Below are 72,089 nucleotides of genomic sequence, written 5' to 3' on the forward strand. Positions count from 1 at the left end.
CAGTGTTCCATGCATGAAATAGTACAAAGGTCCATTCTTTTCTAAAGAGTACAGTTTTGAGAGAGTAAACCGTGTAAATAAATGGTAGATTATGCGAGGGTGGAAGGAGCTATAAAGTAATTATGACTTTTAATGATCTTGTACTCTTCAAGACAAAATACTAATGTTTGCATTCTTTTGTACGTTTTCTGTTGACTGTGAAGGGACTCGCATATGTGGACTTTTCAGATGAGGAACACCTTGCTGCAGCAATTGCAAAGAACAAGCAGATGTTACTTGGGAAGAAGCTGAGCATTGCACGGTCAAATCCCAAAGAAAGCAAAAAAGGCGGCCGTGGTTTCTCTAAGCCACAGAGTAAGTTAAATAGATTATTTTATATCCTCTGTCGCAATATTTGTCTGCATATTAGATGCTAAATCTATAAATTCATTAGAAGTTCTTCTGTTCTTTATATTCAATCAAGCTTGTTACATCAGATTGTGTTTAAAATCTCATGGGAGTTAAATGGAAGCATATGTCCGAGATTGCATTAGGAAACCACTAGCAGAGTAATCCCTCAAGTGCAGAAAACTGAGGAGGAAGAAACTCAACAGCTCTTTATAGACCCTCTCTAGGACTCAATATATCTTCTTTTCTAAGGCCCAATATTTCTACATTGTGGGGGACAAAACTTAGAACGGGAAAGTCTAGAAAAATAGCGGTTTCAAGAATATAAGGGTTTAGAATGTTAAGTTGCCATTCAGAGAGGAAAGTGTGGTTTTTTGGAATTTCTATAAATCAACAAGCTCAATGGAAACTATGCTCTGACAAGCATTTGTGGTATGAGTGGTATCTGCCTTGTTGAGTACTTCATGGCTGCCTAGCTGTTCTTAGCTGGCCTTGATGACAGTTGTCGTTTTTTTCATCAACTCCATACTCTTGATCAAACAATTAATTTGGCTGTGCGCCATTCATTTAGTTCATCTTGTTCTTCGGCAAGGGATGAAGTCCACAAGTCATAGCACGTGTCTATTTAACTTTTATAAATCTGTAATATGAGTTAAGTTTTAATACAATTTTACACATTGTTACTTCATTGGAAGACCTATCTTTTTCGGTCCCCTGCATCCTGATCCTGCAACTAAAGAAAAACGCATTGCTCTTATTACATATGAGTTTAAAGAGAGTTGGTATGGACTCTGGAAGTACATAAAAGGACTTTAAAGTGGGACTCTGGGTAATGCATTGCATTCCCGGGTTTATAGAATTGTAGAGCCTCAGCAACAGTTAGCTAGTTAAGTTGCCCTGGCAAACAAACCTAATGGGTATGACTTGGGAACACATTTTAAACAATTATAGTAAACGAGTCCATTGCATTCTAATGAATAAAAAGATAGATTTAAATAAGGTGTATTTGCAAAAAAAAACATCACCTTTTACCAATTTAGTAATTAAGCACGCCTTATAAAACTTGGCATCCCACGCCCCAAATTTTAAATTCTTGAATTTTTGGTCCAAAAGCATTTTTCGTTGATGAACGACACATATAATGACATTGGGCTGTAAAATGTCGAAATTAAAAGTTGGGATATGTAGTGTTGAGTTTTAAAAGGCGTGCTTAAACCTTAAATTGCTAAAAGGTGAAAGGTGAGATGTTTTTTTTGCTAAGAACCCTTTTGAATATTTAAGGTGCTGAGCGCACAGGAGGAGCTTGAGGTTCCTAGCAGAATTTCCATATGTTAAATATTCTAACATTCTGTGCTGATATATTTCCTCACACTTACTGTATTTATAATCATTTTTCCGTAAATTTAAACTTGCAGCTGATAATACTGACCAAAGTGGAAAACAAGAATCAGCTTCCAATGTGGCAACTGAATCCAAGGAATCTGGGGCACCTAAGAATTCAAACTTCCCATCTCGTAATCGGGATGATAAGATCGAGTTCAAAGGGAAAAACACTTTTTTGGTGCCGAGAAATGTGAAGGCACTTGGTTGGAGTGAAAACAAACCAAAAACTGTGGAAGAGGGAGATGAGAAGCCAAAGTCCAATGATGAGTTCAGGAAAATTTTCATTAAAAAATAAGGTTTGACATCCTGCAACTGCTAATTTCACCTTCAAATGTTTTAGTGTCTGCATATACAAGTACTTGCTTTAGGATGAAGAACTCGTTTTGTACTATTCTGTTATGTGTTCTTTTACTGAAATATGTGTTTGGTTGCATACATGCTTGCTTCCCTTTCCTTTTCTTTCGGCATACATATTTGGGTTCTTGCGCTTGTCCTGTTTTTGGCATTGGATTGCTTCACTTCTATGTGTCAACATTGAGTCCGTACACTTCAATTTTGTAGACGTTGAGTCACTTTTGTCACAGAAAGTGTTAACGGTGTCAATTTAAAGACTTACTGTCAATAAAATTATAAGTGCAGAGACTAAATTTTAATAAAGTTAAAAGTATGAAAACGGGTAAAAGAAACTTATTACAATCGCACTAACTGCAAATGAAGTACACATTTTATTTTTGTGATGAAAGACCTGAATTTATAAAATTAAAAGTGTAGATACTCAAAATTGCCACATAAAAGTGTAGATACTCGATATTGCCAAATAAAAGTGTAGGGATTCAATACCAAAAAGTGGAAGTGTTGGGACTCAAATATGTATTTTGCCTTTTCTTTTCAATTCGTTTTGATTTTTGTTGGTTTTTTTCCTTTTATTATTTAGTTTCTTCAGAATGTCCTCTTCCTAGATTCGAGATGTTACTGTAATTGTTTGTGACTTTGATGAATCTGCACCAGACATCTCAGCCAATTTTTCATTGTCAACTCCAAAACAGACTTCTTTTTAAATTTATTTGCAGAACATTTTTGTGGGTGGCAGACTGGATGATCAGAGCTTGAGCATCATAAACATGGGCTCAGAATCTTTTCACCTTGGATGGGGAAAACAATAGTGGTAAAAAGTAATTGTCCAAAGAAAACAGAAGTTTCTGAATTTTTACTGTTACTATGAATATGATAATGCCTATACCCTTTTTCTGGGCTTTGCTTACACGTTTCATTTTGCCTTTTATGCCCACTTTTTAACCCTGCACATCACTCAAACCTCATACCGCCAAAACTAGACAAATTTTTAGATTCGATTAAAATTATATAATATAAGTGTTCGATTTTAAATATAGATGAATTGTTTTATTGATTTCATTATATGAGTTGATGAATATAACTTAGTGGTAGGAATATTGTAATTTGATTCGAGAGTCTCAGTTCTTCATTCCTTCAGCCAAAGCTATTACCTCAACACCAAAGAAGAGGTTCAACCCAATGTTTTATTTCTTTCTTAGTTGATCTTGCTCCGATATTAAAATTATATTGATTTCCCCAATAATTGAATATATTTATTTGTAGATATTTGTAAATAAGAAAAAGAAAATGATTGGTAACTAAAATAAGGAGATGATCTGAGCTGAGATAATTAAAGAAAATACCAAAAAAGATAGAGGGATGATTAAAAATAATTTGTGGTATGCAGTAAGAAGAAGATTGCCTTTTAGTATTTTATTTCTTTTATGTTTTAACAAGTTCTATCAGGCTCGGTTTAATTAGCGGGGACGGTGGCTCCAACCCTTGGACGATACAAGTTTTAACAAATAACATGTATCAAATTATTTATTGGAACTGTTAAATTTAATAGATTTAGATGAAAATTAAATTTAATTATTAGTTTAAAATTTGATTCATGGGACCCAAAAGAAGAGGATTACGTGAAAGATTGAAATGGCGCAGAGAGACATGAAGGACAAGACTTAAGCATGCGTTTGTCTTTCTGTGTCTTTATGGGATCACTCAATAAAATTAAAACTATCTTCACTATTTACAGTACCCTTTTTCTTTTGAGGTATTTAAAAAAAAAATGTAATGTTTTTTTATTATATTTACTTGGTTAAGACCGTGAATTATGTCCAAACAATATGTCACTATTTTAGCACATGGAATATTGAATAATAAAAAAGTAAAAATATTCATATTGTATATTTTTATTGATTTGTTATAAATAGGTCTAATTACTTAAAAACCTTCACCTTGAAATAATTTTTCGTTTATACCCTGACCTAGGAAAAAGTTCATTTGTACCCTTTTTTTGGTTTTTCGTTTTCAATTGTACCCCAAAATTTTATTTTTTGACAATTTAATTAATTAAAGGATGAAAATATTAAAAATAATTAAATAGAAGGGTTATATCATCTTTTTTCTATTTGAAAAAAATACAAATAAGTTAAAAAATGAAGGATTATTTTAAACTTTTTCTAAATAAAAAAAGTTCAATTTAGTGCTTCAGGGTAGAGTTAAAAACGAAAAATCAAAAAAATGGTACAAATGAACTTTTTCCTAAGTCATGATATAAATGAAAAAATATTACAAGGTGGGTTTTTTTTTTTAAGTAATTAGGCCTTATAAATATGACATACTATAAAAATAAAATCTCTATTAGTTTTCATATTAAAAATAAATTTGGTAGAATTGGAATACACAAAGAGTTCCATCCCTCCGTTTTAATAAAATTGTCCATTTTAACATTATCACATAGTTATTTTCAAAATAAAAATAAAAATATATCACATAGTTTAAGATAATACAATTTAATATCTTAAATTTTTGCAATGACTTTTCTCACTATAACCACTAATTCTAAGTATTTGTTTATATATGGGGTAATATATAGCAATTAATATTAGATTATTAGTGGGTTTTAAATGACGATAATGTAGGAAAAATAAGTTTAAGATTTACTATTAACTAGAAGGCCAAATTTTTTATGAAAGTTTTCAAAAATCCAAACTTTTCAATTTTATCCAATTTATTCTGAAACACATGATTTTGATTTAATTTTGTCTAATTATATAATTTTGCTCCTGTGGCGCCTACGTAGTGCTGATGTGGCATGCCACGCATTAGCGCCACATAAGCCAAATTGTGCAGTTGGATAAAATTGAAACGAAATCATACATTTCAGGACAAATTGGATAAAATTGAAAGATTTGGAATTTTGTGAAACTTTCATGAAAGGTTTGGCATTTTTTGGTTATTTGGCCTAATTAGAGGTAGATAAGAAATTTGGGATAAAAAACATAAAAAAAGTGGACAATTCTATCGGGACGGAGAAAATATTAAAATTAATTTAAATTTAAATTGGATAGAAGTATATGAATCATACAATTTTTGCTACTAAATTTGACATAGTTACATATATAAAAGTTTTAATTTCAATATCTCTAATTAAACTAGAATAATTTACGAGCTTGGTGGAACTTTAATCATCATTTTACTGGCTACTTGCATCATATAACAGGCCAAGAAGGCAAGAATATTTTTCTGTAGTGCATACCTTTTTCAGGTTTGTTTGTTGCTATAAAACAGTTATTGATTTCATTTTAGATTTGGTTTAGCCATCTTTGGATTCGCATGCAAAGGTGATCATGCCCATCTCAACATCTACCACTTTATTCTGTTTGTACACTTGATATTCATTTTTAATTTTGAAATTAATTACATTTAGCAATTGAATGTTGCACACTAATAAATCAATTTATGTAATTGTAAAGTTTTGAGGAATATTGCAATAAATTTATTTCTTTTTTCTAGAGTTTCCTTTGAATTCTGGATTAGAGTTTCTTTGTTCTTTTATGTTTTTATATAAGTTTAAGAATATGATAAGCAATTCTGTATAATAATTTCTTTAATTTAGATTTTCAAATTTGGAACTCAGTGTTAATCGACAATTGCATGGATGTATAATATTTCATACTATAATTTTTAAAATTCATTCGAATCAATAGGTTGTAAAAATTATAATCTTAGATTTAATGATTTATAAGTTTTTGCTATGTTAGGAAGTTGGCCATTCATGCGTTTTTCTATTTCTATTATTATTAATTTTTTTAATCACATCGTTTGGTAATTAAAAATTTAATTGTTGATGTATATGGCTAAATATTGATGTATATTGCTAAAACCAAGAATCAATGAATTTTTTTATAGATCATATCCAGGTCATTCGTAGGTAGAGCCAATGATATTTTACCATACAGAAGGCAGATTTATACATTTCTCTAAATAATGTTAAAAATATAAATAAAAATAATACTATAATTATTTAATGTACGTAAATTTACTTAATTTTTAAATTAAAATCATTATAAAAAGTATAATTTAAATATTTAATAAATTTGTGTGACATAAATAATAATTAATATTTCTATTTAAAGAGTTAATTTGTACTTTTTAAAAAATTTGTAATAGTTTATAATTATAAAAAATAATTAAAATATTTTTTATCATCAAATAATATAGTCATTGATTATTTAGAGCAAAAAAGCTGATAATTATAAAATCTTAATTTATAAATAAATTTAAAATTTACATTCTATAGTATAAATATACCATCGATGATTAATAAAATCATTTTTTAGAATCATTTAATATATTTTAAAATTACATAATTTTACTATGTAATCACGTGATTAGATTATAAAATAGTTTTCATTTTTTTATAAGGCCTAATGGTGAAAAAAAACCAAACATTTACGACTTGTTGCAATTTAAATCAAAACTTTTAATTTTTATAATAATAGCTACATTATATTTTTTTGTTGCAATAACAGCCAAATTGGTGGTCGAACTTGCAAAAAAATCCAAGTTTGGCTATTATTAAGACAAGAAAATGCAATTTCGCTATTATTACAAAAACTAAAAGGTTTGGTTAAATTGCAACAAGTCGTAAAAGTTTGAATTAAGACTTTTTATAATATAATATATATTTATATTTCTAATTTCTCATATTTAGTATAATTTGTTTTTATAATAATTATAATTTTTGGTATATGTTAAATTTACGATTTCCAATTTAAGATTTCAAATTAGGATTTACGATTTAGATTTTATAGTTTAAAATCTAGAGTTTATAATTTAGGCTTAAAGTTTAGTCTTTAGAGTTTAATATTTATGCTTTAAGATTTACATTTTATTATTTAGGGTTTAGGATTAAGGTTGAAGATTTAGGGATTATGGTTTAGGATTTAAAGTTTATGATTTAGAGTTTAGGGTTTAGGGTTTAGAATTGTGATTTAAGGTTTAAGATTATGGTTTAAGATTTAGGATTTAGAGTTTAAAAATTAGAATTTATGATATTGAGTGAGACCACCGGTTAAACCTGTTAAGTGAAGTTTTTGAAATTAAGAAATTAGAGAATCGACCATTGGTTCAATAGCCGATTTTGATCTGGTTCAGTCCAATTGGACTAAATTTATGTCTTTTTGCTTGTTTGGACTGAACAATTAGTCGGTTCCTAGTTCAGCTGTATGAACCAGTCGGTTCGGTTCTAGGTGATATAGGGTTTAATATAAAAACATCCATAATATTTTTTTTCATAAATCAATAAGCCAATCATGATAAATTTGTCTCAAAAATATGTCTTAAGTTTTAAAAACAACTCAAACATGTCCTTTTTTAAAAAAAATGGAGGGTAAACACTTAACACCATTTGAAAGAGGGATATAATTGAGTCGTTTTTAAAATTATGGGGTAGTTTTAGATACATGTGTCATGAGGGGCTTATTTGTACTTTGATAGAAACATTACAGGCAAAATTGAACCGTTTTCCTAAGTTTTACACTAAAAATATCTTTAACGTTATTTTTGTAGTTGTTTGGAGATGTTCTAAATAAAAAAAAGTAGAAATAAAGAAAATTAAAAAAGCTTGACTACCTAAAAACGAAAAGGAAAATGCTTTAACTTCAATTCCCCTTTCAATATGACCATTTATTTTATTTTTTTTTGGATTGATTTAAGACATAAAATAGAGGGAGAACAAAGACCATGGAGAACACTTAAAAAACAAGAATTTATATAAAAAAAAAGAGTAGCAAAGTAACATTCTTTTCTTTTTATTTTCATCCTTAACAAGTCACCTTTTTTATTTATTTCTATTTAATTATTTATTTGTTTTGTTGGATCCATAAAAAGAATGAGATCTTCTAGGTATATATACATACTATGGACCCCTCTTTCTTTAATATGTTACATGTGTATATGGAGATTCAATTTTAAAACTTCAAGAAATTGTTCTATGATCTTACTTTTAAAACTTTATTTATCATTCTTGCCTATCAATTTATCTAGATAAGTTAGCTAAATGTCATTTTGTTATCTTGCTCATTTCTAAATAAACAAGTAGTTGACTTCATCATAGTAAATTAAATAATAGTACATAAAGAGGAGGTTTTGATTCATATTGAGAAGAAAATAAATCTTGATGAGTGTAAGAGGATATGTGGTGCAACATCAATCTTATTATAACAAGTATTATTATAAAATATATTTTATGAACATATTATATCGATGGACATAATTCATCGATAAATTCAACCGATGATGATAGATTTAGCGGTTGAATAAGTTAAAATATTTTATTTATATTATATAGAGATTTATATACCAATAAGCTACGGATGAAAAAATAGATCAGCATCAAAATCCATCAGAGAAATTAGAAAGACTAAAAATTGAAACATGCAAAGATATATTATTTTAAAATTAAAAAATGGAAAGATTTTAAAAAATTGGAAAATGTAAAAAATGATTCAAAACCTACATTAATTTGCATATCTGACCAAGGTCCCATGTGATACCTTTCCCTTATCTCTAATTAAATAGAGGAAATATATGCATTAATAACATCAAAGTTTTCCATATGACCTTATTCTTCCATATAAATGCAAGTATGCTTTGTTAGAAAATGACAAAAAAAAGTGAGCATATGAACATAAAGATAAAAGAATATTCACACTACCCTTTAACGCATATGAATTGATATTAAAACCATTTTTAAAGTAAATAAATTTTTTGAATTTAATTTTCAATGCTAGCCATATAACAAAAATAAAGCTATAAATGCAAGGTAATTTACTTTTGCTACTTTCTTTTTAATATTCTTTTAGTTTATCGTCACATTTTCAACCATACAATACTATACAATACTATAGAAAAGTTGATGGTGTTGGAATTACAAGAAAAAAAAGGTCAAATCTCCTCCCTAAACTTGTGTCACGGGGTCATCTAACCCTATTTATAGTTTTTTGAACAAATAATCCCAAAACTTTTTATTTTCGAATCATGTAATTCCATAATTGTACTTTTAAAACGCGTAAAATACAAATTGAAGGTGAGGGATGCAAAAAAGTAATTAAATACTTCCCTAATTGTTGCGATATAATTATCCTAAATCTGTTGTTTAAAATAAAAATATAAATTATGGGGTTATTTGAACTAAAAATGAAGAGTTTTGGGGTTAGTTGTTCAAAAAGTATAAATTGGGCTAAATGATCCCGTGTCACAAGTTCAGAGGGCGCGTTTATCCTTTATTCGAATTATAAGTGTTTTCATATCAAATAAACATGAATAAGTTTAAGATTTATAAATAGAGGTGATTGGTTTTAGAATAAGATGATAAATTTATAACATAAAATCTTATTTATTGTCTATGCTGTAATTCGATATTTTTAAAAACAGTGGAGTTTTAATATGATAGTACAAGATTACTCGATAGATCGTGGTTGGAAGACCTACAATTGGGCTGGTTATATTTCAAAAATATCGATCAGAAAGTAATATAAGTGAAAGAATTGTTATTTTAATATATTAAATAATGATAACTATTATCGTGTTAATATTTGGAATTTTTTATAAAATTGACAAAACTGTATCGAAAGTTTAAATATTGAGCAAAACTGATAAAATATAGTAAATTTTAAGATGGAAATGCTATATATTTTAATTGATAAAAATTATACTATTTATTTTTAAATTAATAATTTCAAAAATTTAAAATTATGAAATAGGAAATTGTCCACCATATTTTTTTTTCTAAATCCACACTTGCATGTAGCATATAAGTAAAAGGAATACTAAATTTTAACATAACCAACGAGCTGTAGCTCAAATGGTATAAGCGCTGGACAGCAAACTGTTAAGGTTGTGGTTCAATTCCTCCCACAAGCACTCCCCCTTCCCCAATTTAAAAAAAAGAAGAAGAAATTAACATAAATCAATCAATTGTACACAAAATTGATTCTGACCTATTAGTACTACATAATCAAATAAATATTCTCAAGCATTCGTTAATTTTGATATTGTTGATTTGAATTTGATGCATTTCACTTATTGGGGAATGTTTGGTTGGTTGCCTTAATGCGGCCATTAAGTGTAAGTACTGACAAATATTTAAAGAAAAAAAGGGTCAACGCGCCCCCTAAACTTGTGATATAAGATCATCTAACTTTATTTATACTTTTTTGAGCAACTAACCCCAAAACTCTTTATTTTTGAATCAAATAACCCCATAATTTATATTTTTATTTTAAAAAATAGATTTAAAATAATTATATCGCAACAATTAGGGAAATATCTAATTACTTTTTTGCATCCTTCGCCTCCGATTTATATTTTACACATTTTAAAAATATAATTATGGGTTATTTGGCCCAAAATTAAAGAGTTTTAGAGTTAGTTGCTCAAAAAAATATAAATTGGATTAGATGATCCTGTGTCACAAGTTTAGGGGGCGCGTTGACCCTTTGTTGAATATTTAAAAGTGGTGTGGGAATGTTCTCAACGGCTAGCTAGTCCCCTTTGCTTTTTGTATGCAAAAAAAATACAAAGAGCAAAAATTAAATCAAATTAATTTTGAAAAGAATATGATGGACCCAAAGACAGAAACCATTGCATGGTGTCATCCTTATGTCTAAATCACTGAATTATCAAGAAATATGCATAATATATACTTTCTCTAGGCAACATTTTCATTTTTATATTAAATTATAGACAATATTAATTTTATTAGTTATAATAAAAATATATTTAAAAAAAAATCATTACTATGTTAAACGAAAATAAATAAAATACTATTTTTATAAACTAAACCATTTTATTTGGAGTAAATTTTCAAATATGTATATTTATCTTAAGATGGAATAAATATTATTTATGTTGGTAAACAACAACAAAAGTACATATTGAAAGTAAAAAATATGCTATCGGTATAGCTTCATAATTGAATATAAGACACATATATTATAGTTACTTTTTGGTATGAATTATTCTCTATAAAATATTTAACTTCATTTCAATATTTATATTAAAATTGCATAATAACTCAATAAATTCAAGTATTTGTTATTTTTATCAATCTTAACCTTTTTTAATATAACATGATTTGATAATTACACTTTAATTATATTTAAGTCTGTTCAGTTAAATTAATTGAATTTGATTTTAGTTGTTGGCCTACAAGGCTACAGCAAAATTGTTATCTTTTCTTATAGTATTTGTTTTTTTTACTAACTTAATTGCACAAAATTATTTTTAAGAGATAATCATTCAACTTTGAGATGCGTCCAAAAAATCTCTGAGTTAATTTGCATATTGGAGACAATAAATATATGTATCCTCAGTGTTTATTTCAATGTATAAGCTCTATTGATATGCATTACAAGTATCTAGAAGGATATAAATTGCAACTCATTGTGGGTCACATATTCATGCTACTTTCATGTTTCCTTAAATCATATAATTAATTTTAGGAAAAAGGATCATAATTGCCCCCAACGTTTGAGCTAAGGATTATTTTTACTCTTATAATTCAGAAAGGTGCAAAAGGCCAGTAACGTTTTCAAATGGATCATGTAGACCTCTATACCTGTTCATGGGTTTGGGTACCCGGCCCGCCCGTCCAAGCCCGTCCTCTTAGGGCCGGGCTTGGACACCAATATTTGGTCTCAAGCCCGGCCCGGACCCGAGCCCGAAAAAAGCCCGTTTTTTTATGGGCGGGCTTGGGCTTTCAATATCATAGAAAATCAACGTAAGCCCGCCCAAACCCGGCCCGAGCCCGAAAAAATAGTGTATTAGGGCCGGGTTTAGATAGTATATTAAAAGGCCGAACCGGGCTTGGGCGGGCTTGGGCTTGGCTTTAAAAAAGTCAAGCCCGCCTAAGCCTGACCCGAGCCCGCCCAAACCCGGCCCATGAACAGGTCTATAGACCTCTAATGTATTTTGATAAAGGGTAACGTATGACCCTAACGGTGTCTAGTGTGAGCCTAAAGGAGTCTATTTTAAAACGTTAGCAGCATGTTTGTACCTTTCTAAATAATAAAGGCATACGTGATCCTTTACGTAAATGTTAAGGATATATATGACCCTTATCTCTTAATTTTATATCAATTTATATATTTTTATTTTTATACATCTATAGATGAATAAATATTATTAAAAATTATGACTATAACTGAGCGTTATATTGATAAATAAAATAAAAAGTTAGGCTAGTATCTGTATTTTACTAGACATTATAAAAAAATATACATTTTAAAATATCTCAAAATGAAATAGTAAAATTTATATGTTCAAATTAATTTCAGAGGCTACATAATTTATAAAGACGTGAGTTTTGAGATCTCTACAATCAAGTGCCATTTATGGGGGTAATAGACATTGGAAGTATCCAAACTATCACTATATTTCATTTTGGTGATTGAACTTTGAGTTTTTTTTTTTCATTTTGGTTACTATACTTTAATTTTTTTAATTTAGTTACCAATACTTTAGTTTCTTTTCAATTTGCCTACCAATTTTTTTTTCAATGTTATAAAATTCGTCTGCCACATCATCTTTTTTGGCCTAAAAATTTCTATAATTTTTAAAAGCTAAGTAACTCAAATGAAAAATAATCAAAGTTCGGTCATTAAAATAAAATATAGCGATAGTTTGTATAACTCCAATGTCTATTAGTTTGTATAACTCCAATGTCTATTGCCCCGCCATTTATGATAAATTGACTTGACACATGAAACCGGCAAATTCTTGAATGGAAGATCCATGTATTCTTATGAATAAAGTATTAAAAAACTGAATTACTTACTTAATTAATCAAATTAATAATACGAGAAAAAATAATAATTTATATGTTTTACGAAAGTAGAATTTTGATTCAAACTTTCTTTATACTTAAATTAGACTCACTATTTGATAATCATCTAAAACTCTATGAGTGTAAAATGAGAAAGAATGATGACTTGAGATATTTTCGAATCCCAACAGTGAGAAATAGATAATTAAAATTGCAAAAAACATTCAGAACCATTGAGGCTCAAGAAACCTATATGAAACCATTTTGAAGAGTTTGTTATTTTTTTTTTGGAGAATGAAGATGAACCCACTATTTCATATGAGTTGAAGGAGAGGATTAAAAGAAAAGTAGCAATTACATGAGTGTGAAGTTAGCAAGAATTAATGATAGCTCAATTTGGTGGTGGTGGTCACTAGTTACTTTTCTTTTTCAATTTTATTACTACAATAAGAATGAAAAAAATTAAATTTAAAATTATTATATAGAATTATAATATTTTTATTACATAAGTTTATAGGAGTGCATTCAGTTCAAATTGAATCGAGCCAAATTTAAATTTTATTTTATTTTAAAATTATATTGAAAAAGATGTAACTTTTTCGACCGATCGAATCCATTGGTTTGATTAATTGTTTGGTTCGATTTATACTAAAATTTAACTGAAATTTATTTATATCCAGAATCAAACCAAATAACAAAAAGAATTATAGTATCAAGTCGAACTAAATTTGTGTATTCAATCGATTTTTGATTTGGTTTGTCTACATTAAACTTAATATATTTTTTTAAAATTAAATACCAAAAGATTTAATTTTTTATAGTATCTAATCAAATCGAAGTAAAATTATTGATTCAGTTTGATTATTTTGATTTGGTTCATTTTTTTCTCAAAGATTTGGTTCAGTTTTTGAACAATCCTACTTAAGCTATTTATGTATGTGTGGGGACAAATCTCTTTTTCTTTTCATTATAGTGCAAAGAGGCCAAATTTTATTGAGTAGTTCTCAAACAAAGGCTAAAAAAGTTTCCAAATGGGTAACCAAAATATTATATTGTCAAATTAAATGAGAACAAAAGCAAGTCCTATAACCCCATGCAAATTACACTTAAATGGAAATAAATAATTACACTTGTAGTTGATGTTGTATTGAAGAGTAGCATTGGTTAATTGAATATGCCATTTTAAGAGACTATGTTATTTATTTTTAGTAGAGAATGATTGGCATCTTTAAGAAAGCTTTGTTTCCTAAAACTAAGCACCAATGAAAGAAATTTAGGTTGGTAGGTGGTGAGATTATTAGAATAAAAGCTAGTTAGTGGTACTTTTAAAAATAATTGGTTGTTTTGAGATAACAATTAGTTGACCAATAATGAAATAAAATCCAATGTTTTTTAAATTAAGGCAATTTTTTTAAAAAGCATCTATTTTTTTTAATCCGTTTTTAATTATATCATAATCTTGTAAAATTGCTAATTTTGTTAGATCTGCTCTTTTCATTTTTAATTTTACCCACAAATATTAAATTGACCTCTTTTAAGTTCGAAAAAAAAAAATCAAATAAATTATTTATTTTGAATTTTTTAAATCAAAAATAAAATCAAATAAGTCATTCACATGGATTTTTTTTAGTTGAAAAGAATTCAATTTATAAAATCGGATACAATCGAAAGTAAAAAGTAAAAATTTAGATAAAATTATTGATTTTTCAAGATAAGGATCTAATTGAAAGGGGCTAAAAGAATGATATTTTTAAGATATTTTACCTTAAATTAATTGATATTAAAGTTAATCTTTAAATGAGATAATCAATATAATCATATCTTTAGAGAAATTCTTATGTAAACTTGGTCCATCACGTCATCCGTGGACTAAGCCAGTTATATCATAACACCTCATTAAAATGAGGGTATTCTTGTAATTTCGTTTGTTATCTGCATACACTTTTGAATAATAATATTATAAAAATACCCTCATTTTAATAAGGTGTTATGGTATGATTGGCTTAGTCCACGGATGACGTGGTGAACTGAGTCTACCTAAGAATTTCTCCATATCTTTATATATTATTATTCATCACTTCAGGCGCCAATCAAATTAGCAAAAATAAACTTAGAGCATACTATTTCTTTAATTTCAAAGAGTATACAAAATATTATCTTACTCTATTATCCAATTTATTGTTTTGAGAAATATTCTATAATAATTAGATAATTTACATAATCACTTTTTTCTCAATTTTCTTAAGCTACTAGTATTATTTTGGCCTAATTATTTAAAAAAACTCCACTTTGAAATAATTTTTCGTTTATACCATGACCTAGGAAAAAATTCATTTGTACCCTTTTTTTAATTTTTCGTTTTCAATTGTACCCCAATATTTTATTTTTTGACAATTTAATTAATTATAAGATGAAAATATTAAAAATAATTAAATAAAAGGGTTATATCATTTTTTTTTATTTGAAAAAATATAAATAAGTTAAAAAAATGAAGGATTATTTTAAGTTTTTTCTAGATAAAAAAAGTTCAATTTAGTGTTTTAGGGTAGAGTTGAAAATAAAAAATCAAAAAAAGGGTACAAATAAATTTTTTCCTAGGTCATGGTATAAATGAAAAAATATTATAAGGTGGAGGTTTTTTAAATAATTAAGCCTATTATTTTCTGTAAGGTCCCACATTATGCAATAAATAGCTTGACAGTCTGTTTTTTCTGTTCCCAAATTTCCTTACAAGGCAAGAAAATTAATTTATTTTTGAAACAAATATATGATGTATATTTAGAGAGAGAGAGAGATTTTGTTTCAAAAAAATTGAAACTTAAAATTTTATAAAAAAAAATACTACTAGTGACAAGTAAAACAATTTGAGTTTTATGATGAAATAATATGATCTCAAAATTTAAATTGCTTAAAATTTAAATTGTGTTAACAATATGTTATATAAATGTAAAATCGTTAATATTTATGATCCAAAAAAAGCCCAAATTATTGTTTTTTTTTAATAAGGGACTAAAATATACTAAAAGTAAAACAAAATAATAAAATTATAAATCATATTACTGAATTTTGTTGTTGTCATTAATATTAAAATCACAAAACTCTAACATAACACTATAATTGTTTATATTAAAGAATTATGTCATTTAATTATAAATAAAAAGAATAAATATTACAAAAAAGAGTGTTAGAGTAATTTATTTAATTATATAGTATGATGGCTCGAGTTGTGCACAATGTGATTATAGACTGACATTTAAAAGAATCATTGGCTTGGGCAATGGAGTGGTGTGTTATCATTTTACATTATTTTTGGACCATCTTAACTCTATTAAATGCTCATTTTTTGTCAACTTTCAATGGCAGAGAACATGTTACAATATCATTTGGCATCAAGAAACTTAATTTAAAGTGGGAATCATATGCCATCTATAGCACAAGATTTTCTAGAATTTAATCTTATTCACATTAGTTAGCGATGAGTTGAAAAGAAGCTTATAAAATTATTAGTAGATCACCTAAAAATTAAAAGCAAGTGATTTCTTAATCATTGATATTAAGATTAATATTTTAAAAAATTCTGACTTTATAGTCCCTTTTCGATCCTATCATGACGTTGCAATTTATCAATTTTATCGTTTCAATTGTACTATGAAATATTAAATTGACGTTTTCTTTATTTGGAAAAAATTTAAAAATGTTCACCATGTATAAAAAGAAAGAGCTACTAAATCAAGATTTTATTGTATTCACCTAAATAACAAAATAATATTCTTAATAATGAATAATATGAAAACCCATAAGATATGTGTAAGATTCTAGCTCTTTACATTCAAAAGATGATTTAACTTAAAAAGTTAAAGATTCAAAGATTGTACCTAAATCATTTAACCTTAAAACCCCTAGACAAAGATTCCGTCTAATAAATTAATTTAAGAGCCAAACCAGAATCTTTTGACAAAGAAAACTAGAAGAAAGAAATACATTATCAACTGTGGAACCTCTTTTTGTAAATATCTCTGAAAATTGCTAATATTTCCAATCTACAAAGATTATACTTCGTTTTTTTATTTGTTATTTTCAAAAAATTCTTATTAATCATATTTATTTTTTATTTTATTTTTATATTGTAATTTAAATTGGAACTATTGTATAAGATTAATTACTATTACCTTTATGAATTTACTAAATTTGAAAAATCATCTTTTTGTAGTATTTTAGTTTTATTTAACTGGAATTTTCTTGTAATAGATTTAAGTTTTTTTGTCATAAAAATTATGAGAGAAACATTAATCTTTTAAAATTAAGAGGAAAGCAATAGTTTTGACATAAATTTAGAGAATGTATTATTAACCCTATTGCATAATACTGAAGGTAATTAGAGCAATGGTGCATGGATTAATTAGCTAGTTTAATAAATAACATGCATACATCTTACCTTTAAAACCCTAAAGTTTGTAAGGTTCAAGACAGACTGAAAATAATACAGAGAATTTGGGCTGGCAGTGATTGAGATTGATGGTTGTATATACAATAAAAGTTCATTTAGCTCCTCAAATTTGAAACTAAAGATTAAGTAAGGCTAAATTCATATTTTTTGTCAAAAATACTCTAAAAGTAGGTAGTTTGAATAAAATAATTTTCAAAATAGACATTTTATCCCTTCAGTTTTAAATTTTCCAATAATTTTCAACCATCTCAACTTCAGTTCAAATATAATATACCTCAACCGAGGGGATAAAATTAGCCAAATCAACCAAATTTTGGATATTTTTTTATTCAAAATTACAAATTTATCTTTAATTGATATTTTATGTCAAATTGAGGAAGTAAAGTAAACCTTTTTCATTACCTTAGCTCAAAAGATCAAATAAAATTAAATTTGTGGGTTTAGAAAAAAACATCAAATTTGACATTTTAAATCATTTTACCCCTTCAGATGAGGTGTCAGAAAGTAATTGGAACATTATTTATAAATAGCTGAAGTGACAATTTTTTTTTATGAAAGGTGACAAAAATTATTGGATAATTTAGAGATGAAGGTAAAACTTGTCAGAAAATCAAATTCAGGGTTTTTTTTTATTACAAGGAAACGAGACAAAAAGCCTAAACAAAATTAAAAACAAACACTCCTACTATAAAAAGTTCCATGTATATATAGCCAAGGTGTTTTATTTTTAAAGTTATACATTTGAACTTAATTGATTTTTTGTGTTAAAGTTAGGGGGCGAAAAGAACATTTGTTGTATATTATGTACCTCTCTCTAAAAGCAAGAAACAAAATTTTGGTTCTGAAATTTTGAAAATTGCGATCAAGGTGGTGTCATCGACCCCATTTATTCTTGTGGACCCTTCAATCCAGCACCATAATTAATCCCCCAACACAGCAATTTCTGCACACAGAACATCAACGAGACTCAAACATTTTGTTTCATTTAATTTAATTTCATCCATTTTAATTCTCTTTAGATACCAAAAAATGTACTGAAATGGATGAAGAAAAAAAAACAATCCATTTAAAAAGTAATATCAGACATTGCAGGGTTATAAGTTTTTGGATTTACCAACTTATAGTATTTTTATATAAACAATAATCAAATTTCAAATATTAAAATAACTGAATATTTATTTATAATGATAGGGAATAATTAATTTTTTTTTTCTGCATTCATAGAATAAAACTAAAATAAATTTTTTTGATGAATTTTAAAAAATTATCAAACTTTATATTTTATTTTAAAATTAATATTAACTTTTACTTGACATAGTAAAATTGTAAAAGTATATATTTTGCTGTTGTTGATGCTAATAATACATGACTGGACATATTAAGTCACCTCTTGTTGATAAAAAAAATTGAAAATTTAATTATCAAAATAGGAAACAAAGACCCTAAAAAACTTCCAGCCGTTGCATTAATAACATATAGGATAAAACCCCAAGGCGTAGATGAGTTGGTAAGGCGCTCTTCTATCTTAAGTGAGGTCGCGGGTTCGAACCGTACTCATGTATGCAGCCGTTTAAAACTTGGGGCCAGAGTTTGCCTTCCGCAAGAAACCTACACGGCTCGAGTGAGAATTAGTCTGAATGTGGAAGGTTTAAAGGTACCGTCTCATAGTTGAGACCCGTTCAAGAAACCTCATGGAAGGTTTAAAAATTAATACAAATTCTCAATAATTAAGCATAGTTTTATGGAAATTAAAAGAAAAGAAAAGGATAAAAAGAAGGCTGAAAAGGTAAAGGAATAGGGAATTACTAGAAGAAGAGACAACAAAGATAAAAACAAAAATAGCAAAAGATGAATAAATAAAGTGTGTAAATGTGGTGTGGAGTGTGGAATAAAGGCAAAGATAATGAAGAATAAAGTGTTTTACATAATAATTTGTTTTTAAGAAAGAAAATGACTCGAAGCATTTTCTCCATTTTTGTAAGCTCTTGAATTAAAATTCCACATTTCAAAATACTAAAACTATAAGAATTAATTATCAAAAAAGGAACTATAATTATACAATGAATAACCTTTTTAATGTCTTCTTCTCTACATTTTTCTTTTTCCGTGTTTCATTTTTTTACTCCATTTTTGATTTCACAAAGGTGCCTTAAATTGTGAGATTTACTGCTAAGATGGGCCAAATTATTTAGCTTTGTTGTTACTACAAAAACTTATTATGGCGACAAATTCGTTAATCATATATTGGAGATAAAATAACAGTTTATGACTCACTTTTCTATAGAATTTAGGGTTATTGGAATATTAAATCCCAATTTTGTTATTGCAGTGATTTAAACATAATATTTAAAATATCACATCACACATTTCATCCTTTTAATTTTTAATATTGTGTAGCATATTTTTAATTTCTGACGTCGTTTATATAAAATAATGTCATTTTAATACATATTTTGTAGCTATATATTTTGTAAAAACAAATAGACTACACAATGCCAATAACTAAAAGGATATGACATGTCAGACAACGTTTTAAATGTTGTGATTAAATCGCTACAAATGAAAAATATTAGGACTTAGTATGAAAATAATCCTAAAATATATATAAAACTGTTTTTTTTAACAAATTTTACTACACTTATTTATATAATTTTTAATTAGACTGAAGTTTATTTAAGCTTTTGGTGATATATATATAGAACAGACATTAACTCAATGCAGGTAGTATTTAAGAATCAAATCAAAACGGTTGGTTTGACCGATTTGATTGAAATCAGAGGCAAATTTGATTAGATTTAGAATAAATATTTTTCAGTAACCTCGTTGAATAAAGAAATTATAAAAATATTTTTTTTGATGAATAAATTATAAAAATATTAAACTAATTAAAGTGTAAAAACCATCTATTTTTTTATTTTTTATTTATTTATTAGTTAAGATTATTTATATTTATATTTATTTTATATAGATATATCTATTTATTTTATTTAATTATCGAAACTATTAAACCCCTCTATCGTTCTCTAAAAAGCCCTTCCATGTGATGAGTCTGAATGAAACGCAGTTGTCCTCAATATTTTGCAAGGGAACATCATTGTCGTTTTCAGTCCCTTTGATGACACAACATCACAATAACTAAATTATATATATAATACACATAAAAGATACTTGAAATAAATTAAAATTTAAGAAAATGATTAATTAATTTAATGTGTATTTACATGAGAACTTGATTACAATTTCCATCAACGGTAAGTCTATCCTGTGAAGCAAATAACAGCACTTAAGCTTTCTATTCTCAGCCAAAGACATAATTATAACTTTCTTCCTTACTTTTGAACTATACTTCAATTTTAAATATACCTAATTTTCATTTAGGTTTCCTTGAAAGTACACGTAAGCTTTAAGTGGAGTAGCGTTTGCCACTTTTCGTGGCCTTTTAATAAAATTTACGAAAATTTGATTTTTTTCAGAATGTATCCTAATTTTTAGCTTAAATTTTGTTAATATTTTTTTTTAAACCATTATGTGAAAATATAATAATATCATATTTATTAGTATCTTAAACACATCTATACACACAGATGCACTTTAAGCTTAAACTATGAATAAATAAATATATATCACTTTACGGAAGCAAATTGGATCCATAGCCGGATTTATTTAAAGGTTCGGTTGATAAGTCCGGTCATAAAAACTAAATGATTTAGTTTATTAGCATTTGGTTATCTATTGTAAACTCATCTCAAACATTTAAAATAAATTTTTATCTGTCTGTAGATATATATCACCTTGTTGTATACTTATTTGTTGTAATATTTTTTCTTGTTAAAATTTTATATTTATTTAGGTGTTAATAATGATCATTCTATCATATTATATCCCACGGTTTTAATGAAATATAAATCATTCACATGAATTGCATGACACCTCTTCTCTAAATTAATGACACAGTTGCATTAATGAAGCTGCTGAAAATAAGTACTCTTATCACGTAGAGAAAATAAATTGAAGCTCAAAATTAAGAGAAACAAATAATTACATTTATCAATTATTAAGTAGAAAAAAGAGAAATATGAAGTATCATATAATGACACTTTTCCAAAGAAAAGCAGTTTATTGAAAGAAGCATGCTAGTCATATAATTATGTAACAGTTAAAAACATATAATTATGAAACTGTTTGAAGTCTCTATCAGTTTTGTAAAGATTATATTGCTATAATTTAACTTTTAATTCAATCAGTTAAATAAAGAATATATTATAAATAAACATATATATGTATATATAATTTTAACTGGCAAATAAATTAAAATTTTAGGGTTAATATCACAAAATTATCTATATATGTATTCGAAATGTGTCAATTATATGTAGGAAGTTTCATTTTTTTCCCAATTCGATTGCACGTAAGAATCAAACTGGACTAACTTCCGATTCCAGGTTGAACCAATTGAACCAAACTCCGGTTCGATTCTTAAAACATTAAATATAAAATTCTAGATTCTTTTTTAAAAAAAAAAGAGAATTTAATTTCTCATAATTCACATTGAGCAATGCATTGAGCTCCCTTCTTCCATTAGCTTCCTTCCACTTATCTCTGACACAAACAGTGTGGTTTAAATGGCGTAAACACTCGATTCCTGATAGTGCAAGCAAAGCAACAAACCCACACCCCACCTTTAATCTTCTTCCCTCTCTGTTTAACCCTAAAAATTTCTCCTTTTTTTTGCTTCTCTCTCTACCTTTTTGCCTCCCAAACCCTACTATTAAGCTCCATGTTTAGTGCTTCCTAAAACCACCTCCAAATCTCTGTTTTTTGCTCTTCTCTCTATACCCTAAAACCTCACTCATTCTTATCAATCTTTTTTAACCCTAAAATAATTCTCTTTGAGTTTTGGTTTTGGTTTTTATCTTGTTTTCTTGAGAGCATTATTAAGCATGGAAGGTGTTAAAGTCCTAGCAGAACTTCATCTTGTTTTGTTTTCTTGATCTTGATCTTTATAGTATTTAATCATCTTCTTGAGTTAAGAACATTGAAAAAAATACAAAAACATAATTTTCTAAAATTTTAGTTTTAAGTTTAAATTTTAGTTATGTCATCTTCTTCTTCATCTATCATTTTCTTTTAGTGAAGTTGTTGTTTAGTGTTTGACTCTCTCTCTTTTCTTTCTCTCTCTAACTCACTCACTTTCAAGAAAATGTTTAGAGAGAGAAAGTTGTTGTTTTGCTTATATTTGTCTACTCTCATTGTCACCTTCTCTCTACAGTAGACATTTAAGTTGACCTTTCAGTTAGCATTTCAAGTCCAAGATAATATAGTTTATAGTTAAATTTGATTATAATTACCCTTTTCATTTCTTTAAGCTTTTGATCCAAAAGATTTGTCATCAATTACCTTAAACATACAAGGGTCATTTTTTCTTTCAAAAATCTTTTCTTTTTAATGGGTTTTTTCAAGAATTAATTATATATTTTTAGTTTTAGTTTTAAAAGAGGTAGACTTTTAGTTTATTTATTGTTTATTTTAAGAAAATAAGTCACTTTTTCATTCTAATCATTTAAACTTATTAGTAGCTTCTCTCTAATTCCCTCACTTGTCTTGTTTTTTTCTTTTGGTCTCAAATCAAAGAAGCAAAAACATAAAAATCAAATCAAATAATGGAACTCTCAAATCATCAAGTTGGTGATATCCCTATCCCTATTCCAATTCCAATAAACACTACTCCTTATGGTCACATAATCCATCATGATCATCATCCTCATCCTCATCATCATCATCAACATCAACAACAACATCCCCATAACCATATCATCCATTCATCTTCATCATCTCCACCATTGAATTCCAACAATGGCCCACCAGCCCTAGACCATGATCACCATGATCATCATGACCATCACCACCATAATTCTGCTAATAGTTTCAAGAAAATGATGAAATACAAAGAATGTCTGAAGAACCATGCAGCTTCCATGGGAGGCAATGCAACTGATGGCTGTGGTGAGTTCATGCCTAGTGGTGAAGATGGCACCATTGAAGCATTAACATGCTCAGCTTGCAACTGCCACAGAAATTTCCACAGAAAAGAAACTGAAGGTGATCAAATCCAAAATTTCTCACCACACTTCAATAGGGTTGGTTCAAGAAAACTCATATTAGGACCTCATCATCATCACAAGAACAACATTTTAGGTCCTCCTGAAGGGTACCCTAGGACAGCAATACTACCCCACAACCATCAGATGATAATGTCCTACAACATGGGCGGCGGCGGCGGCGGAGGTGGTGGATCTTTAGCTTCAGAATCTGATGAACAAGAAGATGGAAATGGTGGGGTGGTCATGGCTAGACCTCATCATCATCATCAACAGCTAGTGAAGAAGAGGCATAGAACAAAGTTTAGTCAAGAACAGAAGGAAAAAATGATGAACTTTGCAGAAAAAGTTGGGTGGAAGATTCAAAAGCAAGAGGAAAGTGTAGTGCAACAATTATGTCAAGAGATTGGAGTCAAAAGAAGAGTTCTTAAGGTTTGGATGCATAATAATAAGCATAATTTAGCTAAGAAGAATCCACTTATTACTGCTGCTACTGCACCAAACAATGCTGCTACTACAACTTCATTAATTAATTAATTAATTATGATGATTATTAAGTAATTAATTAACTCATAAACTTCATGATTAGCTCCTTTTCTTTTAGTTAATTTGTGGTTTAGTATTATTTTTAATCTTTTTTGTTTGTATGTTTACTATTTTGATGAGTTTATATTTGAGAATAATATAATCTGGTGGTGTAATACAGTTTTAGAAAAACTGGGGTTTGGTAGAGTTTTATCAGATTTGGGTGATTATATATTATGTTTCTGTCGAATCCATTTTTGCATATATAGAAATGGATGGGATTGCAATAGACATTGCTATGTAGTTCATTCAATAGTTGTTTTGATTGTATGCATGCATTTTGTTTATCAACTGTTTATTATATGCAATGGTTTTTGCATAGTTATTTTTACTACAAGTCAATATATTATTTAATTTTTATTGTTAAATATTCTAACACTACAAACATCTTATTGGCTTGTTGTACGAATGATATGGTATAATTATTGTGTCAAATACATTCAATAAGACTAATTATTCAACCATTGCGTTAAATAATTATTTTTATTTATGTCTATTTCGCATGGTATAATAACGATGTAAAGTTTTTTTTTCTGAACTGAAAAGTTTATAAATCTTTTCCTTTGTCGAAAATATGCTAACCCACAAGAGGAAACCAAAAACTTCCACTGCTCGATATTTTTTCGCATTTTAAAGTTACGACGTCAAGGAAGGAGAAAAACAAACAATTTAAATATAATCGAGTAGTTATAGAATCTGGTTTTATACAATATCACAAGTCTGAATAAGGAAATATATCCAAAACAATAATCTTATAAATTTATCTAAAACATTGAAAGATTGTAAAATTTCGAAAATACTTAACTTCTTGTTTTATGAATAAACACTTCACTTTTTAAAACCGTTAAGCCATTATAAAACTTCTTTCCCAAAATGTTGGATTCTTGTATTCATTTGCATCTTTGGAACAATCTATGCATGCAATTGCAAAGAGACGACACCATTTATTGTATTTTTTTTTTTGCAGTTTATTATTAATATTAAGCCAATTTTAAAATTTGCTCCTGCTCTTCAATTTATTCCTTCCATTTTCAGAACCATCAGTACATTCCCATGTATAAAGCCCTTATAAGTCAATTTGTTTTTTGATTATAATTTTATGAGCTCTAGTTGGAACTGAGTTTAAATTTGTCATATATAGATAGATTAGTAATATATTAATTATTGTTAAAATAATAATTAACACGAAATCATTCCCATTTTATGTGTTGCAATTATAACATTACGTAAGGAAGAAAATTGATGCCTTAAATTGATAAGCATTATTTCACCACTTTATTCATGGACATAGCCTATAACATTAATATATATCAGTAAAATGATGACAATAATATAATTTTATTTATTACGATTTTAACACATTTAATTATTATGATAATAAATTATTATATATGACCCTCATTGTCATTGTTTGTATTGTAATACGTTAAAAATAAATAAAAATCAATAAAAATCAATAAAAAAATATAAATATATTATAGTATTAAAAAGAGGTGTGTGTATACTAAAATTATCTATAAATTTTTTTCACGCAATTGTTTATCAATTAATCTGGAATGATAAGAGTAATATATTTGTATTTTTTTTTCTTGAGTTTTTGGCATCATTAGGCCTTTCTATAATTATGTTTCTATTTGAATATTTTAAAATGATCCAAACTTTTACGTCATTTATTAATTACGACCAATTTTTTTTAAATATATTCCGAATTCAAAAAAAAATTGTTGTAACAAAAACTCGATCATATTTGTAATTTGATAATAATTGATACAAATTTTGAAAATTTAAATTTAAGAAATGGAACACGAGAATTTAGATTTAATTACAACAAACATTCAAATTGAAATATTATATAAATATTTAAAAGAAAATTATAATTAATATAAGACAAAAAAATTGAATTTAAAAATTAGTTTGATAATATTTTTAGCTAGATAAGTTGCCCATTCTTTTGACCTTGAAGACCAAAATGGAGAAAGGGGACCCCATAATTTTCACAGCTTTTGTTTTTAGCTTTAACCTTTGGCAGCTTCTAATTCTTATGTAAACTAAAGTAACTAATAAGTAAAAAAAAAAAGCTAAAAAAAATAAAAGATAAAAAAAAGGTGTTAGATGAAACAAAAACAATGGCCTCCCCGACATTAAAGAGGGGTATTAAATATTGGAACCATGATCCCCTGACTATATATTTATTGTCCCTCACTGCCAAAAACATGACATCCCTGCCATACATATATCTTAATCAGCGAAAGAAATTAATTGTATTGAACCTAAATTTGTAAGAATTATTGTAAAATTGAGTGAGAATTTTTTTTAGGTAAATTACATTTGCTACCCGTATTTTAAAAACCGAACCAGTAGAATTTAAAAACATACATAAAACTATAGCCATCAAATTAATTTAGGAAAAACTTTTGAATACTTCCTATACTTATGCATCTAAATCAATTAACTCTCGTTTAATTATTTCAAACAACTATAGACAATACTTTTTATTTTTTATAGCAATTAGAGACAATGCTCCCCTTTTTATATCAATTAACCTCCAAATTGTTTCATCAGAATCTCTAACTACGTTCACTTTGTACAATTTAAGGGTAATTTCAAAAAAAAAATTGTCCTTAATTTATTAAAATGGCTAAATGTGATTGAATTGACAATAACACACAAATTCAAGGACTGATGAACCTCTATCAAGAACTTTTGGGTTCATCTGTTTGAGAGTAACAAATAATTAAAATGTTATAAAAAAAACAATTAAGAAAACCAAATTGGTTCTATCAGACAAGGGAAACCTGTTGGTTTGTTGCTGTAGTAGTAATAGTTACGGATGACTGTGACAGGAGCAATAATTATTACAGTGGGGTAAAAATGACATGTGCAAGCAAGAACATGACCACATTGACCAAGTTACCTTGTTTAAGAAAGTAAACCACTCAAAACCATGTATACAGTATAGCAGCAGATATTTAATAGGCTAAATGTGCGAATTGGACCCTTTCAATTGATTCAGTTTTGAATTTGGACCCTGATAAACTCTTTTTTTTTCCTAATAGAGATACTTAACGTTATAAAAAAAATTCACATCGGACCTTTTAAACCTAAAATGCCACATATATGTTAGTGACTAACAACTCAATGCTGACGTATTAGGTTCGATGGTTCACATCGGCCAGTCCGAACATGTGGCATTTTTAGGTTCGGAAGGTTCGATGTGAAGTTTTTTTATAACGTTAAGTACTTTCATCGGAAAAAAAGTTCATTATGATTCAAAGCCGAATCAAATGTGAGGGTCCAATATGTACACGTAGTCTATTTAATACTCCCTCTGTCCCAAATTGATAGGCAGTATTTTAAATTTTTTGTCCCAAATTATAGACAGTAATTTATTGCTTAAATGCTTAAAAGACATATATGCCCTCATTAATTGTAACATATTACATTAAAAAGAGAGAAAAATCCACTAATAAACAAAATCAACACTGCATTAAATAGGGGTAAGTGTGGTATGTTTTTATAGAATTACTCATTTTACATAAGTTTACTAAATTTCTTAACACTTATGTTTGTCCTAAACTCCCTATCAATTTGGGACGGAGTGAGTATATAGGCTCTCATTGTGCCAAACCTAGGTAGTACGCATATGGAAATGGAAAACATGATATTTAGATACAGGCACGAAAAAACGGTGTTATTTTAAGGTATTTTATCTCAAAAATAAAAAAATTCTATCCGAAACGCCAAATTTTGATCGAATGAAGCGACTCTGCTCACTAATGCCAAACCACGTTAGCAATGAAGAAGACTGTCAAAAGACACAAAACAAGCAGCAGATGTGACTGGAGTGGAGTTAAATTGATATGCAGTTTTGATGCCCTAAAGTGTGCAGACCAGTGGGGACAGCTTGTATTATAGCTATTACATGTACAAGAGAGAGTATGGATTCACTAGTTTAGGCATATGCAGCGACGAGTGTGTATGCTATATGAATCGAACCGAAACAAAACTCGTTTTTTCAAAATCAGACAGAATTGAAAAGAGTGTAAACAACTCCAAACCAGGCCGAACCAAATTTTCCAGTTAGGCTTGATTATTCGATTTGATTCAGTTTTTGCACACCCTATCTGCCGCCATATTTCATCAAACATTATAGCTATTTCTAGGGCTAGCCTCTGTAATTCACCTCCCAACCAATGGCAAAAGTAGGAGTGTCATCACACAAATACGATTCGCCTAACAGATTAGGGTTGACACTGAATGTGTCCATGTCATAAACTAATCAACCCATTTATGACACGATTTTAAATGTATCGTGTACGGATTGACATGCAAACTCATTTAACTTGTTTATGAAACAACTTAAAACGTGTCATGTCCGCAGTGACATTAAACTCATTCAACCCGACCAGCATATTATTGATAAATATACTAAATATGCTATGTTGGCATTACTCATATTCAATCCATTTAAATAAATGGATTATAGGTGTCAGCATTGATATAACCTATCAATAAAAAAATGATTATATGGATCATGTTGTTATAACCCACTAGATTACATATTGACACAACTCATTTAAATTTTGTATCTTAATCTTATTGACATTAATCGTATTGATAGGATTGCTAAACCAGTCGTGTTCGTGTTGACCCTAATTGTGTCAACAAAGTTGGCCAACACGACACGAATACGATCCACCAGCACTTCATTACGTTGAAAGGCAAAAGTTGACTACCAAGATAAATATGACAAAAATATACATAAATCACATATAGCAAACAAGAGCAAATCCATCAAAAATGAAATACAAATTTACTACTGTAAAAACAAAAAAGAACACATTCATAAATATGTACCGATAATATAACACAATTTTAGGCTAATACCGTATGGTACAACTCAAAACTGAACCTGACCACCTTCAAGTGTATGAAGAAGCAGAGATTGTGGAATGCGAAAGCTTTAACGAGATCTGAACATCTTACCGACGCCATGGTCCCATTAGCGTGTTGTTAGCTGCTTCATTATATAAAATGTTTTTAACAATTCATGGTCGAGATGTCCAGTGCATTGAATTGCAGATTCAAGCATTTCACAGCTCAACTCTCAAGGGTATGCACAAATGGAAATATGAGTTGTATATTTCCTATTTAAGAATTTAATACAAGCCTGGCTCGTCCCGGATTAAGAAGTGAGTCGGACATCCTCCAACCCTACAATAAGGTTTCTAAAAAATTCAACAGCGGCAGCTAAAATGCATCCAACGTTAACAAATTCTTTGAACATGATTAGCAAAATGTCTAGTTTTCTGTTCGTCTTCATTTTACTTGGAAGATATGGCAATTCCATATTTTTAACTAGTTAATGGCCATGCTTATTTTGAAAGAAAGTTGACTAAGCATATCATATGATAATTCAAGCAACAAGCATAATGTTCAGACTGTGTTGCATGGAAGCATAAATAGAAACAGAAACAGGCACGGAAATAGAAACGGCGAAACAAATTTTTTCAGAATATAAGAAACGAAAACGTGAGGTAAATGTGTAAATCCTTAAAATATATGAAAATATTTTATTTATAAAAAATATGTTTTCATGCAATATAGGATTATCATATACGATAATTGATAAAATAATTCATTTGAATACAATCAAAAATTTAAGCTCATAATAAATAATAATTTGGATTATAGAGATTATATTTTTAGAAAGAAGAAAAGTTTTTGTTTATGGATTATGGGTAAGTAGGTAACGTGCATAATAAGATTTGTTGGCAACTAATTAAGTTTTTTCTTCCCATGTTAAACGTAATTTTTTAGGATCTATTTTTTTGGAAACAGGTTTCCTAATAGAAACGAGTATCTAATTTTTCTTTTCTAGAGAAACGACACCAGAATGTTTCCTATGAGTTTCCGAGAGCTATGGAAATGGAAACATTTCCAAAATGGATAAACGTTGTTTTCTCAAGGTTTCCGTGCATCATAGTGTTCAAAAGTAAACAAGAAATAATAACTTTTACTGACCTGTTCTGCAGTTTTACTTTTAAAAGAACCATATAAAGATGAAACCATTTTGCACGACTCAGCAATGTGAGCCTCGAGATAATTAGCTGAGAGGAGATAATTGGAATTCTCATTTTTTTGTTGCTTTGAAGATGAATATGGCCTTCTGTTGGATGAATTTATAAAGTGCAAAAGCACATGAGCCTGCAACAGAAGATAAATAATTAGAGTCTGTACATATTGGTAATTGGTATTAACAAGTAAACGACATCATAGTATTATATCTCACATGGAAAGCTGCTTTTAGAATATCATCAGGTTTTGCTTGATCCTTGAACAGTGCATAAACTTTATCCTTTGTCGGGTTGTATGTCACTATATATCTTTCTTTCTGATACCAATCAACAGAATAAGTGACATTCAAGACAAATAAATTAGTTGATACATAACAAAACAAACAGATTTTTCCACTTTAAATCTGTTTCCTTCGGGAAGGCGGCGTACCTCAAAAAGAGGCTCTATGGCCAGATATGCACTTGGGTCTTGAAACGCATCTTTAAACCTTGGTCCTGTAGAACAGTTGAAATATAATCCGAATTAGCACATGAATTAACAGTTGAAAAAAACAAACACTTGCAAGAGGTAAAATTCATCGCTTTGCGATCATACCTAAAACAATAGGCCTTTCCTTCAACCAAGGAAGGGTGAATATATTTTCTCTTGAATTACCTTCTTGCAATGATGGTACGCGGCCTGTGGATGAAAATAAAGCAAAACATCTGTTTTCAAACAAAAAGATGTTGCTGCTTATGTATAACTTAATTTAAAACTTCAAGACAAACATAGCTAATCACATCTGAATTGTGATGGCTAAAGAATAATATAGAGTTATTGTGTGAGCTTGTGGAGCACTTCATTTAACCTGTTTTCAGAAAAGACTCCACTGCCACACTGAATCTGGCCCGGTTCAAGGTGTGCAACACCACAGATTTAACCTAGAAAGATAGAAATCAAGGCGGTCGGCATAATTAATTCACTTCTGCCCAAAAAAGAAAAGTCCAGACACTAATTTTAGTAATAGTAATATAGCAGCGCAGTCTAACCTCTTGGTAAGAACTGAAGACATATCCACATGAAAGGAGGGCAAATGTTGTGACCAAACTTGGGTTTCTTTTTGAAATCATGATGCTAAGCCCAGTTCCCAGCTTCATAAGTATAAGACAATGTACGTAAACATCAACTGAAATCAATAAACAGCAACGTATAATATAAAGAAATAATATCACAGTAGTGACAGCACATGAGACAAATCCCACACATAAGATATGCACCAACACAGCAGATTTTGAATAAAAATAATTACTTCCTTCCCATGAAAGAGTCTTCCCTCTAAGCGTCGACCATGTTCAGATGCTACACTCTAAAATAACAATTTTTCTCGCAAGCAATAGATTTGTATATTTGAAAAGGAAAAGAAAAGAAAAGAAGAAAATGAACTCAGTCCAGTTCCACAAACAAGTTTTAGTCAAGATCCACATTAACTAATAATAATAAAAACAATAATAAAGTTAAAAATAACATTAGTAATAAAAAAAATAGAATAATAATGATAGAATAACATTAAAAAAACCCTAATTACTTAAAAAAAAACCCACCTTGTAACATTTTTTCGTTTATACCCTGACCTAGAAAAAAGTTCATTTGTACCCTATTTTTAATTTTTCGTTTTCGTCTCTACCCTAAAATTTAAATTTTTGACAACTTAATTAATTAAAGGATGAAAACACTAAAAATAATTAAATAGAAGGGCTATATCATATTTTTTCTATTTGAAAAAATACAAACATGTCCCCCAACTTTAAAAATGTTCAAATAAGTCATAATAATTAATTATTTTTAAAAATTTATTTAAAGATTAAATAAATTAAACAATACTTCCGACCAACCACCGGTTTTCAGGCGAGGAGGAAAACCTCTTCCTCGCCTGAGAAGGAGTTGCTGCTCCACTTCTCACGGAGAGCAGCAGCTCTGCTCAAGCTCCTCCTTCATGGAAGAAGGAGAGGATCAGCTGCTCCACTTCTCACGGAGAGCAGCAGCTCTGCTCAAGCTCCTCCTTCATGGAAGAAGGAGCGGATCAGCTGCTCCTCCTTCCATGAATGAGGAGCAGCAGCTCCTCCTTCTATGGAAGATGGAGGAGGAGCTCGAGCGGGTTTTAAAATTGGAAAAAAAAAATTGAAAAAAAGTAAATCGTTTTTTGTTGTGTAAATGGTTTTTTTTAATGATTTTTAATTTTGAAAAGCTATTTATAATTATTATTTTTTGTTGAATTTTGTGAGAAAGTGGGTGTTTTTGTACAATTGATAACATTAATGTTTAATTAGAATATAGGCTAAATATAAAGGATCATTTTGAATATTTTTCCAAATGAAAAGAGATCAAATTAACTCTTTAGGGTAGAGACGAAAACGAAAAATCAAAAATAGGGTACAAATGTACTTTTTTTAGGTCAGGGTATAAACGAAAAAATGTTACAAGGTGGGGTTAATTTAAGTAATTAGGCCTTAAAAAAAATTGTGTACCTAAATCCATGTCAAAACATATGATAAGTTGATAACAATATCCCTTCAGCCTAAACCTATTAAATTAATATAACAAACTTATAATTTTAAGGACAAGCATAGCATACCAAATCTGCCAGATTGCCAACACATTCTCCTTTAGCAGTGACATCCCCAATGTTCTCTCCTTTAGCAAAGGCTTTATATATTGGTGTTCGTGTTGAAGTTGATGTTACAGCTGCAACATTCTGAAATTGAGCAATCAAGCATCTGACACTCAAAATTGGCTCCAACATGCAAGATTTCCCAGATAAAAGGTAAAGATAGTAATGGTTAAAAAATAGATAAATACCTTTGCCACATTAGCAGCACAAGCTAAAGGAAGAAAAAGGTGTGGTACAGTTGCAGTTGCCAATTCCACCCCAGCACCCAATTCCATGAGAAGATCACCCGCAAACCGCAGCTATAATGCATTGGAATTTCAGAAATAGTTGAGCACAAACTGAAAGCAGAATTGGTCAAAACTTAAATTAATTTACCTGCTTTAGGTCACAATCAAATTTCTTTCCTTGCCTTGCAAACAGCATTTTCCCCACTCGACCAGCACCATCCTTCAAGAGTGAGATAACAATTTATTAGTCTGATACTACTCAATAAAGTTTTCAATGTAATGCTCGAGCATTCATATTGAAGATTAAAAGTAAATTTGAAGAGTCAGAAAATTTTCTATTTAATAAATATACCCTTGATCAAAAGAAATTTTGGATGGTAATACCACAAATTTCCAACAAGGGAATCACAAATCATTGAACATGCACAAGCATACCATGAGAATTATTCTTATTTCCTACAAATTGGCAATATCTTTAACCTTGTAATGGCGGACTATAACTAAGAACTGAAAAAAAGCACCTAGCATAACAAAGTCACCCATCTCACTAAAAATTAAATATCTTGCAATCCTGAATCCCCTTGAGCACTAGAGGGTTCTTGTCTATATTTCCAAGTCCTACAGACTCATCCTAGTTTTGGAAAAGAACCGTGCAAGCAACAACAAAAGAATTCACAAGAGTTGATATTATTGTTTGCTTCTGCTTTACCTCTTCACAAATGAGACAAAACATGAAGACATGTCAACTTAATCTAAGAAATGCCAAAACAGGCAGCTCCAAATATCTCCAAACAGGTGAGCTCGAAGAATAACTTCTTTACGAAGTAAACTCACGACCCCATCCTAGGCCTAAAATATATAGCCCCCCATCCAGGAAAACAAATGCTTAACTAGTTGTGATTGCAAGGAAATGAAATCTTAGATGGGCATCTCAAGACAATCCTACTCAGGACCAAAACCTACCTTCCTGTAGTTGCAGATTCTATGCTATTGTATGGAACCCAAAAACTGTTGTTAAAAAAGGAGGGTTCAATGTCTCAAACTTCCGTGCAAAGTAACAGTAATTATAAAACTAGTCAACATCCCGAACATTGTGCGATTTAAATATTTTTGAATTTCTTTTAATTGATTGGATTATAAAATAACTAGTATTGTAGTATATTAAGGATGAAACATAATATGATATACCATGCACTAAAAAAATGATAAACCTCTAAATCGAAGTTATCACCACAATCAAAAAGGAAAATATATACTCCCTCCATTCCAATATACTTGTCGCTTTAGGTAAAACACTCATACCAAGAAGGTGATTAATACAAAACAAAAGTCCTAAATCACCCTTATTTAATCAGCGCTTAAGAGAAGGCTTCCCAATTTCCATCATCACACTACAGCCGCTTAAGAAAATTTATACCAAAATTGATTAAATTCAGGGCTGGTAATAGAAGATCAATGATCGGACCATAGCCATCATGAAACCACCACTTGAGAACCGAAGGATGTGAGATTTGATGTCATCTCCTTCAGTTTGAAAAATTTCAAAAAATAAATTGAATAGAAACCTGTACAAGTCTTGCTTCTGGGGTGTTATTACAGTCCATGTAGACAACAAATGAATTGCAGATCTTCACTGTCCATTGTTTAAGTTAGTCCAAAAACATAGAGAAACAAAGTATTTTGATTTTCCAGCAGAGATGGTCTTGAAAAAAGAGCCTTTCTTGTATGTAATGGAGATGAGGTTATTTTTGGCAAAAACAATTCCAAATGTTTAGAACGTCAATTGGAATGGAGGGAGTAAAGGTTATCACCACAAAATTAAATCAAAAAGAAAAACATACTCGAATTTATTGATTAGATTATAAGCTATTACTTTAATATATTTAAGACAAAACATGACATGATAACTGATGCACTAAAAAACGACAAAAAATGATATAACTCTAAATCTAAGTTATCGTCACAAAATTAAATCAAAATGAAATACACTCAAATTTACTAAATATGATAATACGTAAGATAAAGGTTTAATGTGGTCAAACCTGAAATTTTAATGACTTAAACTTTAATGTGGCTCAATTAAAGAACATAACATTAAAAGATAGTCTAAGAGTAAAATAAACAAAACATTGGCAAGAAAAAAAAACAAATAGAATGAAATGAAAAAATGAATGAATTTACAAATGACAAAAGAATGAAATCAAATGAATCACATTGTTGGGAATGCCACTTGCTACATAATTGAAAAAGCCACTTGTTAAACATTTATGAACTCTAGTTTTGGAACTTAGCTTTATTAGTGTTTACAAAGATACAAGTTATATAGACAGATAGCAACATAACAAAATATTCAAGAACAAAGTCTTGGAAATAAAAAAATGCCCCATAATTTCATGTATAATATTTCCTATAATTAATAGTATAAAGAATCATGAGAAAGCCTTGGTGGTAATATACATAACTCAAAGAAAAAGAGAAAAATATAATTGAAAAGGACATATTAACCTATTGTCATGGAAAATGTGATAAACCCCTACCTTAAGAATCCAGTTAATTGCAACAGCACCAGGAATAGCTGTGTTCTTTGAGACCCCAACTGAACTCAAAAGGGTTTTTGTTGTAAAGACACCCATTGCTCCTCCAAAGAAATGCTGCACATAGTCGATATGTCATTCAAAAAAACAAAGTAATCATCAGGCACTTTAAGATATCATTTCCAACTTAAAAGGGAAATTTTTAAAAATTCATAAGACGAGATTTATCCATCCTCTGAAAAAGCCCTCATAAACTTGGAATAAGTCTTTCCAACAAATGAAAAAGAATACCTTCAAAGCTCTCCAAGTCATGTACGGGACATAAGATGGAATTACACTATCAGGAAAGCCTTCCGGCACCACATATGATCGTACAAACGACATCAATTCCTGCAACCCCGAATTCAATATATAATTAAATTCTCAAAAAGTAAATTGATAAAAGTTATTTTAAAAAAAGCTTATAAAGTAGCCCTTGAAGTTAGTTAAAATTTGCTATTTGAGCCCCCGAAATAAAAAGTGTGCTAGTAGACAATGTATGTGTCATCTCAAATTTTATAAATTTTTAAAAGATTAAATGAATGTTTTTCAATGACGACATGTATACATATATACATCTTACAAATGTTGATTCACATTGCAATATAGATTCTCAACACAGTTGAAAAATCGACATCAATAACATCAATTTCATTTCACAAACTAAAAAACTAGCAACTTGTTTGAAAGCTCATAAGACAACCCGAGCTTTTTCCTATGAAAATTCAGAATTCCGAATCGCTGAAACTAGCATTCTTACAACAGTAAAAACCGTAATTCCACACAATTTCAACTAATGTCAATACAATTTTAAATTCAATCAGACAGTGAAAGTCAATCATATTGCTTCCAGATTCAGATACAATTAATCTTAACATATTTTTCTTCCTCTAATAAACAATTCTAAGCTCACACCTAAGTCCCTGAAAAATTATTAAAATGCAAGAATTAAAAAATTAAACAAAAAACAGTCTAAAATTCACATCAATTTGCAAATACTACTATAAAAACATAATGAATCCAAAAAAAATTGACAGACCTCAACGGGAGCTTGAGGACTCTGCAAACTAACAGAACGAAACGAATTCTTTTTAAATTTACCAAATCCATCATTTTCAGCAACATATTTCCATTTACGTCCATCAATTTCCTCACAACAAATCAATCTCAAACTCGATTCCACAAATTCATCTTCTAAACCAATCCTCAATTTCCTACTACTAACACTAACACCACTACTCGGCGGATCAGCCGGAGCAGTAGCCGGAGCAGGAGCGGAAGCTAAATTAGCACTAATGCGCAGCGTTTCACGAACAAGAAGACGCGCGTCTTGAGACGACGTCGTAGAGGTGAGTGTTTGAGCGGTTGAATTTGATGATTGCTTGAGTTTAATCGGAGGAGCCATAATGAAAAAATAATTATTAAAATAAGGGAGTGTTTGGTTTGTGTTTTTATTTATGGTTTTATTGCAGGAAAAATGAGCATTGGAAATAACGAAAATTGGAAATTTGGCATTGTTTGGTGGGCAGGTGGGCTGTAATTTATGTTCTGCCAAACGGAGCTTCTGAGGTTTTAGAGAGAGAAAGAGTTTAGAGAGAGAGAGAGAGAGGGGAAGCAAAGCTGGAAAGAAGAGGAGGAGAGAGTGTAGGAGACAGTTGGGAATTTGCTAATGTGGTGTGCTTCGAATTAATTATGTCTCTTTCTTTCATTTTCCATTTTTTTTATTTTTAAATTATTTATTCAAATAAATATAAAATAAAACATGAATTTTAACTTATTTTACCATTTTAATATTATTATTTTTATTTTTTTAAAACATGAATTATTATTATTATTATTATTATTATTATTATTTTGGCATTTCGAAACATCAAACAATTGTCCAATAAAGAAAATTGATGTTGAGTAACACTAGAATTCGAATAATAAATTTATAAAGTTGAAAGTTTGTAATTGTAAACCATTAAAATTTACGATTTATTTTATAAATGTTTTTTTTATTGATACCCTATAAAAATATTTGACACTGTGGTTAAAGAAATTAAGATGTTTTATAGTTTGTTGCTAAGTTAAAAACACCCATATCAAAAGTCTGATTTTCTTGCATTGTCAATGAAACGCTCTCTTCCCTAACTTCTAGATTTTCCAAAATTGAACAATTTGAACAACAGTAACAAGAATAAGAAGATTATTCATCACACTAATAATAAATTCAAGACACAGACTAACTCAGATGACACTTGGTAAGGCTACACTATGGAAACAGGCATGTGAGAAATCATTAAAGGCATATAGGGAAAGGATCTCAGGTGTAGAGTAGTACTGTGAGCGGAGCGGAGTTCGAGGGTCGCTCGTCCAAGGCTTATGGCTGACTTTTCGATCTGTAAATGGTTTGAAAGTGGAGTCGGCACCTGGTTCAACTAGGAAATGTCGTTTAACCGACTAGATAGCCATACTCGCCTCCAATAAGACTATCGTGCATCGGACCAAAGACTATGGTTCGTGGACCTCCCCGAGACTCTTGTGCTTGTCTTATCTGTTACCGGCTTTATTTTCTGACATATTCGCGTTATATCTCATCTCAACAGCATATGCAGTTCACAGGATATGAAAGCTGTAAATAAACAAGTATGAAAGATGTAACATGTTGGACGCGCATATGACTCGATCTGGAATGGTATTTGAGGCAAATAGCAGGTACTCCTAAGCATAAATCTAAACTTAGAGGTTTCTAGCAAATACCATAAGTCTATCTGGTCTGGATTGATTACATGCACAAAGCCTAAAGCCGGATGTAAAAGTGTGATTGATTGATTTTATTAGGTAAGTCTTGAAAAACCTATACAACTGTTACTACATTTTTGTATTAGTCCTACGATGTGTAGGTGATGGGCTGGAATTGCATTAATGGGCCAACTTTAGGTGATTAGTCTTTTAACCGGTTATTATTGGATTTGGATGCTTTTGGAAAGCAGTAAACAGTGATAGTGTTCTCATGGGCAGTTGGATATACATATAAGGTTAGAGATACTTTTAAACCTCGTTGACTTTGAGTGCCTGACACTCGCGCGAGTTTTGACCATCGGTCTGGTCAGAATGAGCTTTCGGTCAAATCACGAGAGTTGTGCGTCTCGTCGATCCAGTTCTACTGGTTTGATTCGGTGTCGATTCCGAGTTTGGGTTAGCCCGGAATCGGCTCTGGAAGTTGCTGGTTTGCTGGGTCTCGGGCTCGTGGGCCCGATTTATACACGATGTTACATATTTGGACTTCTGAGTCCGTTTTACATCGGGCTTGGCCCATTACATTACAAAATATGAATCTACACTAAATTATCTATGTCTAGGTTTAAAGTGGGCATGATTTGGCGTCTGTATGGGCCCAGAAACACGTTTTGAAGTTCGGATCACGTCTGGAAGGATCTGGGATGAAGCTGACGAAGGAGGAGCACGGCGGTTTGATTTGCAACAGTTTTCCGGAATTTTGTTTCGCTTCGTTCTCACTCGTTTTAATTCCATTTTTCATGCTAAAGTAGTCAAAACAACGTAAAATCGAACAAGGAATCCAAAAAATACATAATCAGAGTGTTTAAAGCCCATCTATGTAAAAAGTTATTTATTGGCAGCAACTCGAAATTAAGTTTTTTCATGGCAAAAAACACTTAAAAACACCTTAAAACATGCATTCTAAGACATCTAATCGATTATATTTTAGGTTTGAACATTAAAACAACTAATTATAATGATTAACATGCTTTTTCATCGAATTCATGGCAATTTATTGAAAGCATCGAATTTAATTAACATGGCAATTTTAATGGCAAAGACAATAAAAAGACTAAACATGCATCCTAATTGATCATGGCAAATAAATAGACAGAAAAATCAAAGGAATTAATTATTGGGTCCTCAGAATTACCGGTCTGAGTCCTTGGCTCGTTTGCCAATGAAGTGGATGCGTAATTAGGCTTCGAATCTGGTTTTTGCGTTGCGTTCTTAGAGAATTAAGACGTAATCCAGTGTTTTAGGACTGGATTTCGATGTTATTTGGTGTGTGTATTGATAGGAGTATTTTACTACTATTTAGGGTGCCGTTTCCGCATGCTTTTATTATGATTTATCACGGTTTTATGGTATTCCGAGTGCCTTATTATATGTTTTATTATTTCAGGTACTTTGGAGCATCGCGGAAGCATTTTGATACAAAAGATGGAAAAGTCGACGGAAAAGAGGCGAAAGCTCATTTGCAAGTCTGAAAAACCGACCCCTCTGCACTAATTGGAAAATTGGAACCAGCTAGAAGCCTCAAATGAATTTGTGTTCTTCATGAAAGTTGAAGTAGACGTCCCAAGCTTTCCAACGGTTCAAGAATCGACTCAATCGGACATTTCTACGCAAAGTTATGAAGTTTTGAAGATCGGAGCTGAAACCGTAATGCCAAGCTCGAATCGAGCTCACCAAGGCCAAGAGGGAGCTCGATTCGAGCTCACCACTCTGAGTTCCAGAAATTCAAGCTCGAATCGAGCTTGAGGAGCAAAAAATCAAGCTCGATTCGAGCTTAGGCTTGTGTAAAGGGGAAAATTTGATTTCAAATGCTTGAAGGCTTGATTCTCTTTGCTTCTTTGGGCCAAACACTCCTTGAGTGAATGTTTTTCTTTCCTCTTTTGTAAACATATAAAAACCCTTTTATCTCTATTTTAGGTTATGTGATGATTTGGTAGAGAATTGATAGACATCTCATTATTGTAGCAACACTTTCTCTCTAGCTTTAAATCATTGTTCTTATTGTTCTTACTAAAAGTAGTAAAGGATCTTCATAGTTCTTGGTGTTCTTCAAACTAATTTCCAGATTTTGCTATATTGGGAAACTTATTAAATACAAGTATTAGTCTTTTAATTGAAGCTTCATTATCTTGTTCATGTGTTTAAGGTTCATTTATTACTCCAAGGTACTTAATCTTTACTCTATGCCTAATCTTCATTATTGCTTAATTAGTTTTGCCATGATGATGATTAGTAGCTAAACCCCTTGTTTGGGGGTTGTTATGATTGCCATGCTTGATTAAATAGGTGATTAGGGTTAGGGTTTATGGGTGATGTTGGTTGTTGTGCTTCTTGAGCTTAATGCTTAGTATAGGTTGGCCTCTTATTCTTTGCTATGTGGTTTAATTAAGAGGACGAGAGTTAACTAATTAGACTATACCTAGGGGAGTACATGCTTTAGACCTAGATGCATTAGCATGATCTAGGGCTATCTTGGTTGTGGAGTTTGCTTGATTAGTCGGCTCGATTAACTCTATCAAAATCTATGAGCACGAGAGTGGATTAGATTTCGGAATTGTTAATCAAGTTTTGACTCATTCACTTCCGGCTCGAGAGAGCGGAATTGGTTCCGTAGAATAGCTTGACCCGACCTAAGCTCCTATCACCTTGACCCGAACTACCTAGATATGACTTTGGCATGACTAGCAACCTCCAAGCGTTTTTACCCTTAGTTGAATCCTTATTGTTCAATCTTGTTTAATTGCAAGTTTAGTAGTTGTTTACCTTTAGACTTTTGATCCTTTGAAAACCATATTCATGTTTGCTAAACGAATTGAATAGCAACTAAAATCACTCTCATCGATAATCACTCTTGAATTCACTCCTTGTGGGTACGATAACTCGGACTTAGGTCCACTCTATTACAAGTTGGGTTTATCCTCAACAAGTTTTTGGCGCCGTTGCCGGGGAGTGACGAGTGTTTATTGATTGATTGAAATTAGTTGTAATTCGGTCGAGTTAGTTTTATTTTCTGTTTTTGTTACAATTGTTTGTTTTTGCTTTTTTCCGGGTTACGCGTGGTTTGCTTGTTGTTGTTTGTGTAGGATATCAACTATAGTGTATGCACAATACACGAAGGGCTAATCTTCCACTAGAACCGTTTCAAGACAATCTCGGGGGCTTTGAAAGAAGTGTGAGGCGGGAAAATCGTAGACCCGCTATCATGGAAAATGAGAATGAAGATTTTGAGGAAGGTGAGCGGTTCAATCCTCAAGTGGAAGGAGCGGAACAACATTATCCGCCTCCTCCCCCACTTGAGAATGTGAATCGCCAAAGGCATCAAGAACGCCCAAGGGATGATCGACCCCACTTGCATCCACAAGTGCACAATCAACCAAGACAAACTTTAGGCGAATTCTTTTTGCCGAATGTGGATAATGCCACGTTTGGATGTTTTGCAATGCCGGTTCAAGCGGCAACCTTTGAGATCAAGCCAAGTACGATACAACTTTTAGAGAATCGTTGTGCATTTTACGGGTTGAGTCAAGAGGATCCCAATGCGCACATCGCCAAATTCTTGGGTGTACTCAATACGTTCAAGCTTCATGGGATAACCGCAGATCAAATCAAGTTGAGAATGTTCCCCTTCTCTTTAAGGGACAAGGCTAGCTTATGGCTTCACTCTCTACCCAACGAATCCATCCACAATTGGAGAGAGTTGGCTCAAGCGTTTCTCAACAAATATTTCCCTCATGGCAAGACTACAAAGTTGACCAAGGATATTCTTGAATTTATTCAATTTGAAGGGGAGTCACTTTATGAGGCATGGGAGCGTTTCAAGGATTTACAAAGGAGTGTCCCCCATCATCGGCTCAATAAAGAGCATGTGATCCAAATCTTCTATGATGGGACGACTATTACTACTAGAGCAACAATTGATGCGGCTTCGGGCGGATCACTAATGCAAAAGACGTATGAAGAGGCGCTAGAATTGGTGGAAACGTTGGCGATAGTTAGTAGCACTTGGGGCCCTATTGATAGAAGAGCGCCATCTACTCAAAAGTCGGTAATGACTCTTGATCAAGTGAGGGAAATGGAGGCCATAAAAGCAACTAATGCTTCTCTACAAGCACAAGTGGATGCCCTCAAGAAACAAGTTGCTCCAAGAAACGCACCGGTCGCCTATGTTCAAGTGGGATGTGAGCATTGTGGGGACTACAACCATAGTAGTGGGGAGTGTTATGCCACGGGGAAAGCTTGGAGTGAGCAAGTGAACTATGTTGGGGGCCAAGGGCAAGCTAATGACCCGTACTCTAATACCTACAACCCCGGATGGAGGAATCATCCTAACTTTGGATGGAGAAACCAAGAAGGTCAAGGCAATGCTCAAGCCTCCAACCAAGCGGGTCCTAGTTTTCAAGGAGGAAATAGACCTCAATATCAACAACAACCACAAGGTCAATACCACAACAACCAACACCAAGGGAATAATTATGGTGGTAGACCACAACACCCTCCCGGTTTCCAACAACCAAGGAACACGGATGAGGGAAACATGCTTGCCAAATTGATGGAGAAATTTGAAAAGATGGAGGTTGAAAATAGGCAACTTCACAATGAAAATAGGCAAAGGGAGAAGAACCAAGCTTCCACCATCCATCACTTAGAGACTCAAATCTCACAAATGGCACTTTCACTTCAAGGTAGACCTCAAGGGGGATTGCCCTCTACTACGGAAAACAATCCTAGAGAGCATGTGAAAGCCATCAAAGTTGTGGAACTTCGAAGCGGTAGAGTCCTTGATGTTGATCATGATAAGGATCTTGAAAAAGCTAATGGCAAGAGGCCAATGATTGTGGAGGTTGAGCCTCAAGTGGTAATAGATGTTGCAAGCTCTAGTCAAGAGCTACCAAAGTCGTGTGAGGAGGTGGCTATTGATATTGATGTTGAAGAACCATATGTGAGGCCACCACCACCACCACCTTTTGTGCCTAAAATACCATTCCCAAGCCGGTTGAGAAAGGCTCCGGATAATGAAAAGTTTCATAAGTTTCTTGAAATATTCAAGAAACTTCAAATAAGCATGAGCCTAGGGGATGCCTTGCGAGAGATGCCCCAATACGCTAAGTTCTTGAAAGACATAATTATGAACAAGCGAAGTTGGGAACAAGGCGGAACAATTCCTCTAACGGAAAGTTGTAGTTCTATTATCCAAAGCAATCTACCGACCAAGCTACAAGATACAGGGAGTTTCACGATTCCTTGCTTAATTGGCACTTCTACTTCTCTTAATTGTCTTTGCGATTTAGGTGCAAGTATAAATCTAATGCCGTTGTGTCTTTTCAGGAAAATATGTGGAAACCAACCGATAAAACAAACTTCCATGATGCTCCAATTGGCCGACCATTCGCTCAAGAGACCGCACGGGGTTGCGGAAGACGTGCTAGTAAAAGTGGGCAAGTTCATCTTTCCGGTGGACTTTGTTGTGCTTGATTATGCGGTCGACAAAGATTGCCCCATGATTCTCGGGCGTCCTTTTTTGAATACGGGGAGAGCATTGGTTGATGTTAATGGGGGGAAGATAACATTAAGAATGAATGATGAGAGCATGGTGTTTGACATCAAGCATGGCAAAAGCAAGTGTGAGGAGGAGAAATGCATGAAGATTGATACTATTGAGCCCACATTCCATGTGCCTATGAAGGAGGTTCCTATGAAAGAACCCGAGGTTGTGTGTGCAAAAATCAAGACAACACCTCATGTCAAGCCACGCAAGGGAAAACCAAGACGTTGGGCATCATGGAAGTTGAAGCTCAACGGGATAGCAACCGCAAGCAAGAGACAAATATGCACGGAAGTTGCTACTCTTGGTGAGTACGTCCAAGTTCGAACCTCTCAAGTACATTCACAAGCGGGGAAGTTGATTTCTAAGTGGAGCGGGCCGTTTAAAACACGGCGCAAATTGGATAATGATTTGATTGAGTTGGAGGGGGCCAATGGAGATGTTTTTAAGGTGCTTGGAGAATGGTGCAAACCATATCCTAGAGTGTTGATCGATGAAAGTCGCGAGCAAGTCGCTCTTTTTGATCCTCCATGATTTTGAGGATCGATAGTCGAGCTTTCGACTTAAAACAAGCGCACTTGGGAGGCATTCCCAAGAGGTTCGATTTCTTTTCTTGTCATTTATATTTTGTTACTTATTTTTAGTGTTTCATTTATGTTTTTGTGTGTTCGATTGAACACACAAGATTTGATTTTCTAAACTCAACTCCAATTCAATTTTTATTTGTCTAATTTCTTAGCATTGAGGACATTGCATCGAAATGTGTGAGGAGGGTTGGAAAATTGAATGTAGTTGCGTAGGATTGTTTGTTTTGATGTTTTTTCTTTTTCGTTGTTAATTTTAGTTGTTTGTGTGTTTTTGATGTTTTGTTTAGGAGAATTTTGGTCGAATCTTTGAGCATGACCCTTAGCTTAATTTTATATCATGTTAGCTAAGTTGATCAAGTACTTGCATTATATCAATTGTCATGTTCTAGTTAATGAATCATTGAATGGTTTTTCTTGTTCTAACAATTGTTGTTGATGATTGCTTAGTGAAATGCCAATTATATGACATAAGTTGATAAGATTAGGGTGAAATCACTTGTTAGCAACAATTGACCCTAAATGCATGACCAACGAGCTTGATGCGGATACATGATGTGTATGTAGTAAAATTGTTGAATTTTAGGAAATTGGGCATATGTGGCATGATTGTTGTAGTTCTAGCATTGGTTAAAACACACCCAAGTCTTGAGTTTTTTCGAGTCTATTTTGTTGTTGTGTTTTACATGTTTAGTCCTAGAACTTGCTCATATCTCCGGGCAAGATTGTATTGTTGAGTTTTTGGCAATTAGGTGATAATGGCAATTAGGATTACACACTTCTCCAACCCACTCAAAAAGCCTACCCCTTTTCCCCTAGATAACACAATTTGAGCCTTAACCAATTTTTTTGTTTAAACCACAATTTTCACCCAAATCAACCTTTTTCAAAATTTTACCTCTAAAACACCCTAACTTGACTTGAAATAGTTCATATAAAAACATAAGGAAACTCTAGCTTGATGAACTATTGAAAAAAGTGAACTAAGTGCTAAAAATATAAGTTAATGCCTTAGAGAAAGAAATAAAAAAAAAACATGAAAAAGAAAACAAAAGAAAAAAGAGAGAAATTGAAGAAAAGAAAAGAAAGAAAGAATAAACAAAGGCATGAAAAGTTCTCATTTGTTAAAAAGTTCACTTGTATGAAAATTTCCAAGCTAGACCAAGTAAAAGAGTGCAATTGTTATTCAAGTCAAGTTTTTAGCAAAAATCTATCTTTTTACCTACCCCTAACCCTTAGCCCCATTATAACCCTTGAAAGTCCATTTGATAGTTGCCGAAAACCGAACTAAGTAGTGGAGTCCGGAATTTGAGCAAGCCTATGGTGACTATTACATGTGTTCTTTGTATACCCTTTGTTATCTTGAGCGAGTGAAATCTAGTGAGGAATACGCCATTGCTTGTAGTAGAACATTTATGCCGTGTTGTGTCCAACGTAGCTTGAATCCGATTTGTATACACGTCCCGCATAAGATAGCAAGTTTGTAATATAGAATGGTCGATAAGCATGCTTCTGTGATTGTAACCTTGATGCTATCAATTTATGTCATTGACATTGCATTTCTCACTTGTTTGCATCACTCTTAGTTGTTAGGTCGGGAATCATTCGTTTGGTAATTCATTAGTTGGAACATTGTGTATGATATATATGCGGGTTTGAAGTTATTAGCTAGCATGCGTCTCCGAGTAAGATTCATTTCTTGCTTGAGGACAAGCAAGGTTTAGTGTGAGGAGGTTTGATAGGAGTATTTTACTCCTATTTAGGGTGCCGTTTCCGCATGCTTTTATTATGATTTATCACGGTTTTATGGTATTCCGAGTGCCTTATTATATGTTTTATTATTTCAGGTACTTTGGAGCATCGCGGAAGCATTTTGATACAAAAGATGGAAAAGTCGACGGAAAAGAGGCGAAAGCTCATTTGCAAGTCTGAAAAACCGACCCCTCTGCACTAATTGGAAAATTGGAACCAGCTAGAAGCCTCAAATGAATTTGTGTTCTTCATGAAAGTTGAAGTAGACGTCCCAAGCTTTCCAACGGTTCAAGAATCGACTCAATCGGACATTTCTACGCAAAGTTATGAAGTTTTGAAGATCGGAGCTGAAACCGTAATGCCAAGCTCGAATCGAGCTCACCAAGGCCAAGAGGGAGCTCGATTCGAGCTCACCACTCTGAGTTCCAGAAATTCAAGCTCGAATCGAGCTTGAGGAGCAAAAAATCAAGCTCGATTCGAGCTTAGGCTTGTGTAAAGGGGAAAATTTGATTTCAAATGCTTGAAGGCTTGATTCTCTTTGCTTCTTTGGGCCAAACACTCCTTGAGTGAATGTTTTTCTTTCCTCTTTTGTAAACATATAAAAACCCTTTTATCTCTATTTTAGGTTATGTGATGATTTGGTAGAGAATTGATAGACATCTCATTATTGTAGCAACACTTTCTCTCTAGCTTTAAATCATTGTTCTTATTGTTCTTACTAAAAGTAGTAAAGGATCTTCATAGTTCTTGGTGTTCTTCAAACTAATTTCCAGATTTTGCTATATTGGGAAACTTATTAAATACAAGTATTAGTCTTTTAATTGAAGCTTCATTATCTTGTTCATGTGTTTAAGGTTCATTTATTACTCCAAGGTACTTAATCTTTACTCTATGCCTAATCTTCATTATTGCTTAATTAGTTTTGCCATGATGATGATTAGTAGCTAAACCCCTTGTTTGGGGGTTGTTATGATTGCCATGCTTGATTAAATAGGTGATTAGGGTTAGGGTTTATGGGTGATGTTGGTTGTTGTGCTTCTTGAGCTTAATGCTTAGTATAGGTTGGCCTCTTATTCTTTGCTATGTGGTTTAATTAAGAGGACGAGAGTTAACTAATTAGACTATACCTAGGGGAGTACATGCTTTAGACCTAGATGCATTAGCATGATCTAGGGCTATCTTGGTTGTGGAGTTTGCTTGATTAGTCGGCTCGATTAACTCTATCAAAATCTATGAGCACGAGAGTGGATTAGATTTCGGAATTGTTAATCAAGTTTTGACTCATTCACTTCCGGCTCGAGAGAGCGGAATTGGTTCCGTAGAATAGCTTGACCCGACCTAAGCTCCTATCACCTTGACCCGAACTACCTAGATATGACTTTGGCATGACTAGCAACCTCCAAGCGTTTTTACCCTTAGTTGAATCCTTATTGTTCAATCTTGTTTAATTGCAAGTTTAGTAGTTGTTTACCTTTAGACTTTTGATCCTTTGAAAACCATATTCATGTTTGCTAAACGAATTGAATAGCAACTAAAATCACTCTCATCGATAATCACTCTTGAATTCACTCCTTGTGGGTACGATAACTCGGACTTAGGTCCACTCTATTACAAGTTGGGTTTATCCTCAACAAGTTTTTGGCGCCGTTGCCGGGGAGTGACGAGTGTTTATTGATTGATTGAAATTAGTTGTAATTCGGTCGAGTTAGTTTTATTTTCTGTTTTTGTTACAATTGTTTGTTTTTGCTTTTTTCCGGGTTACGCGTGGTTTGCTTGTTGTTGTTTGTGTAGGATATCAACTATAGTGTATGCACAATACACGAAGGGCTAATCTTCCACTAGAACCGTTTCAAGACAATCTCGGGGGCTTTGAAAGAAGTGTGAGGCGGGAAAATCGTAGACCCGCTATCATGGAAAATGAGAATGAAGATTTTGAGGAAGGTGAGCGGTTCAATCCTCAAGTGGAAGGAGCGGAACAACATTATCCGCCTCCTCCCCCACTTGAGAATGTGAATCGCCAAAGGCATCAAGAACGCCCAAGGGATGATCGACCCCACTTGCATCCACAAGTGCACAATCAACCAAGACAAACTTTAGGCGAATTCTTTTTGCCGAATGTGGATAATGCCACGTTTGGATGTTTTGCAATGCCGGTTCAAGCGGCAACCTTTGAGATCAAGCCAAGTACGATACAACTTTTAGAGAATCGTTGTGCATTTTACGGGTTGAGTCAAGAGGATCCCAATGCGCACATCGCCAAATTCTTGGGTGTACTCAATACGTTCAAGCTTCATGGGATAACCGCAGATCAAATCAAGTTGAGAATGTTCCCCTTCTCTTTAAGGGACAAGGCTAGCTTATGGCTTCACTCTCTACCCAACGAATCCATCCACAATTGGAGAGAGTTGGCTCAAGCGTTTCTCAACAAATATTTCCCTCATGGCAAGACTACAAAGTTGACCAAGGATATTCTTGAATTTATTCAATTTGAAGGGGAGTCACTTTATGAGGCATGGGAGCGTTTCAAGGATTTACAAAGGAGTGTCCCCCATCATCGGCTCAATAAAGAGCATGTGATCCAAATCTTCTATGATGGGACGACTATTACTACTAGAGCAACAATTGATGCGGCTTCGGGCGGATCACTAATGCAAAAGACGTATGAAGAGGCGCTAGAATTGGTGGAAACGTTGGCGATAGTTAGTAGCACTTGGGGCCCTATTGATAGAAGAGCGCCATCTACTCAAAAGTCGGTAATGACTCTTGATCAAGTGAGGGAAATGGAGGCCATAAAAGCAACTAATGCTTCTCTACAAGCACAAGTGGATGCCCTCAAGAAACAAGTTGCTCCAAGAAACGCACCGGTCGCCTATGTTCAAGTGGGATGTGAGCATTGTGGGGACTACAACCATAGTAGTGGGGAGTGTTATGCCACGGGGAAAGCTTGGAGTGAGCAAGTGAACTATGTTGGGGGCCAAGGGCAAGCTAATGACCCGTACTCTAATACCTACAACCCCGGATGGAGGAATCATCCTAACTTTGGATGGAGAAACCAAGAAGGTCAAGGCAATGCTCAAGCCTCCAACCAAGCGGGTCCTAGTTTTCAAGGAGGAAATAGACCTCAATATCAACAACAACCACAAGGTCAATACCACAACAACCAACACCAAGGGAATAATTATGGTGGTAGACCACAACACCCTCCCGGTTTCCAACAACCAAGGAACACGGATGAGGGAAACATGCTTGCCAAATTGATGGAGAAATTTGAAAAGATGGAGGTTGAAAATAGGCAACTTCACAATGAAAATAGGCAAAGGGAGAAGAACCAAGCTTCCACCATCCATCACTTAGAGACTCAAATCTCACAAATGGCACTTTCACTTCAAGGTAGACCTCAAGGGGGATTGCCCTCTACTACGGAAAACAATCCTAGAGAGCATGTGAAAGCCATCAAAGTTGTGGAACTTCGAAGCGGTAGAGTCCTTGATGTTGATCATGATAAGGATCTTGAAAAAGCTAATGGCAAGAGGCCAATGATTGTGGAGGTTGAGCCTCAAGTGGTAATAGATGTTGCAAGCTCTAGTCAAGAGCTACCAAAGTCGTGTGAGGAGGTGGCTATTGATATTGATGTTGAAGAACCATATGTGAGGCCACCACCACCACCACCTTTTGTGCCTAAAATACCATTCCCAAGCCGGTTGAGAAAGGCTCCGGATAATGAAAAGTTTCATAAGTTTCTTGAAATATTCAAGAAACTTCAAATAAGCATGAGCCTAGGGGATGCCTTGCGAGAGATGCCCCAATACGCTAAGTTCTTGAAAGACATAATTATGAACAAGCGAAGTTGGGAACAAGGCGGAACAATTCCTCTAACGGAAAGTTGTAGTTCTATTATCCAAAGCAATCTACCGACCAAGCTACAAGATACAGGGAGTTTCACGATTCCTTGCTTAATTGGCACTTCTACTTCTCTTAATTGTCTTTGCGATTTAGGTGCAAGTATAAATCTAATGCCGTTGTGTCTTTTCAGGAAAATATGTGGAAACCAACCGATAAAACAAACTTCCATGATGCTCCAATTGGCCGACCATTCGCTCAAGAGACCGCACGGGGTTGCGGAAGACGTGCTAGTAAAAGTGGGCAAGTTCATCTTTCCGGTGGACTTTGTTGTGCTTGATTATGCGGTCGACAAAGATTGCCCCATGATTCTCGGGCGTCCTTTTTTGAATACGGGGAGAGCATTGGTTGATGTTAATGGGGGGAAGATAACATTAAGAATGAATGATGAGAGCATGGTGTTTGACATCAAGCATGGCAAAAGCAAGTGTGAGGAGGAGAAATGCATGAAGATTGATACTATTGAGCCCACATTCCATGTGCCTATGAAGGAGGTTCCTATGAAAGAACCCGAGGTTGTGTGTGCAAAAATCAAGACAACACCTCATGTCAAGCCACGCAAGGGAAAACCAAGACGTTGGGCATCATGGAAGTTGAAGCTCAACGGGATAGCAACCGCAAGCAAGAGACAAATATGCACGGAAGTTGCTACTCTTGGTGAGTACGTCCAAGTTCGAACCTCTCAAGTACATTCACAAGCGGGGAAGTTGATTTCTAAGTGGAGCGGGCCGTTTAAAACACGGCGCAAATTGGATAATGATTTGATTGAGTTGGAGGGGGCCAATGGAGATGTTTTTAAGGTGCTTGGAGAATGGTGCAAACCATATCCTAGAGTGTTGATCGATGAAAGTCGCGAGCAAGTCGCTCTTTTTGATCCTCCATGATTTTGAGGATCGATAGTCGAGCTTTCGACTTAAAACAAGCGCACTTGGGAGGCATTCCCAAGAGGTTCGATTTCTTTTCTTGTCATTTATATTTTGTTACTTATTTTTAGTGTTTCATTTATGTTTTTGTGTGTTCGATTGAACACACAAGATTTGATTTTCTAAACTCAACTCCAATTCAATTTTTATTTGTCTAATTTCTTAGCATTGAGGACATTGCATCGAAATGTGTGAGGAGGGTTGGAAAATTGAATGTAGTTGCGTAGGATTGTTTGTTTTGATGTTTTTTCTTTTTCGTTGTTAATTTTAGTTGTTTGTGTGTTTTTGATGTTTTGTTTAGGAGAATTTTGGTCGAATCTTTGAGCATGACCCTTAGCTTAATTTTATATCATGTTAGCTAAGTTGATCAAGTACTTGCATTATATCAATTGTCATGTTCTAGTTAATGAATCATTGAATGGTTTTTCTTGTTCTAACAATTGTTGTTGATGATTGCTTAGTGAAATGCCAATTATATGACATAAGTTGATAAGATTAGGGTGAAATCACTTGTTAGCAACAATTGACCCTAAATGCATGACCAACGAGCTTGATGCGGATACATGATGTGTATGTAGTAAAATTGTTGAATTTTAGGAAATTGGGCATATGTGGCATGATTGTTGTAGTTCTAGCATTGGTTAAAACACACCCAAGTCTTGAGTTTTTTCGAGTCTATTTTGTTGTTGTGTTTTACATGTTTAGTCCTAGAACTTGCTCATATCTCCGGGCAAGATTGTATTGTTGAGTTTTTGGCAATTAGGTGATAATGGCAATTAGGATTACACACTTCTCCAACCCACTCAAAAAGCCTACCCCTTTTCCCCTAGATAACACAATTTGAGCCTTAACCAATTTTTTTGTTTAAACCACAATTTTCACCCAAATCAACCTTTTTCAAAATTTTACCTCTAAAACACCCTAACTTGACTTGAAATAGTTCATATAAAAACATAAGGAAACTCTAGCTTGATGAACTATTGAAAAAAGTGAACTAAGTGCTAAAAATATAAGTTAATGCCTTAGAGAAAGAAATAAAAAAAAAACATGAAAAAGAAAACAAAAGAAAAAAGAGAGAAATTGAAGAAAAGAAAAGAAAGAAAGAATAAACAAAGGCATGAAAAGTTCTCATTTGTTAAAAAGTTCACTTGTATGAAAATTTCCAAGCTAGACCAAGTAAAAGAGTGCAATTGTTATTCAAGTCAAGTTTTTAGCAAAAATCTATCTTTTTACCTACCCCTAACCCTTAGCCCCATTATAACCCTTGAAAGTCCATTTGATAGTTGCCGAAAACCGAACTAAGTAGTGGAGTCCGGAATTTGAGCAAGCCTATGGTGACTATTACATGTGTTCTTTGTATACCCTTTGTTATCTTGAGCGAGTGAAATCTAGTGAGGAATACGCCATTGCTTGTAGTAGAACATTTATGCCGTGTTGTGTCCAACGTAGCTTGAATCCGATTTGTATACACGTCCCGCATAAGATAGCAAGTTTGTAATATAGAATGGTCGATAAGCATGCTTCTGTGATTGTAACCTTGATGCTATCAATTTATGTCATTGACATTGCATTTCTCACTTGTTTGCATCACTCTTAGTTGTTAGGTCGGGAATCATTCGTTTGGTAATTCATTAGTTGGAACATTGTGTATGATATATATGCGGGTTTGAAGTTATTAGCTAGCATGCGTCTCCGAGTAAGATTCATTTCTTGCTTGAGGACAAGCAAGGTTTAGTGTGAGGAGGTTTGATAGGAGTATTTTACTCCTATTTAGGGTGCCGTTTCCGCATGCTTTTATTATGATTTATCACGGTTTTATGGTATTCCGAGTGCCTTATTATATGTTTTATTATTTCAGGTACTTTGGAGCATCGCGGAAGCATTTTGATACAAAAGATGGAAAAGTCGACGGAAAAGAGGCGAAAGCTCATTTGCAAGTCTGAAAAACCGACCCCTCTGCACTAATTGGAAAATTGGAACCAGCTAGAAGCCTCAAATGAATTTGTGTTCTTCATGAAAGTTGAAGTAGACGTCCCAAGCTTTCCAACGGTTCAAGAATCGACTCAATCGGACATTTCTACGCAAAGTTATGAAGTTTTGAAGATCGGAGCTGAAACCGTAATGCCAAGCTCGAATCGAGCTCACCAAGGCCAAGAGGGAGCTCGATTCGAGCTCACCACTCTGAGTTCCAGAAATTCAAGCTCGAATCGAGCTTGAGGAGCAAAAAATCAAGCTCGATTCGAGCTTAGGCTTGTGTAAAGGGGAAAATTTGATTTCAAATGCTTGAAGGCTTGATTCTCTTTGCTTCTTTGGGCCAAACACTCCTTGAGTGAATGTTTTTCTTTCCTCTTTTGTAAACATATAAAAACCCTTTTATCTCTATTTTAGGTTATGTGATGATTTGGTAGAGAATTGATAGACATCTCATTATTGTAGCAACACTTTCTCTCTAGCTTTAAATCATTGTTCTTATTGTTCTTACTAAAAGTAGTAAAGGATCTTCATAGTTCTTGGTGTTCTTCAAACTAATTTCCAGATTTTGCTATATTGGGAAACTTATTAAATACAAGTATTAGTCTTTTAATTGAAGCTTCATTATCTTGTTCATGTGTTTAAGGTTCATTTATTACTCCAAGGTACTTAATCTTTACTCTATGCCTAATCTTCATTATTGCTTAATTAGTTTTGCCATGATGATGATTAGTAGCTAAACCCCTTGTTTGGGGGTTGTTATGATTGCCATGCTTGATTAAATAGGTGATTAGGGTTAGGGTTTATGGGTGATGTTGGTTGTTGTGCTTCTTGAGCTTAATGCTTAGTATAGGTTGGCCTCTTATTCTTTGCTATGTGGTTTAATTAAGAGGACGAGAGTTAACTAATTAGACTATACCTAGGGGAGTACATGCTTTAGACCTAGATGCATTAGCATGATCTAGGGCTATCTTGGTTGTGGAGTTTGCTTGATTAGTCGGCTCGATTAACTCTATCAAAATCTATGAGCACGAGAGTGGATTAGATTTCGGAATTGTTAATCAAGTTTTGACTCATTCACTTCCGGCTCGAGAGAGCGGAATTGGTTCCGTAGAATAGCTTGACCCGACCTAAGCTCCTATCACCTTGACCCGAACTACCTAGATATGACTTTGGCATGACTAGCAACCTCCAAGCGTTTTTACCCTTAGTTGAATCCTTATTGTTCAATCTTGTTTAATTGCAAGTTTAGTAGTTGTTTACCTTTAGACTTTTGATCCTTTGAAAACCATATTCATGTTTGCTAAACGAATTGAATAGCAACTAAAATCACTCTCATCGATAATCACTCTTGAATTCACTCCTTGTGGGTACGATAACTCGGACTTAGGTCCACTCTATTACAAGTTGGGTTTATCCTCAACATGTATGTGTGTGTATTTGTTCGGGTTTGGATAATATAATGGTGGTGGCCGAATTTTCTATGTCTAATTTCTAGGGTTTGTGTGTCACCTTTAGTCAGGCTGGCTTAAAACTGTATTTATAGTGGTTAGGGATGACCTAGAGTTTCCTAGAATCTTCTAGAATATTCTAGAATATTCTAGGGTGAAAGTGTGTGAAATGATAAGCCTTTAGGTTTTTGGAGTAATTAAAAACTTTATCTTTTTAATTAAATTCGTATTTAGGATTGGTGGCTAAGTAAATGAGTGCTAAAAGTGTATTTTGGTGCCCGAAAGTGCAAAAAAGGTTCCTCGGACCCAATAGGTTTGGTTAAGGTCAATTTCAGTCCGTCAAACTTGCAAATTGGCCATAAACATCTAAGATATGGCAATTAGTCCACTTTCTAAACTTAGATTACAATTTCTTTGAATTTTTATGGGCTATTTACGCCTAATTACGTTTTAATCCTCTAAGTTTGCAACTATGCACAAATTACGCCTGCTTAGATTCCAGCAAGTAAATCGAAAGCTCGTCACCCGGACGGATTTCTCTGGAAATCATCATTGGACGCTTCAGTTCCTTATCACTTTTTACCTGTCCGGATAATAGGTGTCTACAAGTTAATATAGGAGAATCGCCATCATGAAAATGGGAGTCTCAAGAATTAAAAGCTGGAACAATCAAAATGCAGCAGCGATTATCATTGCCCTTCAGTTTCGTACACGAAATGCTGGTATGGTTCTCCATATGGCCGTTTCAGCTTATGATATCCTTCTACTACCACTACTATTTAAAGGACTCGCGTAAAAATAATTACTTTACTATTGATAATTATAATACAATAAACAACCTTTACAATGTCATCCCCCAACAAAAACCCCTCAACCACCCTACACAATCCCTCTACCAGTGCCATTCGACAGACCTCTCGAACGACTAGAAACTCACCATCACCAGCTGATACCACCGCTCACAACATGACTATCCAACCCGCTCCAAGAATCATCCACACTCGAAGTCTAACAGCTAGTAGGAACAGAAGAACTGTGGATGTGGATTTCAATCCAAACGCCCCTTTGTAGTGGCAGTTTTTCTTATGAGTGAGAGTAGAGATTAATGTGCATATGCCTTTTTTGCCTGGATTCTTCAACTCTTTTGCAGGAAGTAGATCTGAATGGGTATCATTTGTTATGAAAAGATGCATGGCCTCTACTTTTATTGTGGAATAACAGGGCATTCCAAGAACTTTTGTAGAAGCTGGATAGAAGACGAAGAAGCTAGGATACCATTTACTGGGTACTTACCTTATGGCCTAATTAAGGTGCGAGCTACTCCGCTTTTACACAATCCAGCCAGCCATGCCTAGGAAGTTGCGAGATTCCACCAACAAATACTATCTCAAGCAGCAAATAGAACTGAAACTGAGAAAAGGGAGGAATACAATCATAGGGAGACATCTGAGCAGGAAGTGGTGTTCAACACATCTGGGTTTCTTAATAGTCAAGCTGACTCTGGGTTAAGGAATACTGCCCCCTCCATTCCAATGGATAAACAAGGGCAACCTTTATCTGATGTTGAATTTTTTGCTGCTCTAATTATCCTATATTTGCTAACTCTGAGTTGCCTAGTGTTCCTAATATTGTGATATCAGATCCTGTTCCACAAGTGGTGGATAATGTCTTCGAAAATCAGAGTGACCCATAAATGAATGAGCAAAGGAATGTTAACTTACCTCCAAGCCTTATTCAGATATTGAATCCCTCGGTGCAAGCAAAATATGGGAACATTAACAAAGAGTCTATCTTGTCCATTGATAAGCAAGTTTAGTTAGTTATAGATTTAATCAACGCTACAGCTAATGTGGATGCATAGAACCCTTATCATGTTAACATGGAGGAGCAAGAGGAAATCCGTAGCATATTAGCTGAAGTCAATGCTCTATAGACTCCGTTGACAACAAATGATGATGATCCAACCGAAGTTGATCAAAGAACTCCAAGCACAAACCAGAGGCCACTGTCTACAGATCATGGCTACAAGCGCAAAGCTAGGAGTGTTAACCGGGCTGATAAAGACACCGACCAGATGATTCACCACAATAAACCAACAAAAGATGGAAAGCACAAAACACTAGAAAACTGGATTTGATCTGAATGTCACAGACTACCAATAGAGGTGATTCGTGAGGACAGAGGAGGGTGACATTGTAATCCTTAATGAAGATGACACGAGTGATGAGACTGACAATAGCAACTAGAGTTCGAAGGAGGAGATTTCGCTGAAGGTCAAGGAGGCTGGCCCTAACAGGACTCTACCAGCCGGATGAGAGTTCTCTCTTGGAATTGTCAACGTCTAGGGAGTACCTTGAAAACCCAACATTTGCACCACACATGCAAAATAAACTCTCCACATATGGTTTTCTTAATGGAAACGAAGAATAAAGCATTTCAGGTGCTCAAAGCTACAAAAATATAGGATTACCACATCATTTTCTGGTGGAACCAACTGGTATGGTTGGGGGGTTAGCAGTCTTATGGGGCTCACAATGCAAACTCACTATACAATAACATGGTTATTTATTGTATTATGTGCCATATAGGTGCCTGGCAATACTTCTTTTGATTTAGTATTTTGTTATTTAAGTTCAGTTGTAACTATTAGGAGAAATCAACTTAGAGAACTAGTAGAGCTGAAACCCTTGTTTGATGGGGCTTTTGTATTTTATGGGGACTTCAATGAGATTTCAAGCCCTAATGAAAAGGAAGAGGGCATTCCATACTTACCTCGCAATCATACTCAGTTCCACAGCTTCATATATGAGCTTCATCTAATGGAATTGAAATTCTCAGGCTCTCCTTTTACGTGGTGTAATAGACAAAATTATTCCATACAGTTTTGGCCCGACTAGATAGAATGCTGGCTTCTAATGATTGGCTACAGCTATTCCCATCTTCCATGGTAGAACACCTATCAGACGTTGGCTCGGATCACAGACCTTTACTGTTGCACCTTATTAGACCCAATACTCAGAAAGATGTTGGATTCTTCTTTGACAAACGATGGGTGAAACATGAAGAGCTAACCAATATAATTATGCAGGGATGGCAGATTGATACTCCATGTTCCTCTGTGTTCAAAATATATTCCAAATTAAAACTGCTTAGACAAGGCCTTATCAAGTGGAGGCAAAGAAGTAAGACAAACTCAAGAACCATAAGTAATCAGCTCAACTCTTTGCTAGACCAGGAAAAGAAAAAAGCAACGGAGTTCATTGATTGGGACTCGGTTAGGGACATGGAGAAGCAACTCTGCAGGGCAAACATTGAAGAAGAACAATATTGGGCACATAAATCAAGGCAGGATTGGCTCAGAAGTGGAGATACAAATACCAAGTTTTCCATGTCAAGACAAAGCAGAGACAGAGAGGAATGCAATTAATGGCATTCAGGACTCAAATAACTCCTGGTGTACTAACCAGGAGGAGATTAATACTATAATCTGCTCTTTTTTCAGGGACCTTTTTACCACAAGTAACCAAAGGGGAATTGCAAATGCCCTTGCAGGCCTGGACAAGAAAGTTACATATCACATGAATAATGATCTGATTAAAATTGTTACTCCTGAAGAAGTGGCACATGCAGTTTTTTCCATCCACCGATCAAAAGCCCTAGGAGTAGATGGCTTCACCAGTTTCTTTTATCACCACTATTGGTACATATTAGGAGAGGAAATCACAAAATTAGTCATTAAATTCTTCAACGGAGGTAGATTTTTGAAGAGATTAAATCATACAATTATAGCTCTAATCCCCAAAGGACAAGTTCCCACCTCAGTCAAAGATTTCAAACCAATCAGTCTCTGCTCGGTATATTACAAAATAATCTCAAAAAATTTAACAGCAATGTCACGACCCAATTTCATGAATCGTGACCGGCGCTAGGGCATGGGTATGGTCGTACCAAAACCCGTAGCAAACCTCGCGGAAATCAATCAAACACATTAACCTGCCAAAACTACTCGGGGGCAACCGAGACTCCAACCTAAGTCTAGCAACATGCCTTAAATATAATATTAAAATAATACAGAGTAAACATGCCAATAATAAATAATCGATCAAATCGACAATTTCAAGTGCAATAACAAATGTAATATATAAACTAGTTCTACTGCGGTCTAAGAGTTCGAAAACAGTAACTAGTTTAAATAACATAAAAACCTCCGAGGAATCAAAAGAATCGGAGTGGACCAGCTTTCAAATCATAAACCTGGAAAATTTGAGAAAACAACGGGGTCAGATATACTGAGATGAGTTCGTAATACTATTTACATTTATTAAGTTTAAAACCCTTAAATCAAAACATTTTGTACTAATATAGTATGATTATGGAAAACAGAATTGAAAATGATCCCAGCGTAAGTATGACATAGCATACTGATAGACCCAGAATGGACGGGAACAAATCCTCGTCATATATATACCAGCGTAAGTAAGACATTAGTCTGCCGATTCCTAGACTACTTACCGGTGCACACAGTCTCGATACATATAAACTATAATAGATTTATATTAGTTTAAATTTAAAATATTAATGCCCAAAGTAATTTCAATATATAAATAATAATATATTTAAACCGCTAATTGATAAGTCGAAACCAATTTCGTAAATTAATATTTAAATTCAATATAGAATAATTAATAAAGTAATTTAAGGGATTAAACAATTTAACACCAAATAAACTAGTGGCCCAAAAGAACCTTTAGCCAAAAGTAAATCAACTAACCCAATCACACATTGCCACCTAATCATCTTCATCATATAACCCAAGCTTATAGTTGCAGTAACAAAACTCAAGCAATTAGAGATACGTCAAAACCGATTTATCAAGCCTCCAAATCATCAATTCATTAACAAACCACAATGAACCAAGTACAATCAATCAAGCACAAATAATTAAAAGATCAAGATAATCAAAAGTTCATTCTTGAAGAAAATAACATGGCAGAGATGATGGTAAGAAGAACACGAAACCAACCCAAACAATTATTGACAAAAACCGTAAGACAAACCTCCTACTGAAATTAATCAAATAATAACTAACATTACTAGAGGTTTATAAATACTAAACTAGTAAAATCAAAGCCAAAAGAAGGGAAAGAACTCTGGAGTTAACATTACAAACATACACAGCCAAGAATAAAGCAATACGGTGAGACGACGACGATTCAAACGAATAGAATAACGTACCGTTTCAAAATCCGAGACTATAGAGTTGTAGAGAATCGAGTCTAGAATGGCTGAGATGAAACGGTTCAAAGTTTAACACTGAAACGATTATGAACAGATCAAAATACGGAAGTATCGTTTATAAGCAAAACTGAGAAACCAAAAGATGAATACTTACCGATGACACCAAGGTTTTGAGGGAAGATTGACAGCACTTTTCTCGGGTAAATTCAAACTGTCACGACCCATTTTCATGAATCGCGACCGGCGCTAGGGTATGGGTATGGTTGTACCAAAACCCGTAGTTAGCCTTGCGGATAACCATCAAATACATAAACGTGCAAGAAAACAAATGCTCAGGGGGCAACCGAGACTTCAGCCTAGTTCTAGCAGTTCATAATATACAACATTTATTATAAAGTGTTCAGCCAACTCCGAGTCTTAAACATGACAGAAATACATATTAACCCAAGTAAGACTTCTAATTACTACTGCGGTCTAAGAATAAAATAAGTTTACTAACTTTATTAAAGTATAAAGTAAAACCTCCGAGGAAATAAAGAATTGGAGAGCAGCTGACTCGCTCAAATCATAACCCTGGAAAAATTGGGAAAACAACGGGGTCAAATATACTGAGATGAGTTCATACCACTATTTACATTTATCAAGTGGAAAACCTTTAAAACCCCTTTTAAAACATTTAATATAAACATTACGAATAATAGTTGGAACCCTAATCAACAATACTAAATATAACCATAATCCAATAGGCCTGGTCCCGAGAGCTGAGCTACACCGAGTTACCACCGACCACTCTTAATCCATAACCAGAGTCCCGAGAGCTGAGCTACACCGAGTTACTCTACTGGTCCCGAGAGCTATGCTCACACCGAGTTACCACCACATATCACATACCTTATCTAGATCAATACCGGTGCGCACGCAGTCCTAATGATGCCCATTAGGTAGCATGTTCCAACTAAAAGTCATAATGGGAAAACAGTTCGAAATATACATACAATATATATTTATATATTAAAATAACAATTTACTTAATAAAGCGGTAAATAGTAAGTATAAACTCACAGCTTGGTAATCCACGTGATAACCTGGCAAGCAACTAATTCTGGTTCGTCTCTGAAGCACGAACAGTCGGCGAGTCTAGACAATATAAATCAGAATTAAAACATGTCCTAACTCTAATGAGTACTAGACAACACATATGACTAGCACAAACATCAACGAGCTAAGACAAAGCAAACACACTTACTTAATCCATAGCAAAAGCACAAACCAAAGTAGAGTAATCATACATATTGAACATAACCGAAGTCATACGATATTTAAGTCGAATTGAGTTCCCACTTTGAAAACATAATTCGGAAATCAATAACTTAGTTAAAATCATAAAACTAAGTTTAAACCAAAGTGGTGAGCTAGCCGAGTTATCACAACTGCCAAGCCTATACTCACAAATTGGGCGACCCAAGTCTAACCCAAACCAAACATCCAACCAAAATAAAACAATTCTTTTAAAGTCCGGAATCATTTAAATATACCAAATTTTCAATTTAGAAAACAAGGGAACTCAAATTAAACATTAAAATCCAAGTATAGCATCATGATTATAAAGTGTTCGATAAAAGTCCCCAAAGGATAAACACAACCAAATAAGCCAAAAACCAATATACACCAGCCCTAGCATGCTTAATAATCATATTTTATATAACACATGCCATAGCAAAACATTGGGAATCAATTAACATATTTTTCACAAAATCAAGCCAATTAAGCATTCATGGCACTTAGCCCAAAAACGAGAACAAACATGAATCGCCAAACTAAACACCTTAGATCAGTTCATATACATTCCATAATCAATAATATGAAAGTAATTCAGAACTTAAGTCATTACAAAGTATCAAATTCGAAATCAAAGCATTTTAATGTAAAACTAGCTAGTTTGAAAACTAAGCCAACACGTACCAAAACATTTATGATTCAAACTCTAAAACTCATTTAGGTCAGTAGTATATCATGCATAATTTCAAAATATCGAACCAACTCAGATCTAAACTTATTCCAACATCCCTTAAACAATAGATAACGCAATTTCGTTAGAAATTGCCTAAACATGCTAAACAAGCCAAATCATGCATTCGACAACCCAAATCATATAGCCAATGATCCCAAATCATATAAACATCATTTAAATCATCTTAGAACAGTAGGTACATCAATTTGAAACATTTAATTAATTACAACACTTGAAATCCATAAATTCATCATTTAACGTAATTTCGGCTAAAACATGCGAGAACATGCCAAAGGTGTGATACAACCAAATAGATTAGATCTTAAACATTAAATCCATCAAACATATCATACATATCAGTAACCTAAGCATAGAATCTCCTTTTCATAAATTTAAAACATCAAATCGATTAGAATATAAAATTTGCTAGAAAAACCTTAACATTGATGAATCATGCCAAACGCTTTCCAAAACATGTAATATCAGATTATACATGAAAAAATAATCATAGTATACATACAACTCAGTATCGTAAGCACAACATAATAATAGCAACGATTCAATCCATATAAAACCCTAGAAATGCAATCCTAGGAAAAATAACTCAAAAACGAAATCATGAATCATAAGGATGAGAAACCATTACCTAATAATGAAGAAAAAAATATTAATTGAGATATAAATAGAAGGTATGAAGGGCTGGACCGAAATCAAAAGGTTCCACAAGTCTCCAACGAAGAACAAAATTGATGAAATCGCCTAGATCTTGTAACTAGGATGTAAAATCACATACTTAGCGTAATGAATCGCATCCGGACTTGTTAGAACGAAGGAAATATGTATTTTATATAAAATAATTCGTTTTAGGATTTGTGGGAAGGAAAAGGGGGTTGCTCACATGAATTAGGGGTCTACTTATAGACTCCTACGGGATTTATTTTGGCTTTGTTTGAAGTCTAACGATTTAATAGTTATTTTTAGAGTTAGAAGCCTCCAAACAACGACCCAATTGGCAAGATTTTAGTAAATCCTCTCAAGAACAACATATCCAAAGAGGTGCCCGATCCGACATTGCAATTGGGAGATATCAACGTTTTACTAAAACAACGCAGTTTTGGAAAACATGTGAATACTGTTTCGATAAATACCCAAAAATAAATCGAATGCATATCGAACATATAAGGGCTCATGGGATACATATGAGACACTCAAAAAGACACTACCAAAGTATTACAAGTGTTACATCTAACGTATAACAATCCGGAATCAAGTCGAAAACATAACAAGAACATGCCGAAATACAAAAGAACAAAGAATTCAAGAAAATAACTAATTTGTAACGGATAACCGAACTGACAAATCAAGTTTGAAAACACGGGGTATTACACAAACGAATAATGACGTCTAGGGTTTATTATTAGTGTGGGGAATGATTTAGGTTAAGAAAATAACATATATATATGTTAGGAAGGAAAAAAACGTGTATGCTGTTGTTTCTGAATTGAAACATCAAAGAGCATGTCAAAATAAGGCTTATGAACATGAGTTGCATGGATTACATAGCCCAAGATAATAATGAATAGGCCATTTAACGTGGGAAATATAATAGAGGAAGTGCATGGTTTTGCATGCCAAAAATTGACATATCCATTTCTTTTTTTTTCTTTTTTTCCTTTTAAATTTAATAATACAAATTTAACCCGACCGAATTAAATAAAATTAAATAAAAATATTTCATTATAATAATAATAAATTACCTAAAATTTGACGGAATGCAAAAATTATAATTTAAATTTTTTTAAAAAATAATTTAAATATACGGGATATTACAAGCAAGACTCTAAAGGGTCTTACCTCTGATTATGGATGGGTCTCAAAATGCATTCATCCAAGGTCGCTCTATATCTGACAATATCTTACTAGCTCATGAAATTCTCCATTACCTAAAAACAAAAAACTCGGGACAAACTCGTTTCCAGCCCTAAAACTGGACATCGGCAAAGCTTACGATAGAGTCGAATGGAATACTTGAATCAGATATTACAGACATGAGGTCTTGATAAGAGGTTTATAGGCTGGATTATGGAGTGTATCACTTATCTATCTTATTCAGTGCTCCTAAATGGGGAACCTAAAGATTTCTTCAAACCATCAAGAGGACTCAGACAGGGAGATCCACTATAACCTCTGCTTTTTTTCCCTATGTACTGAAGGGTTCTCACACCTGATTAAGAGAGAAATTTCCAATCAACAGTTAACACGTATTAGACTTAATCGTTTTTTCCCATCTATTAGTCACCTGTTTTTTACGGATGACTCCATAATTTTTGCAAAGATTAACTCAACCACTTCAGAGGCTATAAGGAGAATTATGGATTCTTATGGCACTTGTAGTGGTCATCTCATAAACTTGGCAAAATCTTCTGTGTGCTTTAGCTGAAATACTAGTTCTTTAGTGCAGTAGAACATTTTGAACACTCTGAAGCTATCTCTTATGAAAGCAGAAGACAAATATTTAGGGCTCCCAGCACAGATTCAACGCTCTAAAAATATAACCTTTGCAGGTTTGTTGAAAACACTTCAAAATAAGCTTAGTGGTTGGATAGAGCAATTTTTATCCCAATGGGGAAAGAAAATCCTGATTAAAGCTGTATTAATGGTCATCCCGGTCTATGCTATGATGTGCTTTGTTCTACCCAAGTCACTCTGTTCCCGTATCAATAGCCTAATAGCTCAGTTCTGGTAGGGGCCACATGGGGGAGACAGAAGGATGGCCTGAATTGCATGGTCCAAAATTTGCAAGAGTAAATGGTCGTGGGGACTTGGAATAAGAGATTTGGGAGCTTTCAACACTGCTTTGCTTGCAAAGCAATGTTGGCGGATTCTTTCTAATCCAAATTCTAATTTATTCCTGGTCCTAAAAGGAAGATATTTTTGTAATTCATCATTCTTAAAAGCCACGAGAGGATCTAACCCCTCTTGGGGATGGTAGAGCATTCTCCAGGGCATTAGACTGCTAAAAAAAGGGTATGTGATGGAAATGTAATAGTGGTATCCTTATTAATATCCTAAATGATCCCTAGCTACCAATAGATGATGATTTTTACCCAAAACCCCATCCTAATCTAAATGCACAGGTGATGCTTCAGAAGGTAAGTGACCTAATAGACTGTAATACCCCAAAATATTGAAGCATTTAATTGGACTACGTGTCTAGTCCTGTTTCGCCAAGGTGGCGATATTGGAAATAATTTTCGAGAAACTTAATATTATATTTCAATTCTAAAGTTAGAATTGGAATTAGCAGGAAAAATGTCAAGAAAAGCTCGAAATAAGGTACAGGGACTAAAGTGGTAATTTAGCCACTACGACTTAAAATGGAAATTATTTCGCCAAGATCCGCGAAATGTTTTATAGTATATGTGGTAAAAGTTTCGGGTAAATCGGAGACCTTTTAAAATTTGGACGCGGATGCGTTTGGGCTAAATTGTAACTTTTGAAAAGTTTCAAAGGCTAAAGCGTAAATTAGCCAATTAAGCCTCGAGATTAGTAATCAAAAAATTTTGACGGAAAATAATAATATTGAGTTAGTATTATTTATACAAATATAAATAATACGTAATTAATTGAGTTAAAAGGATAATTTAACCGTATGGTTAAATTAGAAAGTTTAAAAGGGAATTGGTTTAAGTTAAAGAAATGAAGGATCAAAGTGGCAAATTAGCCAACATGTATATAAAAGAAAGAAAGGAATCAGATGATTCCAGAGAGGAAGAGAAGGAGCAGAAGGGAAGGGAGAAAGGAAATGACGATTGATACGTTCCGCCGCCGTTTCGCCGTTTCTCGTCCAAATCGAGCGTTCTTTATATCGAATTGTTAGGAATTCAGTCCTCTACCATCTTTGAGCTTCAAATTAAGGTAACCTCGACGTTTTTGTTGCTGGAATTAAAGAATACGGGCTGTTTTATATTGAGCGAATCAAATCAATCGTAACCTCGTCGTTTTTGATGTTTTCAATGATATACGAGTTGAATATTGTGTTATATTGATGTAGAAATATGTCGGAATGAGTTAGGGAGGTCGGGAGCATGTCGAGATGATGTTTGGGTCTGTTTAGGGGTGTCGCACGACGTGCGACTATGTCGCACGACGTGCGACTATGTCTCACGACGTGCGACATAGTTTCGTAACGCAATCAAACTTAAAATCGACATAACTCCTTCGTTCGGACTCGGAATTGAGCGATTCTCGCGGCCACGGAACGAGGAAAGGATCCTCTATCATTTTTCAGCCTCAAATAAAGGTAAGAGTTTCGTTTTGATGGTGAAATTTTCTGAGTAAGAAGCTGTTTTGATACGAAACGTTACGTTTGAATCGATATGTCGAAAACATGTCGTTTTTCATCATTTTTGAATGGATTCTTAATGAATTTTGAGTCTAGATGAACTGGGTATATATTAGAAGGGATTATGAGTGTTTTAGGGCTTCGGAAACGGTCCGAAAGAATCAAAAACGTCGTACCCGAAGAGTGCACGACGTGCACCACCAGAGGTGCACGACGTGCGCCACAAGGGTGCACGACGTGCGCCACAAGGGTGCACGACGTGCACCACTAGGGGTGCACGACGTGCACAAGGAAGGGCACGACGTGCCCTTCATGAAAAATGAGGGGCACGACGTGCCAAGCTAGCACGACGTGCCCTACTTCGATCGTGACCTCCGGGGAACTTCCGGGAGCGAAAATTGGCCTCCGATGGCATGATACGGGTGTAGAACTCTAACAAATGTCTTAAAATGAATATTAATAAGAAATTATAGCAATGAACATTAGCATGGTGAGTAATTAAGATATGAATAGAGATCTATAGAGAAGGATACGTTTAGAGCACGACGGTTATGTTTCGTGCTTTTGTCGTGTTAGGTATCTAGTGCAGTTTTTAAGAATAGGATTCTCTAAGTATATGTTTTAACGATAGAATCCTATGATAGATGTAACGGACTACGAGTATAATGAACCAAGAAGCTCGACGAGGATTGACAGACCAGTCTCCAGGAGCTTACGTTTGGATATAAGGAATAGCGGTCACTGTGAGTGGAAATTTACTTTCGCGTATTGTTATTATTAAAGTTATTTTCATATATTATGAATATTAGTACTATCAATACATCGCATTTATATGATTTGTTTGTATGAGCTTTTGTTATGTTTGATTGTTTTGATACATCAACCTTGTGGTGATGTTTATGGTCTGCATGAGATATTAGATTGGTTTGTGTGAGTTGAATCAGATACATCGGTTGGCTTCGCTATCGATGTCAGACATATCAGATACATCGGTTGGCTTCGCTATCGATGTCAGACGTATGAGATACATCGGTTGGCTTCGCTATCGATGTCAGGCATATAGGATACATCGGTTGGCTTCGCTATCGATGTCAGGCATGTAAGATACACCGGTTGGCTTCGCTATCGATGTCAAGAAGATGAGGTTAAGTACAATAGTTATAAAATGAAAAGCCATGAATTATATTCTGAGTATGCGATGTTGTAAATTTAATAATACCGTTAGTAACTTGCAAACTCACTCAGTATTTTCCCAAATACTGACCCCTCACTCTGATGTTTGCAGGTATAGAAGTCGGATCAGACAAACCATATTCATTGTGCCAGAAGTCGTTGGACTTGCACAAATATGAGGTCCTAGAGCTGCAGTAGTCAATAGGAGTCAGTAGCAGATTTGTGAATTGACTTCAAATGATTGATTTTAATGTAAACTCTGATATGATATTTTAATATCTATAATTATATTATTTAAAAGAGTTTTCTGAAAATGTTTTATATACAATATTATACTTTTAAATGCGAAAAATTATTAGTGGTTTTAGGCTTGCTACGGGTTTTGGAGCTACCACTCCCATTCCCTAGCGCCGGTCTCGGCTCAATAATTTGGGTCGTGACATAGACTATGCAGAGAATTGCTGGAGGGATAACAAGGTTAGTTCCTTATTCAGAAGGGAAGATGCAGAAGTTATTTTGTCCATCCCTATTCCTCAATGTCTAGCACTAGATAGATTTATATGGCACCATACACGAGATGGCAACTTCTTAGTTAAATGTGGATATTATATAGCTTTAAAGGACAACCGGACCCTAGAACATCCAATTTTGGAGGGTCCAAACCTTAATAAGCAAGAGTGGGAATTGCTATGGAAATTAAACATACCTAACAAAATTCGAGTTTTTATCTGGAAAGCTTTCCATAAAGGGATTCTTGTGGCAACATCGTTGAATCAGCGATTAAATAGTAACCTTTTTTGCCCTCATTGCTCAGACAAAGAATCCATTTTCCATGTGTTTTTTGGGCGTCAGTTTGCACTGCGTGTGTGGTTTCAATCAGAATTAGCTCTTATTACAGGTGCAATCCCAGGGGAGCCTCTAGAAACAATCTGAAAAAATGTTTGCAAGATTCTAGCTACACTCCCAAATGCTAATACTCTCCACTCCCTGTTTGCATTCACCCTTTGTGGAATCTGGAAAGCAAGGAACTTAAAAAATTTCAAACAAGTTCCTTGGACTATAGATGAGACAATCTTGTTTGCTGGGCAATCCTGGAAAGATCTTGGATGGCAAGAGATGGATCTTGATAAAGTTATAACAACAGAGATATCTTTTAGAAATCGAAAGAAAACATCCAACTTAAATTATGGCCATATGGCATATTCGATTTCTGTGTGGTGTGATGGCGGCGTAAACTAAGACCTCAAAGTTGGCTCGGTGGCAGGACTAGCTCGATCTCCCTCCGGAGAGGTTGTGGGCAAATTTGCTAAATTTTATAAAGATATTTGGAACCCGGGGGTTATTGAATTTTTATCCCTTAGGGATGCTGTTTTTTTTTAACTCCCGAAGACTTTAATTTAAGGCCTAATTACTTAAAAATCACCCACCTTATAACTTTTTTTCATTTATACCACGACCTAGGAAAATTTTCATTTGTACCCTATTTTTGATTCTTATGTTTCGTTTGTACCTCAAGAGTAATTTTTTGATAATTTAATTAATTTAAAGATGAAAATATTAAAAACAAGATACATAAATGATTATCGTTAACATTTTATTAGAATATAGGTTAAAAATGAAGGATTAATTTAAACAAAAATTTCAAAAGAAAATAGGTCAATTCAACTCATTAGGGTAGAGATGAAACATAAAAATCAAAAATAGGGTACAATTAAAAATTTTCCTAGGTCATGGTACAAATGAAAAAAAATTACAAGGTGGGTGATTTTTAAGTAATTAAGCCTTAATTTAATTACATAAAATGTACTATAGCTAGATGGTTTATATTTTGTCTTTACATAGAGTAACCAAATGACCTCATTTTTAGCTTAATGTATAACAAAACCTTCTTAAATTTATTATATTTTAAGGGCTATTTAAGTAAAAATTGGAAAAGTGTTTAACAAGTGCCCCAATTTTTGTTCCAATTACATAATGAACAAATTTACAGCACTGTCATTTCATTTAATTTGCTTAACGAGAAATTTTTTTTATATCTTTTTTTAACAAAAAAATTAATTTTATTAACTATTTGGAAATATAACTAATTGGACTCTTAATCTTAAAGTGTATTCTTTTTTATAATTTTAGATTCGCTCTTCTAAAATAAAAAAATCACTAAGGTCATATGTGGACTTTCACTCTAAATTAAATTTTTGTAATATAATTTTTTTATTGTTGTTTGGGTGTGACATATTAATTATATTTTTTATGCTATCGAAATAAATTTTATATTTAAAAAAATTATTTTATTTAATATTTTCTAAAAAATATCTTCACATTTTATAAATTTTAAATGTAATTTATCAACTTTAATTTAAATTTAAGTTTTATGCACAAATTTTCTATTTTGATAAAAATAAAAATATCCTGCATCATTAGCATAATAAATTAAAGATGCAAAAAACAAATTTATCAAGATAGGAAATATGTTTATAAAAGTTTAACTTCAAATTAAAAGTTGATAAATTATAAAAAAAAATCAAAATCAAGATAAATTTTAAAAAAAATGGAAGACGTTTTTAGAGAAAATCAAATCAAATAATATTTTTTTAAAAAAATATAAAATATAATTACATGATATAAGAAATATAATTAAGGAATAATCCATTTCCAGATCCTTAAACTATACCTGTTTTATTTATCCGGTCCTTAAATTGTTTTTTGTCTTTATATGGTCCTTCAACTTAGCGAAAAATTATTTTCAAGTCCCTGAACGATAAAAACAACATTGTTTTGTTATTTTTGAAAATGCAATTTTTTACCTGAGCGGCATCGTTTTTGTCAATCAAGGACTCGAAATAATTTTTCGCTAAGTTGAAGGACCATATAAGGACAAAAAAATAGTTTAAGGACCAGATGAACAAAACATGTATAATTTAAGGACTTGAAAATGAGTTATTCCTATAATTAATATGTCACAAACAAATCACAGTAAAAGATTATATTACAAAAAAAATTACTTGAGAGATGAAAACCGAAATATTATGAAAGTGATATTATAAGACACGGATCTTCTAAAAGAGCAGGAATCACATTTCTATTCTGAGTCATATTCCCGTACAAGTAATATCATCCTATTTATTCATTTCTAAATAAACTCACAAGCCAAATAAGGAGGGCAAAAGGAAGGTGAAATTCTCAAAAAACAAAACGAAAGGGAACGCCCAAAAAACAAAAGACAACTCGTCCAAAAGGAACAAATCTTAAAAAGGAAGGCAACACGCCTAAAAATCAAAAATCAAGAAAATTCAAAATAAATTGAACGTCTAGATCTCAAAAATAGGCATAAATACCCTATGAAATCAGTATACTTGTGGAAGAGTTTGAAGGACTCATATTTGTCCAATGAAAAAAAACTCTTAAAATAAAGAAAAAATTGTATAAAGAAAAACAAAAAGACTCGTCTTGAAGAAACAATCACTCATTAAAGGAGTAAACATGACCAACATTCAAATATACCGCTAAAATAAGAATTTCATCCCAAAGATGTTAACTTCGCCAAATGTAATAACATCGCCTAAATAAAAGAGAGCTGAAATAAAAGGATCACCATAAAAAAAGATAAAGACAAACATTAAAAACACAGAAAAAACAATCTTAAAATCTTAAAGCCAAGAAAAAAAGAATGGACATCAAGAATAAAGAGAAATGATAAGTAAACAAGAAACTAAAAATCACAACCAACAAAAATCAAGTACTTGAAGATAAAACATAGCAAACCAAATGGAAAGTAAGGAGTTATGTAATAATAAAGAAAAATACAGGAGAAAAAAAAAAGACTTAACCGAGTCCTGAACAAAAAATGTTCAAAACCCCAAAATAAAAAAATTAACGCAAAAGAGGCATCGCCCAATAGAGGTTCCTCCCAAAGAACAATAAAGGTTTGCCCAATAAGGAATTCACATAAAAATGAAGGTTCTCCCAATATAAGGAACACCCAAAGATAAGAGTTTGTCCAGTACAAAGGATTCACTCAAAGATGAAGATTCATCCAATATATAAGTTTCACCCAACGATGAGGAGTCAAATAAAAATGTTGCCTATAAAACAACAAAAAGAAGTCAATAAATTTGTCAAGAGAATAGGCTTCGCCAAAGGAACTCGTCAAGGAGGATCTCAACGAAGAAAAAAAAGAGAATAAACAAACAAAAATCAGAAAATTAACTTTCAAGAACACAAAGTAACCAAAATATGAATAACAAAGTATCTAGAAATAAGGTATTAAAATAAATCAAAAGAGATTCACCAAGAATTTAAAAGAGACTCGCCAAAAAATAGGACTTGCTAACGTGTAAAAATCAACAAAAAAAGGCTAAAAATCAAACAAAACATAAATACTTAAACATTAGCTTACTTGTGGCGGGAGAGGGGGGGGGGGGGGGGGGAATGATGGAAACTGAAATATTATGAAAGAGATTCTAGAAGACAAATATCTTCTAGAAGAGTAGGAATCACATTCCTATTTGGAGTCATACTCCCATACAAGAAATATAATTCTTTTTAGGATATTCATTACTAAATAAGCTCACAAGCCAAATAAGAATCCTTTTCCTATTTAGATTTATGTATCAAATAAGAACCCCTTTCAAGATATTCACTTACTACTACTATATAAGGAGGTTGAGGTATGCCTAAAACGCACAATTTACAACATATTATTATTCTCCCTTAAACTAAATACTGACATAAGAATTGGAGAGCTAATCGAACGGCTTTACCTTTTTTAGGTTTAAACGTCGTTGAAATGCCCGCATCCATCATTACTTTAGTAATTTTTATTTTAT

General features: G+C 32.9%; 5 protein-coding genes, 1 long non-coding RNA gene and 2 other non-coding genes across 12 annotated transcripts in view; 4 read left to right on the forward strand and 4 right to left on the reverse strand.

Moving 5' to 3' along the window:
• The window catches only part of LOC126660579 (uncharacterized), an 11,418-nt gene extending 8,387 nt beyond the window's left edge, over positions 1-3,031 (forward strand). The window contains exons 15-17 of one of the 2 annotated variants that reach the window (XM_050354143.1): positions 204-354; positions 1,803-2,066; positions 2,841-3,031. In XM_050354143.1, the coding sequence (XP_050210100.1) occupies positions 204-354; positions 1,803-2,065 (414 nt within the window). In that variant the 3' untranslated portion in view covers position 2,066; positions 2,841-3,031. Of the gene's footprint in view, positions 1-203; positions 355-1,802; positions 2,206-2,840 lie in introns of those variants that run through there. The other variant, XM_050354142.1, reaches the window with a different exon arrangement.
• Positions 3,032-22,458: 19,427 nt separating this feature from the next.
• On the forward strand, positions 22,459-24,257 carry LOC126659448 (zinc-finger homeodomain protein 3). Its single transcript, XM_050352738.2, has one exon. The coding sequence runs from the start codon at positions 23,045-23,047 to the stop codon at positions 24,017-24,019; it is 975 nt and encodes a 324-aa protein (XP_050208695.1). The 5' UTR covers positions 22,459-23,044; the 3' UTR covers positions 24,020-24,257.
• Positions 24,258-28,814: 4,557 nt separating this feature from the next.
• Positions 28,815-37,255, reverse strand: LOC126660878 (protein root UVB sensitive 6). The gene is made up of 13 exons (XM_050354578.2): positions 36,632-37,255; positions 35,845-35,943; positions 35,557-35,670; positions 33,168-33,239; positions 32,981-33,091; positions 32,757-32,876; positions 31,174-31,275; positions 30,993-31,065; positions 30,740-30,823; positions 30,575-30,639; positions 30,360-30,461; positions 30,092-30,274; positions 28,815-29,281 (listed from the first exon to the last, which is right to left on the reverse strand). Exons 1-13 carry the CDS (start codon positions 36,995-36,997, stop codon positions 29,219-29,221), a joined length of 1,554 nt encoding a protein of 517 aa, XP_050210535.1. The 5' UTR covers positions 36,998-37,255; the 3' UTR covers positions 28,815-29,218.
• Positions 37,256-40,182: 2,927 nt separating this feature from the next.
• LOC126661048 (uncharacterized) lies at positions 40,183-46,764 on the forward strand. 2 transcript variants are annotated; one of them, XM_056104030.1, is made up of 2 exons: positions 40,183-40,538; positions 41,457-46,764. In XM_056104030.1, exon 2 carries the CDS (start codon positions 41,474-41,476, stop codon positions 44,447-44,449), a length of 2,976 nt encoding a protein of 991 aa, XP_055960005.1. In that variant the 5' UTR covers positions 40,183-40,538; positions 41,457-41,473; the 3' UTR covers positions 44,450-46,764. The 2 variants fall into 2 exon arrangements, 1 of the variants encoding a protein (XP_055960005.1); XR_008789707.1 differs by lacking the exon at positions 40,183-40,538 and having other exon boundaries at positions 41,159-44,513; positions 46,347-46,764.
• Positions 42,119-42,225, reverse strand: LOC126662424 (small nucleolar RNA R71). Its single transcript, XR_007635798.1, has one exon. It is a non-coding gene; the product is annotated as a small nucleolar RNA R71 (small nucleolar RNA).
• A 4-nt stretch (positions 46,765-46,768) lies between the features above and the next one.
• On the forward strand, positions 46,769-53,350 carry LOC126661047 (uncharacterized). 2 transcript variants are annotated; one of them, XM_050354799.2, is made up of 2 exons: positions 46,769-47,124; positions 48,043-53,350. In XM_050354799.2, exon 2 carries the CDS (start codon positions 48,060-48,062, stop codon positions 51,033-51,035), a length of 2,976 nt encoding a protein of 991 aa, XP_050210756.1. In that variant the 5' UTR covers positions 46,769-47,124; positions 48,043-48,059; the 3' UTR covers positions 51,036-53,350. The 2 variants fall into 2 exon arrangements, 1 of the variants encoding a protein (XP_050210756.1); XR_008789708.1 differs by lacking the exon at positions 46,769-47,124 and having other exon boundaries at positions 47,745-51,099; positions 52,933-53,350.
• Positions 48,705-48,811, reverse strand: LOC126662425 (small nucleolar RNA R71). The gene has a single exon (XR_007635799.1). It is a non-coding gene; the product is annotated as a small nucleolar RNA R71 (small nucleolar RNA).
• A 5,279-nt stretch (positions 53,351-58,629) lies between the features above and the next one.
• The window catches only part of LOC126661339 (uncharacterized), a 21,173-nt gene continuing 7,713 nt past the window's right edge, over positions 58,630-72,089 (reverse strand). For both annotated transcript variants that reach the window (XR_007635639.2, XR_007635638.2), the window contains exon 4: positions 58,630-58,750. This is a non-coding gene — a long non-coding RNA (uncharacterized LOC126661339). The remainder of the gene's footprint in view (positions 58,751-72,089) is intronic.

The sequence above is a fragment of the Mercurialis annua genome, linkage group LG8 (assembly GCF_937616625.2).
Source record: "Mercurialis annua linkage group LG8, ddMerAnnu1.2, whole genome shotgun sequence".
Lineage (NCBI taxonomy): Eukaryota > Viridiplantae > Streptophyta > Magnoliopsida > Malpighiales > Euphorbiaceae > Mercurialis > Mercurialis annua.

Excerpts from the sequence above, each read along its gene's own strand:
- LOC126659448 (XM_050352738.2), top strand. The coding sequence starts at position 23,045 with ATGGAACTCTCAAATCATCAAGTTGGTGATATCCCTATCCCTATTCCA.
- LOC126660878 (XM_050354578.2), bottom strand. The coding sequence starts at position 36,997 with ATGGCTCCTCCGATTAAACTCAAGCAATCATCAAATTCAACCGCTCAA. Across the intron at positions 31,276-32,756 it reads TTGGCAATCTGGCAGATTTG|CTGGGAACTGGGCTTAGCAT; the intron begins GTATGCTATGCT and ends ATACTTATGAAG. Across the intron at positions 30,640-30,739 it reads GGAAAGGCCTATTGTTTTAG|GACCAAGGTTTAAAGATGCG; the intron begins GTATGATCGCAA and ends ACTGTTCTACAG.
- LOC126661048 (XM_056104030.1), top strand. The coding sequence starts at position 41,474 with ATGCACAATACACGAAGGGCTAATCTTCCACTAGAACCGTTTCAAGAC.
- LOC126661047 (XM_050354799.2), top strand. The coding sequence starts at position 48,060 with ATGCACAATACACGAAGGGCTAATCTTCCACTAGAACCGTTTCAAGAC.